Below are 72,089 nucleotides of genomic sequence, written 5' to 3' on the forward strand. Positions count from 1 at the left end.
TTGTCGATCGATATCGAGGACGAAATGGTTTAGCCGACTACTTCACCAAATTACGAGATTGCCCCTGACGAGTTTTTAACCTAATGGAAATGCTAAATACTCCTGCTAAGTATTTTTACGACAAGTTTTGAAACCTTTGAAGCTTGAAGCTTTTAACAACCCTCAAAGCAGAGAGTGTGAGAGAGAGACTAGAGTTTTATTTGTTTGAGAGAGATTGGAGAGATTTCTCATCTCCTTTTGTATTTCTACTTTATTCTATCTATGCAATTCTTTCATCTATCTATTGTTATGAATTGTCTAGCTATGTCTGAGTAGTCTACTTGTTAGATCTAGGGTTTAAATAGGTTTGTGGGATTAGCCCCAAACTATAATTGCTAAGTTGTGATACTCATCAAATGGATTGTACCCTATGCTTGTTTTAGATTAGCTAACTAGAACATAGATCACTAGGATCTTAGATTATCTTGAATTATCCATTTGAGCGATGCCTGTTTCCCGTTGAGAAGAACGACAGTTCCTCCTTGAGACCTTGTGGTCATATTCGGTTCGCGCCTAGGCAGATCTAGAAGCCGTCGATCGATAACCCGACTGGTGAATCGATCGGCGCCGCGAAAGGTGTATCGCTCGATATCTCAAAAGGATATCGACCGACTCTTTTTCTGTGTCATCATGCGAAAGGTGTGGCCAGAGATCTAGATATTTTAACCAGTGATTCATTCACATATGTTAAGCGGCTGAGATCTATAGTATCATGCAAGCAACTTGTTAAAGCATTTATAGAGATTATAATCTCCATTCCTGAATAGAAACCCTATGTCTAGCACTCTTTATCCCATTTAAACAACCCTTCATATTGTTAGTTAGAGCAACTGCCTTGCTCATTTTAGGAATTGTTATTTTCATTTCTATCATATAAACCAACCTTGCCTAGGATTGATTAGTAGATTTTATTTAATTGGTTCCCTAGCTCCTCGTGATTCGATCCCTAAGTACTACAGATGTACCTCTTATTTGAGAGAGTAAGCTCTACTGGGTAATTTGAGCACTATCAAATTTGGCGCCGTTGCCGGGGAGCTTTGATCGCCATTAGATTTAATCTTATTAATCTTAGGTTTTTCTTTTACCCCCTTTCTTATTTAAATTTTTCTTGTCTTTTCAGGTACATGCCCAGCAGTACCAGAAGCAACAGGGGAAATCAACTATTATTCTCAGAGGATCCTGCACACTTGGAACGCTCAATCCGCAAAGACCTACGCTCTGCATCGATCGACATAACCACATTACCGTCGACTGACACTCACGTTCAACAGTCGACCGACACTCAGACAGCACCGTCGACCGATACCGTTCGCCGATCCGCATCGATCGATACTTCTAACCGTATATCAATCGACACTACTCCGCGAAGCATGGTCGCGATTGTCATTCTCACGCAGGGCGAGAATGGAAACATGTATGACCAAGATGGTCATCTGCGTAATGCAACAGGTCAGAAACTAGATGCACAGGGAAACATAATCCCTGAACCTGAAGCTGAGGCTACAGGAGAAGCTCAAACACGATCGTTGGCACACTATAACCGTCCAGACGAGTACTACACTAACAGATCAGCTATTCGACTTCCAGAGATTCAGAAGCCGAACTTCGAGCTCAAGCCTTAGTACTACTCTCTCGTGTCTCAGATACCTTATTCTGGGCAATCACACGAGCATCCTATGGACCATCTGGAGAGGTTCGAGGATCTTATCGCTGCTATTCGTATGGATGGAGTCCCCGAGGACTACCTACTCTGCAAGCTCTTCAAATACTCACTGATTGGAGAAGCTTTGCACTGGCTCAAGAACCTACCTACAGGATCACTGACATCCTGGACCGACATCAAAAATGCCTTCCTGCGTAATTTCTTTGATGAGGCACGCGCTGAAGACTTAAGAAGCAAAATCGCCACTTTTGCGCAGAAGCCTAGTGAGACTTTTAAAGACGCGTGGATCAGATTCAATTTCTTCCAGCGAGACTGTCCACACCATGGATTCAATGAAGTGCAGCTGTTAAGCACTTTCTACAGAGGTATCGCCTTAAGGTATCAGATGGCTCTTGATACTGCTAGTGAGGGAAACTTCAACACTAGGAATCCAATAGAGGCTGTGAGACTTATTGAGAACCTAGTCAACAGCAGCAGCACCAAGAACACTGACTCTGACAAGAAGAAATCGGTTGCAGCCATCGGGGAAGACCAAATGAATGAAGTCAGAGCCAAGATAGATGCTTTACATGCATTTCTGGGGCAGCCAGTCTGCTCAGCTGAAGAAGGAGAGGCTAGAGAGGATGATACATAGGAAGATGTGAACTACATTGGAGGTACTGGATTTCAGAGATATGGAAACCAGAGTGAAAACATAAACTTTTTTGGCAGTGGTCAAAAGAGTAACTACAACCAGAGTTCACAGTATCAGAAACCCTTCACCAACACAAGGAACTACGGCAACTCAGCTTACCAAAACCCACCGCTACCCACCCAGGAGAGTAAGTTTGATGCCATGATTGATAGAGTTATGGAAGGGCAGCAGAAGCTTACAGTAGACTTCAATGGGAAGATTGATTCTATCTTCAACAATCTGACCACGAGGATATACACCATCTGCACTCAAGTTAAGAAACTTGAAACACAGATTGTCCAGACTGAAGACTCTATCAGAAGGATTGGAACTTCTAAGGAAGTAGGAGAAGGAAATAGGAAACACCACGTCAATGCTATCATAGATGATGATTTCTGGCAAGTGGTGAAACATGAGAAGCTACAAGAAGGAGATTTTGAAGTGGAAAGTTCACTAAGTCTCGGTGGATCACAATGGTGTCGATCGATACCAACTAGTCCACATCGATCGACATCGACGATGTCTTTTCCGGATACGCTTGCAGACTGCAACGCGGTTAGGATATTGACACATGCTGAATTCACGGCTTCTCATCCATACCCACCCACCCACACCTACGAAGATATCGACCGATGAGACGAGCCACTCATTGATCGACACAAAGAAGAGAATCATATCGATCGACCCTATTCTCCACCTATCGATCGACATGCACCTCTCACATACCGAGTGCAACTACCATCGATAGACAGCAACCGAATCAATGCACTCAGACCCACACCGAAACCAGAAGCTAACCCTACCGAAATAAATGGTAACCTTTCAGACACTACACCTGCGTCAGAGGAAACTGAAGGAAGAAGGTTAAGGAGTAGGAAGGAGAAGATTCCTAAGAACCTTAAGAGGGAAGCTAATGAAAAGGAGATTGATGGTTTCACTAAGAGAGTTATCGGAATCCCACCAGAGAAACGTTTTGAGGAGGTTTATTTCACAAAGAGATTGTGGATGTTCTTCAGAGAAACAAGGGAGACTGAAACTGACATTAGGAGAAGGTTTGACAATGTCAGAGAAGAGATGAGGAAAAGGATTACTTTGCTAAAGAAGAGTGATCCTGGGAAGTTTGCAATACCCTGTGTGGTACAAGGGATTGAATTTCCTCGTGCACTATGTGACACTGGTTCATCAGTCAGCATCTTACCAAAGGTCATGGCAGACCATCTGGGCCTGCAAGTAGAGCCTTCACCAGAGATGTTTACTTTCGTGGATTACTCTCAGAGAAACTCTGGAGGCTTCATCAAAGACCTGGAGGTACATATTGGTGATTCTATCGTCCCTGTGGATTTTCATGTCCTAGACATCAAGCTAAATTGGAACTCTTCCCTCTTACTTGGAAGAGCATTTATGGCTACATGAGCCATATGTGACATGAACACCAACAGGATGTGTTTGACTATGATAGATCCAGATATCCACTACGACCCTGTCAAGCTTGGCAAACCACCAGCCAAATTAGTGGTAAGGGAAGATGATACTGGTATCATCGCAGTTTGTCATTGTGAAGTCGAGTACGAGACAGAGTACTCGGGATCGATCGACAGTACTTTGACGTCATCGATCGACACTTGAAAGTCGGAGGAGATTATGGATCATCGATCGACAGAGATCCACCAGATGATCAACTCGATCTATCAGATCATTGCTACCCGAATTTCGACATCCCACCTAACCGAAAGGAAGATGATTACTCAGTAAGGAGTTGGGCGGATAGCGGATTTCATGAGAGTTTTGCAGTAGACATAGCCACCTCTTCCCACAGTGGAGACCACAGTGAAGAATATGATGCAGACTATTGGGAAGAGAGAGCTTGGGAAAATTACTTGGAGAATGACAGATTTGCAATTTGATCCCCACAATCGATCGACATCAATCGCCCACCATCGATCGATTATCTACTTCATCCAGCAAAACGACATCGTCCATCGATCGACATTGCCAGTATAATATCGATCGATATTAACCCGGACGACTTAAAGGACAAAATCGGAATTTCACCGATTAGGGCAACACATGGGTATAAAAGGTTGACAACTCAAGCCACGAAAATTCAAAACTTTTCACCTTCTACCCAGCAGCTTCCAGCATTCAGAGAGTCATCAATGGAAGACTGCAACAACATGTTCAATCGATCCAACCGTGCAGCTAGACGTGCCCATCGATCGCCACCACCACACACCCATCGATCGACACCTTCAACAGAGCTCAACCGAGATCTCATGAACCTTATGATGTCAGGAACGTTTCACTAACACCTGATGAATTTGGAATTTTCAGGGACACAGATGGCTATGCAAGAGCTATGGATGGAAGAGTCCTGCACATAACAAGAGAGGACATAGCAGACATCCTCCAAGTTGCCAATGGACCAGAAAACCTGTTCACACAGCAACGTAGCCATCCAGACATCCTACATCACGTCCAGGACAACCACAACACCAACACGAGGGAGGATACAGTTCCTCCACACTTCGGTCAACCTCGACATTCACCATCGATCGACATCGTTTCAACACCGTCGTTCGACGGCGGATATCCCGGATTGATCGACAGACCAAGAGTCCGATCGCCCGACAGACGATTGGAGTTTGGACGACGTGCCTTCAATACTAATGGATCCAGGAGATTCAAGTGGGAAGCTAAGGATGAATATGGTGTCTACAGAGATGAGTTTGGCTATGCTAGAGGAGTTGATGGTGAGATCATCCATGTTACCAAGGAGCAAGTAAAGAGACTTTTGGATAGAGCATCCCTTTTTCACAAAGGTTGCTTACGACCTCCAATACACACACGCCCTTACCATGCATACACACCACCACCAGTGCCCTACAGTAGAGAGGAGGTGGATGATATGGTGACTGATGTATGGAGAGCTCAGGCGCACCTTGAAGCAAACATGCACACATTGGTGGAAGACACTTTCCAGCCTTTGGATGTCAGTTACAAGGACTTCCAGAATGATATGGCTGAGATAAGAGTGGAGCTTGGAAACATATTGACCATGCTTGAGAAAGAGGCTAAGCCACCAGTATCGACCGACAGAGTACCTGTACCATCGATTGACATCGGCAAGACTACATCCATGGACCGACCAGAATGTTCATCACCAAAGAAAGATGAATGGGAGGTTGCTTACATCAATACACGGATTGGAGACGTCTACAGCCCTCTCAACAACAATGTCGAATGGTTAAGCAAGAGGATCGATCTTCTACAGAAAGAGTTGGACACACTTCGCCAAAACGACCGAGCTAAGCATGCTACTTGTCCATCGATCGACAGGCCTGAACTAACATCGATCGACAGACAGCCACCACTAGCGAGACGAGCAGGCACTACAGCAGAAGTTGATGAACTTAAACATGAGCTGTACGAGGCTATGGATGCTATGGAAAGGAGACTCAACGGGACCTGTGATACCATTGACTACACTGTTAACGAACGGGTTAACAGCCTCTGCAGAACTACTCGCCATATGAAAGGCAATATACGTGCTCTGCAGTATCAAGGACAGTGTTCACAGTCGATCGACACAATGGATGCTGAGTCGACCGACAGACCCCTCAGCGAATTGACCGACGCGCATCTCGTAGCATCGATCAACACCGAGTCTTTAGCAGACCGAGATCAGTTTATTCTGGACAGGATCGATGCATTACAGAGTGCTCTGAAATTATTGTCCGTATATAACTACCAGACCATCGACAGGAAAGTTGACAAAATCGAATACATCAAGAATTCTGTGAAGAAACTTCAAGATACAGTCCTCCAGATAGATAAGAAGCAACTACAAGCGGATGATGCCACAAGAAGCTTCGTCGCCACATGGTTCAATAGTAGGAGACATAAGATTGATGATTGTTGTCCGGTAATCAGCAGTTTCTGCACCCCATGAGTCACTCACCTACCACAGCCAAGCTAAATGACTATAACCAAGCGCTGAGTGGGAGGCAACCCACTATTAGGTTTTTCTTTATTTTTATTTTATTTTATTTTTCTTTTTGCTTTTATTTTTCTTTTTCGAATTTATTTTGCAGTTTTTATTAGATCCAAGTAGAATGATAATTCCATCGACCGACATTCACCATTCATATCGCTCGACACCATACGACCATTACTAACGATCGACGTATACCACTACGAATCGATCGACATCTTGTCGATCAGGTCTATTCATTCTGACTTGTTATATTAATTATTTATGTCTTATTTTATTTACCTCACCATCGGGTGTTACACTGGGACAGTGTAATTTAAGTCTGGGGGGAGTTTACTAATATGTGTTTTTATTTTGGTTTTTATTAAAATGTTTTTCAAAATTATTTTTCGCATAAGTATTAAATAGGAACATTGATATGGATTTATATTTGACTGTCTGGCCACTCTTTAGCACCATTCTAGATTACTGATTGCAGATAGTACTAAAGATGCTAAAGTGGATAAACTTGATATCTATATTCACTAGCTAAGATTGTTTGAAGGAACCAAAGCTGACCTCCAACACTAATACTGACTTATTTGCTTGTCTTTGGGCTTGGATATCACTGGATCGGAATCCTCTTACAAGTCTGGAAGGTAAAAAGTCTGTGTGTTTCTGGTTCCCTTCCTTCTCTCTCTTCGGCATCTCGAGATCTAAGTTTATGTTGTAAAAGAATGAAATGATTCCTTGAGAAGCAGAGGGGTAGGAGTGATTCCTGCGACCCCAGTATTCTAAATCTAAAGGATGATCACACATTGTAGAAACGAGGGGTAGGAGTGATTCCTGCGACCCCATTATTCGCTACACTTTGTCAAAAATGTATGAGTTACAATGCAAATGTCAATGAGATGGACTAGATGACCTATGTGGCATCGAAACCTGTTGAAATTGAAACTAATAAGAGATTCAGTGAAGAGAGAAGAGGGGAGAAAGGGATCAGAGAAGACTACCTGTGTTCAGATACTTGTTTGAGTTGAATCCATGTGTTCTTTGATCGATACTCCCAAGGTAAAGCCTGCACTTTATTTTATGTTAAGAAATGAGGTTAGTAGAGGGGAATGTCAGATGAGAATTGCTAAGTTGTTGACAAGATGAGTTTGGTTGCTAAGCTAGGATAAGGCATGATGAACTTCTGTGATTAGGATGTTTAGACATGAATTGCAAACCCATAGAGTGATGACTTCAATATATTGAATCTTTGAGTTCCTGCTATTTCCAAACCTTTTCCAAAGACTACTATTTTTGCTTGAGGACAAGCAAAGGAGTAAGTCTGGGGGAGTTGATATACCATGGATTTTACCCGTTTTTAACCATGGTATACTAGTATTTTACTATATATTTAATCTGTTTTCTAGCTTGTTAGGTATGTTTTCAGGTTCAGGAGCATTTTGTGAGAAAGTGATGTTTTTGGAGTATTTTGGAGTACAAGAGATGATACACCCGAGTTGACCATTCAAAACTAAGTCGGAAGTCAACATTGCGATTATAATCGATCGATACTCATCCTGAGTTGTCGATCGATGTAGCCGAGAAGATCCGAGTACTAGAAGATTATAATCGATCGATACACATTCAGTGTTGTCGATCGATATCGAGGACGAAATGGTTTAGCCGACTACTTCACCAAGACTTCACCAAATTACGAGATTGCCCCTGACGAGTTTTTAACATAATGGAAATGCTTAAATACTTCTGCTAAGTATTTTTGACGGCAAGTTTTCAAACCTTTGAAGCTTGAAGCTTTTAACAATCCTCAAAGCAGAGAGTGTGAGAGAGAGACTAGAGTTTTATTTGTTTGAGAGAGATTGGAGAGATTTCTCATCTCCTTTTGTATTTCTACTTTATTCTATCTATGCAATTCTTTCATCTATCTATTGTTATGAATTATCTAGCTATGTCTGAGTAGTCTACTTGTTAGATCTAGGGTTTAAATAGGTTTGTGGGATTAGCCCCAAACTATAATTGCTAAGTTGTGATACTCATCAAATGGATTGTACCCTATGCTTGTTTTAGATTAGCTAACTAGAACATAGATCACTAGGATCTTAGATTATCTTGAATTATCCATTTGAGTGATGCCTGTTTCTCGTTGAGAAGAACGACAGTTCCTCCTTGAGACCTTGTGGTCATATTCGGTTCGCGCCTAGGCAGATCTAGAAGCCGTCGATCGATAACCCGACTGGTGAATCGATCGGTGCCGCGAAAGGTGTATCGCTCGATATCTCAAAAGGATATCGACCGACTCTTTTTCTGTGTCATCATGCGAAATGTGTGGCCAGAGATCTAGATATTTTAACCAGTGATTCATTCACATATGTTAAGCGGCTAAGATCTATAGTATCATGCAAGCAACTTGTTAAAGCATTTATAGAGATTATAATCTCCATTCCTGAAAAGAAACCCTATGTCTATCACTCTTTATCCCATTTAAACAACCCTTCATATTGTTAGTTAGAGCAACTGCCTTGCTCATTTTAGGAATTGTTATTTTCATTTCTATCATATAAACCAACCTTGCCTAGGATTGATTAGTAGATTTTATTTAATTGGTTCCCTAGCTCCTTGTGATTCGATCCCTAAGTACTAGAGCTGTACCTCTTATTTGAGAGAGTAAGCTCTGCTGGGTAATTTGAGCAATATCATTCATATTGGAGCTCACCACCGAGTCTCGCCAGGAACCGATGGAGCGTGGTGTTGGAGGATCGCAGGCAGCTCCCGCAACTCCCCTTCCTGACTTCCCGGACATACCAGACATCCCGATGCCGGAGGCAGACTTTCAGAGGACAGTCATGAGTGCTTTACGAGCCATCTGGGCTCGAGTCACGCGACCACCATGTGCGAGCAGGAGGAGTGTCAGAGCATCAGACCCAGGACCATCTCACCAGTACCAGCAGGAGGAGGACGAGGAGGCCACCGACTAGCCTTCTTACCTCTTCTCTTTATCTTTCAGACTTTTTATTTTTATTTTTTATGTTTATGTTTCGTACTTGCAGGGTTTATGTTTCTAAACTTATCTATGTTTTATGCTTTTGCACTATTTCGTATGTTTAATTTCCTTTGTGTTTGGACTGACAACAGAGCTAACTTGAGAGTCAAGCTAGACGAGTGAGTGAGTCCCGTGCTAACACATTACCACACAATCTGTCTGATACTGTCGATCGATATCGTCTATGGTACATCGATCGACAGGAAAGACAGAGAGGTACGACACCTTGCTTCATTATCTCCACTTCTATATTTCCCTCTTATTATTACACCGAGACGGTGTAATTTAAGTCTGGGGGAGAGTGTTACTAACATTTATCAATTATCATCTATTTCTATCATATAAACCAACCTATTTTCATTTCTATTTTTCAAAAATTAAAAACCAAAAATATATAAACATTTATTAATGATTTTCTAAACCACTCTTTGGCGTTACTCTAGACTTATTTACCACAGATTGCACTAGAGATACCAAAGTTGATCAACCTGTCAGTTACCCACACTTTCCCATATTGTTTAAAGGAACCGAAGCTAGCCTCTAACCTAATACTGACTTGTTTAGCTTGTCTTGGGGCTTGGTATACATCAGATCGGAATCCTCCTTCAAGACTGAAAAGGTACAAGTCAATGCAATTCTGGTTTCCTTTCTTCTCTCTTCGGCATCTCAAAGATCTAAGTTTATAAAGAAAAGATTGATATGATTTCTTGAGAGGCAGAGGGGTAGGAGTGTCTCCTGCGACCCCATTATTCTAAATCTCAAGAATGATCACACATTGTGGAAACGAGGGGTAGGAGTGATTCCTGCGACCCCATTATTCGCTACACTTTGCCAAAAATGTATGAGTTACAATGCAAATGTCAATAAGATGGACTAGATGCCTATGTGGCATCGAAACCTGTTGAAGTTGAAACTAATAGAGATTCAGAGAAGAGAGATGAGAGGAGAAAAGAATTAGAAAAGACTACCTGCTCAGGAAACTTATTTGAGTTGAATCCATGTGTCTTTTGATCGATACCCCCAAGGTAAAGCATGCACTTTTATTTTATGCTAAGAAATGAGGTTAGTAAAGGAGAATTTTAGACAAGATCTGCTAAGTTGTTGGATAGATGAATTTGGTTGCTAGACTAGGATAAGGTATAAATGTGCATTTGTGGTTGTGACCGTTTAGATTCTTATGACCAGGAAGTGAGGATTTTTAAATTTTCAAAAGTAAGAATCATGTTGTTTCCAAACCTCCTTCGGAAAGACTACTGATTGTTTTGCTTGAGGACAAGCAAAAGAGTAAGTCTGGGGGAGTTGATATACCATGAATTTCACCCGTTTTTAGCCATGGTATATGAGAGTTTTCAATCATATTTACTACGTTTTCAAAGTATTTTAGAGTATTTTCAGGCACAGGTACTTAATTGAAGAAAACAATACTTTTGAGGCATTTTTAGAGTATTCTCACGAATGAAGAATCAACCGATAGGAAACATGCGAGATCAGACGATTAGAGTCAATTACAATCGATCGACAAAAATCAAAGAGTGTCGATCGACATTAAGCCATTCGATGGATCACGATTAAGAAGATTTTCAAGTATCACAAGTGTGCTATTTTTACACAATTAGTCCCTGGCCGCCTGTTAGGCTTTATATACTAGGGTTTTGTATCATTTTAGAAGCAGACTTGCCTAGAGATCTATTGGAGAAGAGAAGCAATTTGGCTACCTTAGGAGAAGAGTTAGAGTTGGAGAGATAGATCTGAGACTGCAAAACAGAGAAGATCTTGAACTCCCTTTTTATCTTACTCATTACTCTTTGTGTTCCTTATTTCATATTAAGTTTTATTCAAACCATCATGATCTTGTCTCTCATGAATATGTCTGAGTAAACCTAATTGTTAGATTTAGGTTTCTCATAAGGGTGAATCATGTGATGAGATTGTGATATTTATTAGGGTTGTTAAATTAGTTCTTTCACTTGGTTATTCTTAATACTATATTTAGGATTGATCACCCTTAAATCTAGATCTTAGGATTGAAGAGATAACCAACTGTATACTCTCAATACCCTTAAGCAAACTATAGTGATCTAACTGACTAGACTCATGCGAAAGGTGGTCTAGATCATTAGAGAACGTGTTCAACCAAATCGATAATGCTTGCTAGAATTACCATCGATCGACACAACCACCGTTGTAGCGATCGATTGTATAAAAGGTGTATCGATCGATTAGGCGAAAGTCGTATCGATCGACTCTTTTCCGAGATCAACAAACGACAGTTGAGATCCGGGATCTAGTAAAGGAGACCCTACTGGTCGTACCAATTGATTGAGTTCAAAGGACTAAAGCCCTATTGTCACTTTCAAACTGCATAAATTCATACCTGAGAAATACCTGAATCTAGCTATCCTCCCCATTTAGAAACAACCTTCACTTCAGTTACTGAACAACTCCCTTGTTCACATTAATATTTACTGCTTTAAAACATATAAAACCTTAAGTCTATCTTAATTTCTATTTAATTAAGCCTTCAAGTAATCCTAGAGTCCTTGTGGATTCGATCCCTAAGTACTGCATTTGAACCTATTATTTGAGAGAGTAATTCACTTTTTAGGGTAATTTGAGTGATATCATATCGATCGACACCAAATGGACAGACATGAACATGTCATGGAACGCCAGGCAACAAAAGAAGTGATTCAGATTGGAATGATGTCGAAAGCTAAGAAACTCTATGTTCCCAAACACCTGAGGAGAGAAGCTAACAAAGCTGAACTTGATGGATTTCACAAGAGGGTGAAGAGAGTTCCTAAGGGTATGACTTTTGAGGAAGCCTATTATAAGTACAGACTTGGTAATTTATTCAGAGAGAGCAGAGAGACAGAAAAGGACATGGAGATATTATTCAACAAGGTCTGCCGTAAGCCTAAAAAGACTCTAAAGAAGGAACAAGATCCTGGAAAGTTTCTGATTCCATGCTCTATAAATAACCACGATTTACCAAACGCCATCTGCGATACTGGATCTGCAGTGAGCATCATGGCTATAGACACTGCTGAAGTATTAGGATTAAAGACGGAACCTTCAAAAGATAGTTTTGCTTTCGTTGATAACTCCAAAGCAAACTCAACAGGCATGATCAGGAATGTTAAAGTGGAGATAGGAGAATGCACTATTCCTATGGATTTTCATGTCGTGGAGCTCAAATCAGGCATGACATCTTCCCTTCTTCTTGGAAGAGCCTTCATGGCTACAGTGGGAGCAATTTGTGATCTTAAGAAGAATAGGATGTGCCTAACTAATGTTGATGAAAATGTCTTCTATGATCCTGTGGAGAAGAAGAAAGTGAAGATTTGATTTCATACATAGAGATGTTTGAAGATCCAGCACCTCTAACATATGCAGATCGCAAGTTTGCAAAATCAGGATCAACATCGATCGACATTAAACTTTCAAGATCGGTCGACAATGAGCCTCACGAATCGACCGACACAGAGCCTTTAGAATCGGTCGACAGCATCCAAATCTCAGAATAGAACGAGACTGAAAAGTCTAAGTCTGGGGGAAGACCTAGAAAGAGGAAGAAGAAAATAAAAAGGAATATCGATGCATATTCTCTATCACTGGTCCCTTCTCAGTGTCAGGAGGAAAGTCTTGAGTGTAGAGTGCGCCGCAGAGGAGGTCCAGCTTCTTTTGCTAAGGTTAGAGTGCTATCTGATCCAAAACTGAGAGACAAAGGGGAAGCGTCTGCAAGAGCTTTCATCAACTGCATCAACCAAATGAGGAAGAGAGACACAAAAACTTGTTTTGGAGAAAGTTCACATCCTCATCCAGATTAAATCAGACCTCCAAAAGTCAAGCTAATGACTAAAAATAAGCGCTGAGTGGGAGGCAACCCACTGTTAGGTTTGTTTTAAATTTGATTTTATTTTCATATACTACTGATTTTTGTTTTTAATTATTGCAGGTAAAAAAAAAAAGATGAACAGTACGCTCGACATTGTAGCAACAGTGCCGAGCGACACTGTAGCAAGGACATCGATCGATACTGTAGCAAGCAAATCGATCAACACTGTAGCAGAGTTACTGTAGCAGAATCACTGTAGCAACGCTACTGTAGCAGAGTCACTGTTCATCCGAAAAAAAAAAAAAATAATAATTTGGTTTTACATTTATCTATTACTGTTTGTTTTAGTGTTTTATATATTAGGTAATCAAAAGGAAGGATCCAAGGAAGAAACTTGATCTACCAACATCGACCTATGACTGTGCAGCATCGGTCGACAGAGCATTAATAGCATCGATCGATCGCCACTTAATTGTGTTGATCGATAGAGCATCAAGAGTATCGATCGCCACTTAACTGTGTTGGTCAATATTCACATCAAAGTTAGGTATACTATTTTTCCTTGTTAGTTATTGTCCTTATGATTTATTCTTCGACCAATCTTAGACTGTATAACACTGGTAACAGTGTTGTTTAATTCTAGTGGAGGTCGCACTAATATTATAATTTAGATTAGCTATTTAGAATAAGGACCCGATTAAACGATTGCCATAATATCGACCGACGAGAAGAAATCGATATCGATCGCCATAACCAAATCTGCCACGAACGATGTCAACACATTTACATCGATCTACATCTATTCCGGTCAGGTATTTCGTTCTAACTTGTTAAATTGAGTACTTATGGTTTATTTCTCACCAATCTCTGACTTGATCACACCATTATAGTGTTATTTAAGTCTGGGGAGGTTCTACTAATATTGTGTTTTAGTTAGTGAAAAAAAAATAAAAAAGGGATCCAGGTAAACGATTGCTCAGCAAATCGACTGATGAGATCATATCGATATCGTTCGACAACTCTTCATCTTCAACGATCGATTGATACTTCATTGTGTCGATCAACACCGACATTAGCGAGCTGATATATCGTTCTTACTTGTTAATTATGTACTTATGTTTTATGATTTTCACCCTACCACCGGCTGCTTTACACTGGGGACAGTGTAATTTAAATTTGGGGGAATTACTAATGATTGTCTACTTTATGAGTCTTATCTTAAATATTTTCAAAAAAAAAGTTTTTATTGAGTCAAGAAAGGGATGATGATCTATTTCGATTTACTATTTGTCATCTAACCACTCTTTAGACCAGTCTTAGATTTACTGAAATTGTTTGAAGGAACCAAAGCTGACCTCCAACCTAATACTAACTTGATTTGCTTGTCTTGGGGCTTGGTATACAAGGGATCGGAATCCTCCTGCAAGTCTGGAAGGTAAAAAGTCTGTGTGTTTCTGGTTCCCTTCCTTCTCTCTCTTCGGCATCTCAAAAATCTAAGGTTATGTTATAAAAGATTGAAATGATTTCTTGAGAGGCAGAGGGGTAGGAGTGTCTCCTGCGACTCCAGTATTCTAAATCTCAAGGATGATCACACATTGTGGAAACGAGGGATAGGTAAATTACCAGAGACCCCATTATTCGCTACACTTTGTCAAAAATGTATGAGTTACAAATGGAAATGTCAATGAGATGGACCAGATGACCTGTGTTGGCATCGAAACCTGTTGAAATTGAAACTAATAAGAGATTCAGAGAAGAGAGATGAGGGGAGAAAGGGATCAGAGAAGACTACATGTGTGTTCAGAAACTTGTTTGAGTTGAATCCATGTGTCCTTTGATCAATACTTCCAAGGTAAAGCCTACACTTTTATTTTTATGCAAGAAATGAGGTTAGTAGAGGGGATTGTCAGACAGGATCTGTTAGGTTGTGGAACTAGTGGAATTTGGTTGCTATACTAGGATATTGTATAATGTGCTTCTAAAGTTAGGATGTTTAATGATTTGGTTTGCACTACTAGAGAGATGATGAACTGAGTTTTTAAAATCCTTCGAGTCCCTGCTGTTTTCAAACCTCTTTCAGAGAGACTAATTGTTGGTTTTGCTTGAGGACAAGCAAAAGGATAAGTCTGGGGGAGTTGATATACCATGGATTTTACCCATTTTTACCCATGTTATATAAGTGTTATAGATACTATTTACTATGTATTGGAGTCTTTTTAGAGTATTTACATGTTCAGAGACGATTTGGAGAAATATGGTGATTTTGGTGTCTTTTGGAGTCTTTCGCAGTGCAGAACTGCACAGACGCTTCAGATATTTAGCTCTCGATGGAGACCTTTACACCGTTGGATTTAGACCATCTTTTGACACAAGATAGAGCTTTGAGTTAGCTTTCCAATGCCACCGGTCTGAGGTCAATCCACATCCTGTAGCAGAAGGTATGTCCGTTTTACTGAAGAGTTGTCAGTCTGCCTCGCGAGAGGAAGTTGTCGAGAAGAGGATTGTATGTCGATCGACACAGAAAACTGCATATCGATCGACAGAGACATCAGAATGTGGGCTGAGTATATTTCATGACTGACTGAAGCCCAGGAGTCACCACAAAGTTACCAAAATACCCTTGACGACCAGAAACCCTATTTATGTTATTTCTAAGCCACTGTTGACGGCTACGCTTTCTACGCTTTTTTTTGATTCATTGTTCTTAGTTTAGGAGAGAAGGGAGGAACTCCTTCAGAGTCCTCTTGGAACTCCTTTGGTTTTTATATCCATTATATTGCAATTTCATCTACTCATCTATGATTTCTGTGACAACTATCATGTCTGAGTAGATCCACCTGTTAGGTTTAGGGTTCAGATAGGTTACGAGGGATTAGCCCCAAATATAGAATTGCTAAGTTGTGGTATTAATCATTGAGACTGTTCTTAATGCTTGTTCTTGAGTAATTAACCTGAACTTGATCATAGAATCATTAGGCACAAGCGAGAGCTTGGTCTCTTATCTGACTTGTCTTCTCTGATCTAGGATTGCTAGATAACAGCGAGAGCTGGTTTAGAAACCCTAGCGAACATTTATTCAACCCGCGCATTAAGCCTACTAGAAGCGCGTCGAACGATATCCCGACAGGTGTATCGATCGATACTCCTATAGAGTCATCGATCGACACTTTCTAATTGATCATCCCGACAGGTGAGATCATTGGATCTAGTAATAGATAACCTATACAACGAGAGTTGATATGTTATTCTTATAGTTGAGTTCTATAATATCATATTTTAGTATCTATATCATTATAATCCCAACCTGAATAGAAACCCTAGATCTAGCTACCATCATTCCATCAAATAACTCTTGGTTGCATAAGAGCAACTGCCTTGTTCACTTTGCTTTCATTACATTCATATTTACTACTTTATAACTGTTTGCCTAGTTAAATCTTAATATCTATAGTTTAGTGAGCGCCCTAGCTCTTTGTGGATTCGATCCCTAAGTACTGCAATCGAACCTCTTATTTGAGAGAGTAAGATCACTTGTTAGGGTAATTTGAGTGATATCAAGTACCCGAACCTTCCATGGTTTGCTGAGATTGCCAACTTCTTGGCAGCTGAGAAAGAGCCTTTGAGGTTCACTGGGAATGAGAAGAGGAAATTTCTAAAGGAAGCGAGGCACTACTTCTGGGATGATCCGTATCTATATCGGCAGGGCAAGGATGGGATCTTCAGGAGGTGTGTTCCAGAGGCTGATATTCCAGGGATCCTTCACCACTGTCATGGTTCCTCTTATGCTGGTCACTTTGCCACTTTCAAGACAGTTTCCAAGATCCTCCAAGCCGGTTTCTGGTGGCCTACTATGTTCAGAGATGCTCACGCTTTCATATCACGATGCAATTCATGCCAAAGGATGGGGAGTATAAGCAAGAGAAACGAGATGCCTCAGAACTACATCTTGGAAGTTGAAGTGTTCGACTGCTGAGGGATCGATTTCATGGGACCATTCCCAGTCTCTCACAAGAACGAGTACATCTTAGTTGCTGTGGACTATGTCTCCAAGTGGGTAGAAGCGATTGCTAGTCCAACCAATGATGCGCGAGTTGTAACCAAGATGTTCACCTCCATCATCTTTCCATGATTTGGAGTGCCTAGAGTGGTTATAAGCGATGGTGGTCACTTCATCAATAAGTTGTTCCAAGGATTGTTGAGCAAGAATGGTGTGAAGCACAAGGTTGCAACCGCCTATCATCCCCAAACAAGTGGTCAAGTGGAAGTTTCCAACAGAGAGATCAAGAGCATCCTGCAGAAGACTGTCAACACCACCCGCAAGGACTGGTCCCTTAAGCTTGACGATGCTCTCTGGACATACAGAACAGCCTACAAGACCCCTTTAGGGACCACTCTCTATCATCTGGTCTATGGCAAGGCGTGCCACCTACCTGTTGAGCTAGAGTACAAGGCTGCTTGGGCTGTCAAACTACTCAACTTCGACATCAAACCCGCCAAGGAGAGGCGAACCATTCAGATCCACGAGTTGGAGGAGATCAGGCATCTGGCCTATGAGAGCTCTAAGATCTACAAGGAAAAGACCAAGGTGTTCCATGACAAACGGATCATCAGCAGAAGCTTTGCTCCAAACGATCAGATCTTACTCTTCAACACCAGGGTTAAGCTGTTCCCTGGAAAGCTTAAGTCCAGATGGTCTGGACCTTTCACCATCAAGGAGGTTTGCCCCTATGGAGCTGTAGTCCCGAGACTGTTCTCTCTCAAGCAGAACAAGCAGACGGAGTGATCCGGAGGTTGTTCCCGACGAATATGGAAACTCCTATTCGGGAATTAAAGCCATGTTGCCCTAATCTTTTTTCTTCTGATTGGCGCCTCCATATAAAACGCCATCTATCATTTTATTATTTTCTTACGCTAGTTTTTGCAAGACAAGTTTCATACTTTTGGATTCAAGCTTTTTGTAAGGGCGACGGCTCACCTCTTCATTCGAAGAACAACCTGAACCCTAGTTTTATTCTTCTTAATCTGATCATGAGTATTTCAGTTTCATCTGTTGTTCTTTACTGCATCATGATTGAGTAGTTGACTGTTGATCTAGGGTGATAGAGTGCATTCGCGACTGAGCATAGATAGGTTATCATTTAGTAAATCTTCATTCATTCATTGTTTCATGCCTGCGTTAAACTGATCATCTAGCGTTTGATCCCAAATAAATTTGTGCATCAAAAGTGTAATGGGTTGCTAGACCTTGTATGAATGAGCACTGCATCCTTAGCCACACAAAAGTAGATGTTAAGGTGCATTGTGAACAAATCGGAGTCAATCATTAAGGTTCACCATCAGATCTCAGACCAAGCGACATCTTAGGAGCTGGGTCTGATCGGTGAAAGGATCAACTACACGACAGTGTGTTGCTCTAGCCTGTTCTCCGAGTTCTAGATAGAACTGCATCGAACCTGAATAGTTGCTCGGTCGTGATTGAGATCACTCGCATTCATCCTAGATTAACTCCTTTTATCTTGAATTCATCACTTGTGCTTTTTACTTGTTCTCTACGTCACTTTATAACCAAATTCATATCTTCATCTTAGCTTGATTTCGGAACTTATAGAACTAGAGTGTAGACTGGTCCTCTGGATTTGAATCTCAAGTACTACAATTGCAACTGTTAACTTGGCAGTAGCAAGGATTCATTTTTAGTGTATCAGGAAGCTACGCCCCCAGTATCGTTCGACACAGTACCTGTACCATCGATCGACATCGGCAACACTACATCCAAGGACCGACCAGAATGTTCATCACCTAAGAAAGATGAATGGGAGATTGCCTACATCAATACACGGATTGGAGACGTCTACAGCCCTCTCAACAACAATGTCGAATGGTTAAGCAAGAGGATCGATCTTCTACAGAAAGCGCTAGCATCAATTCGCAAGAAAGATCAGGCTCAGAAAGCTACTTTTCCATCGATCGACACACAGTCTTCACCGTCGATCGACACAAGGTTCGCAGCACTGGAAGATAAGATGAAAGCATATGAGAAGAAGCATGACAATTTCAGTTCACCTATCCTGCGATACCAGGATACACTGTCACAGCAGCGGAACGAGCTACAACAAGACATGAGCATAGTTCAAGATCATCTTGGTCTTCGTGAAAGAAACGCGACATCGATCGACAGGCCTAGACCGATATCGATCGACATCGAGTCACCACCAGCGAAGAGAGCATGCACTACAACAGAAGTAGATGAGATCAGACATGAGCTGTACGAAGCTATGAATTTTATGGAGGAGAGACTCAACGAACGAAGTGATGACATTGACGACACTCTCAACGAAAGAGTGACCAACCTTTGCAGAGCTACTGGTCTAATGAAGAATGAGATACGCAGTATACAGATAATTCTTGAGTACCAAGGCCAACGCTCAGAATCGATCGACACAGTTGATACTGAGTCGACCGACAGAACTCTCAGCGAAACGACCGACGCACAGGTTGTAGCATCGATCAACACAGAATCCTTGGCAGATCAAGATCAGCAGATTCAAGACCAGCACGACAAAGAACAACATGAAGAACTACCTGAGCATTCAAGATTTGATTTTTATCAGCATCAGTTTGACATGGAAGATTTGGACAGAAGGTTGCAAGTCATCAAAGCAGATTTAGCAAAGATATATCATAGATGGACAAGATCAGATGATGCCACAAGAAGCTTCACTGCTGCTGAGTCCAAAGATGAGGGAAATGTTTACCCACCAGCAAACAACAACCCCCACTGCACCCCCTGAGTCACACACCTACCAAAGTCAAGCTAAATGACTATAACAAAGAGCTGAGTGGGAGGCAACCCACTATTAGATTTTCTTTTATTTTCTTTTTAAGTTATTTTTCATTTTTGCTTTTATTTTTTTGGATTTATTTTGCAGTTTTTATAAGATCCGAGTAGAATGATGATTCCGTCGAACGACACGTACCATTCATATCGCTCGACACCACACGACCATTACTAACGATCGACGTACACCCCTACGAATCGATCGACATCTTGTCGATCAGGTTTAATCGTTCTATCTTGTTATATTTATTTATTATGATTTATTTTATTTACCTCACTCCGGCTGTGTTACACTGGGACAGTGTAATTTAAGTCTGGGGGGGGGGAAGTTTACTAACATGTGTTTTATTTTGGTTTTTATTTAAAATGTTTTTCAAAATTATTTTTCACATAAGTATTAAATAGGAACATTGATATAGATTTATATTTGATTGTCTCACAATTCTTTAGCACCATTCTAGATTACTGATTGCAGATAGTACTAAAGATGCTAAAGTGGATCAACCTGTCATCTATATACACTAGCTGAGATTGTTTGAAGGAACTAAAGCTGACCTCCAACACTAATACTGACTTATTTGCTTGTCTTGGGGCTTGGAAATCACTGGATCGGAATCCTCTTACAAGTCTGGAAGGTCAAAAGTCTGTGTGCTTCTGGTTCCCTTCCTTCTCTCTCTTCGGCGTCTTAAGATCTAAGTTTATGTTATAAAAGATTGAAATGATTTCTTGAGAGGCAGAGGGGTAGGAGTGTCTCCTGCGACCCCAGTATTCTAAATCTCAAGGATGATCACACATTGTGGAAACGAGGGATAGGTAAGTTACCAAAGACCCCATTATTCGCTACACTTTGTCAAAAATGTATGAGTTACAATGCAATTGTCAATGAGATAGACTAGATGACCTTTGTGGCATCGAAACCTGTTGAAATTGAAACTAATAAGAGATTCAGAGAAAAGAGATGAGGGGAGAAAGGGATCAGAGAAGACTACATGTGTGTTCAGATACTTGTTTGAGTTGAATCCATGTGTCCTTTGATCGATACTCCCAAAGTAAAGCCTGTACTTAAATAAAATGTTAAGAAATGAGGTTAGTAGAGGGGAATGTCAGATGAGATTTGCTAAGTTGTTGACTAGATGAGTTTGGTTGCTAAGCTAGGATAAGGCATAATGAACTTCTGTGATTAGGATGTTTAGATATGAATTGCAAACCCATAGAGTGATGACTTCAATATTTTGAATCTTTGAGTTCCTACTGTTTTCAAACCTTTTCCAAAGACTACTGTTTTTGCTTGAGGACAAGCAAAGGAGTAAGTCTGTGGGAGTTGATATACCATGGATTTTACCTATTTTTAATCATGGTATACTAGTGTTTTATTATATATTTAATCTGTTTTCTAGTCTGTTAGGTATGTTTTCAGGTTCAGGAGCGTTTTGTGATAAAGTGATGTTTTGGAGCATTTTAGAGTGCAAGAGATGATACACCCGAGTTGACCATTCAAGACCAAGTCGGAAGTCAACATTGCGATAAGAATCGATCGATACTCATCCAGAGTTGTCGATCGATGTAGCTGAGAAGATCCGCGTACTAGAAGATTATAATCGATCGATACACATCCAGTGTTGTCGATCGATATCGAGGACGAAATGGTTTAGCCGACTACTTCACCAAGACTTCACCAAATTACGAGATTGCCCCTGACGAGTTTTAACCTAATGGAAATGCTTAAATATTCCTGCTAAGTATTTTTTACGGCAAGTTTTGAAGAACCTTTGAGAGTCTAAGCAGAGAGTGTGAGAGAGAGACTAGAGTTTTATTTGTTTTGAGAGATTGGAGAGATTTCTCATCTCCTTTTGTATTTCTACTTTATTCTATCTATGCAATTCTTTCATCTATCCATTGTCATGAATTGCTTAGCTAAGTCTGAGTAGTCTACTTGTTAGATCTAGGGTTTAAATAGGTTGGTGGGATTAGCCCCAAACTATAATTGCTAAGTTATGATATTCATCAAATAGATTGCACCCTAAGCTTGTTCTTGAGTAGCTAACTAGAATATAGATCACTAGGATCTTTGATTATCTTGAATTATCCATTTGAACTAGTTTGTCTCCTATTGAGAAGAGCGAGAGCCCTCCTTGAGACCTAGTGTTCACTATCGGCTCGCGCCTAGGCATATCTAGAATCCCACGATCGATATCCCGACAGGTGAATCGATCGCTGAGCGAAAGGTGTATCGATCGATATCTCTAAAGGATGTCGATCGTCTATTTTTCTGTGTCAACATACGACAGTTGAGGCCAGAGATCTAGATTATTTAATCAGTGAGACATCACTGAGAGTTAAGCGACTGAGTTCTATAGTATCATGCAAGCAACTTGTTAAAGCATTTATAGAAATTATAATCTCCATTCCTGAATAGAAACCCTAAGTCTAGCACTCTTTATCACATTTAAACAATCCATCTTATTGTTACTTAGAGCAACTACCTTACTCATTTTAGAAATTGCTATTTTTATTTCCATCATTAAAACCAACTTCACCTAGGATTGATTAGTAGATTATATTTAATTGGTTCCCTAGCTCCTCGTGATTTGATCCCTAAGTACTACAGCTGTACCTCTTATTTGAGAGAGTAAGCTGTACAGGGTAATTTGAGCACTATCATTAAAAGATAATCGGTGAACTAAAAAAATGTTTACATTTTTATATTTTTCAAAAACAAAAGGTTTACGTTGAGGACAGAGGGAGAGAGAGAGAGAGAGAGAGAGAGAGAGAGAGAGAGAGAGAGAGAGAGAGAGAGAGAGAGGAGAGAGAGAGAGAGAGAGAGAGAGAGAGTGAAAGATAACTACGATCCACTTATGCACTTATAATAATATCGTAACATGTAGTATATGAATTAGACATAATGATACATAGAGATTGAGAAAGAATTATAATCTACTTATATATTTATACTAATAGCTAGACGGGTAATATATGAACCATATGAATGCCCGCACACGATATGATCGTAATTACCTTTTTATCTTTTTCAAAAAATTAAAAGTTTTATGATGAGAGAGAGGGAGAGAGAATTATATGTGGAGAAACCTAAATGAGTAAGATACAAAGATACAACGAGAGTGAAATATAATTACGATCCACTTATGCACTAATAATAATAGCTATACATGCATTATATAAATCATATCGATGCCCGCACATGCGTGATTTATTTATTTCATATTTCAAAGTATATGATAATAATTTAAACATCAAAGTAGATTGAATTAATTAATGTCTAAAAGGCTTATTGTTTTGAACCACAAAGACTAAATGAAGAACAAATTTAGTTTTAATAATACATTAAACATATGAATTGTATTTGAATAATACATATTTATATGAATAATACATAAAACATATGAAGAACAAATTTAGTTTTAATAATACATAAAACATTTGATTAGATATTAATAATGTTTCTGTCTAGGCCAGTGTTCTCTCATGGTCAGCTATACGTTGCACTTTCAAGAGTTAAGTCGAGATCTTGATTAAAAATCCTAATAACTGGTAAAGAAAGGAAGTCGGAGACAAAAACATTGAATGTTGTCTACAAACAAGTTTTTCAAAATATTCTGTAGGCAGGATACGTAATTGTTATCTACTTTTTCCAATATATTTTTAAAAATATATAAATTGTTACAATTATTTATTTTTTGTATTTTCTAGATGGGTGGTGATGAGTATGAAGATCGATACTATTTCATTGCCAAACAGTTTTCTGAATATTTCGATCATGTTATGTCAATTTATATTGTTTTTTGTTTAATAAAATTTACAAATTTCTAAATCTTTCAAATTATGTTAACCTGTCCAATTTCTTACAAAATGAAATTGATTTTTTTTCAGGTCTCTCATTGAAGTTGTTTTCTTTATCGAGAATTGTACTTCATACTTTATAGAATTTATGGATAATATTTTCAATTTTATTAGATTTTATTTTAATATGTCTACATAAATTTTACGAGTCAAATTTATGCATAAAATAATTTTCACCTAAAATAAATAATAACAACATATATACCATCCAATTCTAATTAGTGATAATGTAAAATATGTTACTTCTCTAACTATACACTATTAATTCCAGATTTGGAAAAAAAAATATCTTCTTAAACACATAAATTATTTTCGAACGTTGCAATTATACATACATATAATAACTATCTTTTGATACCGAAGTTACTTTGTTCCATCTAGTCCTTTTAAAATATTGACTACCATCATTTTTACTGTGCCTGATGCTTTATCTCAAAGACGGTGGTCTTATGATATAAAATCTGTTACTTCTAAACCTGAGCACTATTTTGTCCGTAATTTAAAACTGCACAATGTGCGGGCCGGTCACCTAGTAAGAAACATTAACTTTATTGGTGTGAAGACACGTTGCAGAAAAATCTCTCAAACCTTCTCAGACGTTTCTGGGGGAAGTACAATCGTTACTCTCCATCTATCCTACTTTTACCTCCCTCTCTCCTCTTTTATCCAATTAATTTATTAAACCAATGTTGAGATACTCTTATACATACCCCCACTAATGCTGCTCTTAATTACCATTTTAGATCGATTAATCTTAGATAAACTAAACTTTGATCCGCACAATCGCGTACGTATTTTTTACATTTGCAACTAAATAGTTTCTTGTATAAAAGATGGTATGTATTTTGATTTTAACTCATATTAAATAATTTTCTAATATGATATTTTTAAACACAATAATTTTATATTTTATTTTAAATAATTGTATTTTTTTGGGAGGATTGACTAAATATGACTCAAAACTTGATTTTAAATGAAAAAATATACTCAAACTTGAGTCAAATGCAAAATTAAACTAAAAACCTTGTAAAATTACAGTCAATCCCTTGTGACCAAACAAAAAACCAGAACTAATTTTTACGAATATAGCCACGGAAAGTCTTCTGAGATACTGTAAGTCATCTAAAAAACGTCCAGAGAAGTCTTCTGGTATAATTGATATTAAAAATAATTTATAAATTTTGTAAAAAAATATTTTGATAAATGAAAAATTAAAATCATGTAATTATAAACATTTTTAAGTGATATAAATTAAGATACAATAAATTAAAATTATAAATTATAAACAGTTTTAAGATACAATAAAATTGAATTGTTTTTAACATAGATGAGTGAAAGTAGTGAATCATGATATTCTTTGGTTTAGGTTTGAAACATATTTTGTAGTATTGTATGTATTCTTAGGGTTAGATTTTGGAAAGTTTAAATGCTTTTTTGAAAAATAATTTTTTACCTATATGTGTTTATTTCTTTGGATAGTAAACATTTTCTAAGTTCAATTGGTTTTATGAAGTGTTAAGTTAGTTAAAGTAGTTTATGGGTTATGTTTAGGGTCTAGACGACTTACAGAGAAGTCATATGGCGATTATTATCGGTTAGAAGACTTCTCTGAAAGTCTTCTAACTCCCGCTAAAAAATATTTTAGTTTCCCGCTAAAAATATTGAAGTCTTCTGAGCGAATAGTAAATTTGTCTGAAAGTCTTCTAACTCCCGCTTAAAATATTTTAGTTTTCCGCTAAAAATATTGAAGTATTCTGAGCGAATAGTAAATCGAAGATATTTAATCGTATTGGAATTTTTGTCTCCTTATATGAAGAAAATTTATACACTTTCTCTCTCTCTCTTCCTCTCAAATGGCAGCAACAAAAATGCAATTTTCTTCATTTTAAAACTCTGAAACCTCTCTCTAATCTCTTCCAACTTAAAAACACCAAACTTTATATCAATTTATTGTTATTTTATGTCTTCTCACTGATTTATTTTATTTTTACAGGTTTTTATTACATTGTTTTCATCTTCCACTCTTTTAAAGGTAGATCTATAAATCATATTAATCTATTGTTGTTTAAAGCTCTTACCCTCCCAAAACTCTTTTGGTTTTTTAAAGCTCTTATCTTATTTGAAGTTTTTCTATGTTTTGAAGCCATTTTAATGCTTTTGGATATGCATATTTTTCAGATTTGAGACAGACTTGGAAGACTTCCATGTAAGTCATCTGAAGTCTTTTAACATTTAGTGCACTAAATCTCTTACTTTTTTTTCACAAATTATCATTTTTTGAAAACTCCAAATGTTATATCAATTTATCATTTTTTATCTCATGTCATTGTAACTAATTCATCTAGTTTCGTAGGTTTTTTATTACATGGTTCTCATCTTCCACTCCTCTAAAAGTAGATCTATAAATCATATTCTTTTTAGTTGGTAACCCCTTGTTGCTTAAAATTCTTACATTTTGAAAACTCTTTCGGTTGTTTTAAGCTCTTGCCTTATTTTTAATATATTTTGAAACCATTTGAATGTTTTTGGATTTGTAGGTTTTTCAGATCTGAGACAGACTTAGAAGACTTCCAGGGAAGTCTTATCGGAATACTTCCAGGGAAGTCTTATCGGAAGACTTCCTTGGAAGTCTTCTCGGGAGACTTCTAACATTTAATGCACTAGACGATTTCTTTGAAGTCTTCTGAGAGTCTTCTGAAAGTCTTCTGACAGACTCTTCTCCCATGTCAAGTGGAGTCCAAACTTATCGTTGTGGAGGAATGATCTATAATATTTTGTTTATGGTCGGTTTTTTATTTGTATGTGTACTCTTTTATTTGTTGATTCTTGTGTAAATTTGAAAATATATTAATGATTTTTTTTGGTAAATATGTTTATGTCTACAATATTATCTTGCCAAAATTACTTGACATTATTGAAGTTATTGATTCAAGTTCAAAGCAAAACAAATAACACAAAAAAATAATCAAATTTACTACAACTAAGGAAAAAAACTTCACAAGAAAACTTAGTCAAATTCAAAAAATATCAAAATTACATTAGTTCAAACATATAACAGTTTCACTAGAAGGCTTGTGGGATGTCTTCCGAAAGACTTATTTTCAGAATACTTCTTGGAAGACTTATTCTCAGAAGACTTCTCGGAAGACTTAAAATTAAAGAGGGAAATTGAAATATATGCGGGAAATTTAGGTGGAAAATTAAAATTTAAGCGGGAAATTCAAATTTTAAGTGAAAATTGAAATTTCAAATTTCATGAAATTTAAAAATATCCTATGATCTAAGAAGACACATTAAACCATATTACTTGATATTCTTAAAGTTACTTAACACTTTTTAAAGTTAAAAAACATATCTTAAAGTTAGTTAACAAGTTTACAAAAACTAACATAGAAGACTTACGTGGAAGTCTTTTCGGATCATCTAGAAACTTTAATAAACATGAATGTTGGTAAACTCATAAATATCACCAATTAAAAGTTCCAATATTGACTAATATACATGAATTAACAAGAAAGTTTACAAAAATATATATAGTTTTAGAGAAGAGTTAATTGGCACCTATAGCTTTATTGAGCACTTATATTAGCAAAGTGCCCCTGTCTTTTGATTAATAATTTTAAAACCATAATTCCCCTAGAGTACTTTGTACTCTACTCTGTGCAGCAGAAACGGATGTCAGTCTCGTGGATGTGAAGTGTTTATTAACTCCAATAAAAACGACTTTTTTCTTTGTTGGTGTCCGTTTGACAAGACAGTAATCATATAAACTATGTTGTTTCTAATTTTTATTTTCTCAAAGCCTTCTGATTAAGAATTTCAAATTATGAGTTTAATTAACTTTTGGAAAATAATGTGTATTTAAAAATATGGTTATTAATTTTCAAATTACGGGTTTAGTTAATTTTGGGTTGATTATGGGGTATTTTTTTGAAGTCAGTAAAATGTTATATATATTTTATTTAATTTAGTAGCTGATAAATGTTTTGGTAAATAGTTTGTCAATTTATAGACTGTTTCATACATGGTTTGTTATGGTTTGTTACTTGATAAACTGGTAGATACATGGTTTGTGAGTTGATGTATTTTTGATAAATTGTTTGTTATCTGATAAATTATTTTGTTACATTGTACATGTTATTTTAACTTATACATAGTTTGATATCAAATTACTGATAAATGGTTAGTATGCTACATAGATTTGTTGTTATCTGATAAAATATTTGTTACTCGGTACATGTTCTGTTACCTGATATATAATTTGATATACAAAATTGATAGATGGTTTGTTACCAGATACATGTTATGTTACCTGATATATAATTTTTTATCTGCTATATGTAATGTTAGATCATATATAACACTATGTCATATGTAAGTTAATATATTTATTTATTATATGTTCTATATGATAAGTAACAATTAATACATATATTAACAGCTACTATGTTTTTTAAATGATATACCAGCTATTAACAACCAAAAATAACGATTATTGCATGCTAACTTTGTTTTTACTCGTTAATTTAAAATTTAGTAACTAACTTATCAATTATATTATTTATAGTGTAATAGATAAGTTAGTTATATTGTAATTATGATTTACTAGAAATACAACATAAGAGAATTAGTAACTTTCAAGATCAATGATTCAATGGTTTTACCTAGATTTGACGTCAAATTATTTTTAGTTTTTGCCGTAGTTTCAAAAAATTAGAATCTAAAATTTTATGTACATCAAAAAAAATGAATAACCAATAAAGATATTCAAAAAGAGGGAAAAAGAAAAGAAGAAAAAAAATGAAGAGAATCAAAAGAAGAAAAACAATGGTAATAAGAAAAAAATAAAATAATTTGAAAAAAAGTGAAAGAGATGAGGAAAGAGAACGTGAGAGCAGAGGAGAAGAGACAGAGAGAGATTGTCAGATGAGAGGAAGAATTGGAGGAAGAAAAAAGGGAAATCGGCCAAAAAAAACACGAACTTTGCAGGAATTGCCAAAACAAACTTGGACATATTGGCTGGCCAATAAAATCCTGAATTTTCATTGACTTTTTCAGTTTATTAAGAACGTTACGATTGACTTACCAGATTAGCATACCATTAATAGAGATAACAGATAATTTAGATGACGTTAAAACGTCGTTAGACAAAGAGATGAAACGACGTAGTTTCAATTAGAAATGTTATTAAAAAAATGTGCTTCCATTGAGGATCGAACCCGTGCACTGGTGTTTAATGGAACAGTTTTTTTGCCACTGAGCTAGTGGACTTTACAATAGATTGACGAACAAAGTTCTTTATATTTGGCTTCGAAAAATAAAATTTTAGTTTTTATTTAAGAAAATAAAAATCTTAAAAAGTTTTCAATTTTTTTTAAAAAAAATTCAAAATCTAGCTTTAAAAATAGATATATTTTTTTAAAAAATCAATTTTTTTTTAAATGAAAATTTGGGAAGATTTAAATCGAATTTTAAAAAAAAAAACATTGAAAACTTTGGAAGACTTTTATTTTTTTTTAGGAAATCAATTTTTTTTTTTAAAAAAATGAAAATTTGGGAAGATTTAAATCGATTTTTTTAAAAAAAATTGAAAATTGTGGAAGATTTTTATTTTTTAAGAAAAATAATTATTTTTTTCTTAAAAAATAAAAATCTTATAAAGTTTTCAATTTTTTAAATTTTGTTTTTCAAAATCTAGCTTAAAATCAATTTTTTTTTAAAAAAAAATCAAAATTTAAAGAAAAAATAAAGATTTTGGAAGATTTAAATAGAAATTTTTTAAAATCGAAATCCTTTTAATTAAATAAAACGATGTCGTCTTGAGATTTTGTCTTAAACAAAACATCCAGATCTTTTAATCAATAAAGAGAAATAAGTAGAGTAGTATTCCAAAAAGCCCACCAGCCGAGTGGCAAAAACCTCTACCTACAACCCCAAGGGCATGGGTTCGAGCCCAACCAAAAAAAAAATTAATTAAACTAAACGACGTCGTTTTGAAGTTTTGTCTTAACAAAGATCTACATGAAACGACGTCATTTCGTTAAACGACAATAATTAACGGTGAGCTAACACTGTCATAACTCTCTGTTAACGGTGTGCTAATCTGGTCAGTCAATCGTAATTTTCTTAATAAACTGAAAAAGTCAATGAAAGTTCAGTGTTTTATTGGCCAGGTTCGAATACAGGTTTGTTTTGGCAATTCCTACAAAGTTCGTGATTTTTCTGACCGATTTTCCGAAGAAAAAATGTGTTGTATTCTCTACACTAACACCATCTGACTTTTTTATTATGACACAGGGGCATAATCGTCCGTTCAGTTCGTAATTGGTATGACACAAGCCATTAATGTCACTCGATGTGTAGTTCACCAATATAGACTTCCATTGTGTATATTCACCTAATTGCCTCTTTAGAGAAAATGAAAGTTTATTAAACATTTACGCATAAGACTTCTACGAAAGTCGTCCATTTGGGTCATTTTTGCAATTGAAAATTTACAAAGGACGACTTCTAGAGAAGTCTACTCTACAGCAGACTTCTTTGGAAGTCTTCTTTTGTAAATATTTGCTTACTTTTGTTAACAACAAAATTTCAAAAATATTAGAGAAGACTTCCCAGTAAGTCGTCTAGGATAAACAAGTTAGTTTTGCATTTTACCGAATTGTGTCAGAAATTTGATTTTTCCTGGACAACTTATTTGTACGTCGTCTGAAATAAAAATAAAACTTCAATATTTTATTATAATTAGACGACTTCCATATAAGTCATTTCAGGTTACCTGTGCAATTGAAAATAAAAATTAAATATTTAATTTTATCTGGACGACTTACATGGAAGTTTTCCGGTGGAGGACTTACACGGTAGTCTTCTGTAATACCCAAGGTTTGACCAGAATCTCGGAATAAAATCCTAAAAGACTTCCGTGTAAATCGTCCAGATAAAAGTAAGTATTTAGGTTTTATTTTTCAATTGCAAAAGTAACGTGAAACAACTAATTAAAATATTAAGTCGCCCAGGAAAAGTCAAATTTCTGATACAATCCGGTCAAATGCAAAACTAACATGTTTATCCTAAACGACTTACCGAGAAGTCTTCTCTGGTATTTTTTTCAATTTTTTTTGTTAAAAAAGAAAGTGAAAGACTTCCATAGAAGTCGTCTATAAAAACATATATAAAAGTCAATTGCAAAACTAACTTATGCATTGACCAAAGACTTTCGTGTAAGTCTTCTACTACCAGAAGACTTACACAGAAGTCGTCTGACGAACATATCTAAAAAAAAAACTGATTTCATAGTTTCAACCAGTGAGATAACTTGTTTAGCACACATAAATATTTTCTAAGCACCCAGAATCTCAAACAGAAGGGACCCACCAACAATCGTAAGCTTCAATGGCTCTATGAATCAAAATCTTGGATTTTTTGGATGAATATGAAGAGAAAGTGAAAGAGATGTTATTTTTAGTTCATAAGAATTGAGAAAGAATGAGTGTAAATCGACTTGAGTTGCATTAAGAGTTTCAAATTGGTTGTTCATGGTGGTTGGTATATTGATGACAATGACAATCTTGTAAATATTTGAAGATGATGAGGTTGAAAGAGTAAAAAGACTAATTTCAAAAAAAAAATGATATTTTCGTGAATAATCTGAACTTGAGAGGTGTATAGGGCAAATAAATTTTTCCAAAAATGATATGTTAGTTTTGTGTTTGACTTTAAGTTTTGAATCAATTTTGCAAATAACCTTTATTTTTAAACCATCAATTGTATCATCCACATTTCTTAACAAATATGTATTGTATTGGATTTACATTGAGTTATTATTTATATGAAATATATGCAAATCAGATATAGACAAATTAATTTATAGTTTATTTATATATTACTTAAATTTACTATTTATATTTTACAATTTAAATGAATATAACTTCATATTTATAGTTTGATCATAATTTTTCGTCTGGTATATTTTACCTTTGTAAGAGCTTAAAAGAGTGAATATATTTATTTTGTTCCTGGTTTTTTACTTGTATTTTGTTCGTGTATTTGACCCGGGTGCCTAAAATGTTAGATAAAGGTATATGCTAAATTAATCAGCTATACAATTTCGGTTTATATAAACTAGATTATAGGAAGTATTTAGTTTGTTGTTCATATGGATGCGGAGTTACCAGTTTAGATTACATAGTCTACTTGAGTCTGTTTTGGTTGTCGATAAAAAAAAATATAAGAAGTATTTATATGTGCCTCTTCCAAACTGAAAGAAAGAAATGAGCATGATTTTTTAACAACTGATTCAATTTTAGTAATAGAAAATATTCTGAATGTCTGTTCAAAAATTAATAGTGTTTTTAAGTTACATTTTCATTTAAATACAATAAAATTGGTTTTAGTGATTTATATATATATGTGGGAATGGGTCATCAAATGTTAAAGAGGTTTAAGTTATTTGCTTGTATAGTATATGAAAATGCGGGTAATAGAAATAGTGTTTATCATAAATATGCGAACACTAATAACTTTCAAAAATTTAGAAATAAACACATAATTGAATTCTTTACATTAAATTTAATTAATGTTTGTTCAAAAAATGAAAATAAAAACGAAAAAGAGGAATGGTCACGTGGGGGGAGAGGGGGGGGGGGGGGGGGGGGGGGAAGGGGAGGTAAGCAGATAGACAAATGGTAAGATTTATTGTATTGATTTGCAATTGGCAAGTTAAAGATTAACACTAATTAATTTAGGTAATTGTGTATAAAAATTAGAAAAGACATGGATTGTTTAAATGTAGGGTAATTAAATACTTCAGTGGCATAGACTTGTAAATAAGTAGTAAATCTTAGGGTTATTTTATATTTCTATTTCTATTTTAATAATATAGATATAGACTTCTTTGGTATCAAGTCAGAGATGAAATGTATAACACTCTTGTCTTTGCGTGTTTGAAGTTTGTAGGTTGTGATATGGTAGATGAAAATTTAGTATGTTAAATACAGTAATAACTAATAGGGTTCAGACCACTTTAATTGAGTCAATAAAATATATTAAATCGCGAGATTAGTGGCAAAAGAATCCCTTCGGTTTCATGTATAATTTTTAATTGGTAATGAGAATTTAAATAAATTATTAACAACTTTCTTATATTAACCGAACCCAGAATGCGATTTGATTAGCATACGCATATTAGTTTCCTATTTTTGGCTATTTCATAAATTATTAATATGATTGGTAATAAACTTTATAAAAAACTGCAAAAGATATAGTAATAAACTTTCGTAGTTGTATGTCGTAATGCAAACGATACCATATCATTTTTTCACTTGGCATTGTGTTACATGTTGTGGACCGTAATTTTTTTGAGGTTTCAAAATAGAAATAATAAGTTTTAAAAATGTCATGAGTAAAATATTCATTTAACAGAAAACAATCTTATCCCTTATATATTAATTGAGAATCATTTAAAATTATAACATATAGTTTGTATTAATTACAAAAGAGTTTTGCTGATTTGTCGGTTAATACATCTCAATTTTGTTTACGTGGCAGCACTACCTGCATACAATAAGAGATCCATTAACATTATATGAGAAACACGTTGTCACATTGATCATTATTAAAAAGATCATCATCTTTGCAAGTATACACAATTTCCGTCCTAACTTATGATTTGTCATAAAATAGATGAATATTAATTTCCATCAGAAATGCATTGTTCTAGCCTACAGTTTTTCATAGCAGAAGATGCAACTCCATCAGAAATGCATATTCCAACATAGTTATGGTGGTGTTTTGTAAGGGCATGTTTGTTTCTCCATCTGAATAAACCATTTGGATGAAGATGAGAGTTTTATTTGTTTAGACACTAAAAGTACAACTCATTCAAATGGATCATCCGGATGACTTTTGGAATCTAGACTTAATTTTCAAATCCATTCAAATGAACCAATTTGGATCATTTGAATGAAGATGATTCATTCAAAATGGTACAATATCTATTATGCCTCTAATGTAATTCACAAATTACAAAGCTAAAATAATATTATTTTGTCACACATTAAAACTAATAAAATCAAATAAAACATTTTTTCCGCGAAAATCAAAAAACTAAATTTTCACACCAAAACCTCAAAACGCATTTTCCTGCAACGCAAAAACGTGTTTTCCCGTCAAAACCAAAAAAATCTTGTTTTCCCGCGAAACCGCAAAAATGCGTTTTCCCTCAAAAACCACAAAATATGTTTTTCCCGCAAAACAACAAAAACACGTTTTACTGCCAAAACCGCAAAATCTCGTTTTCCCGCCAAAACCGAGAAATCTTGTTTTCCCGCTAAAACCGAGAAATCTCGTTTTCCCGTCAAAACTGAAAAATCTCATTTTCTCACAAATACGTGTTTCCCGCCAAAACGCGGCAAAAACACATTTTCCCGCCAAAACCGAAATATCCCGCAAAAATGTGTTTTGCCGCCAAAACCACAAAATTGTGTTTTCCCACCAAAACCACAAAAACGTGTTTCCTATCAAAATCGAAAAATCTCGTTTTCCCTCGAAAACCGCAAAAAAATTGTTTTTCCATCAAAACCGAAAAATCTCATTTTTCTGCCAAAATCCCAAAAACACATTTTCCCGCCAAAACCACAAAAATCTTATTTTTCGCCAAAACCGCAAAAAGCGCGTTTTCCCGCCAAAAGCGCAAAAGCGTTTTTTCTCGCCAAAACCGCAAAAAGCGCGTTTTCCCGCCAAAACCAAAAAACCCGCGTTTTCCCGCCAAAACCGCAAAAATGCGTTTTCCCGCCAAATCGAAAAATATTGTTTTCCCGCGAAAATCGCAAAACGCATTTTCCCGCCAGAACCATCGAAATGTGTTTTCCCGCCAAAACCGAAAAAATCTGTTTTCCGCCAAAACAAAAAAACCTCGTTTTTCCGCCAAACTGAAAAATATCGTTACCGCAAAAATGTGTTTCCCGCCAAAACCGCAAAAACATGTTTTCTCGCCAAAATCGAAAAGTATTTTCACACCAAAACCAAAAAATGTTTTTGTCCGCTAAAACCGAAAAATTTGTTTTCCGCCCCAATCGCAAAAAAAAACTTGTTAATTTTGAAATAATTTTAATGTAAATATATTAAACCAAATAATTAAATGTAATATATTTAAAAAAATAATACCAAAGATTAAACTAACACAAGGGTATTTTGGTAATTTCCTTATTAAACTCATTTGGATGGAAATGAAAACAAAGAAACAAACATATGATTCATTCAGATGATTCATCTAAATGAGATATCTGGATGGACAAACAAATAAGTACAAAAATCTGAATGGATCATCTGGATAGATCATACAAATGAATCATCTGAATGGAAATGACAAATGGTGAAACAAACAGCCCTAAATTGCATAATTTTTAATTGTTGTAAACAAACAGTAGCAAAAAACGTATCGTTAAACTTGAGATATGATGGCTAATTTGAATATTAATAATGGTGATTTCAAACTTTGAGGTGTATGCTAATTATTATTTGATTTCAAACTTGGAAGTGTATGCTAATTACGGTAGCAAACAAGAAGTTTCATATCTTCCAATTACTTGGTGATTTCACTATGCTGATTTGAATTTCATTAATATTGGTTACCAGTTAGTAGAACTATTGTCACAATTGCATGTAAATATTATACACATTATTTTTCATCCAAATGACTTAAAGGACAAATTTTTTGAAATTTAATAATCGACATTGGTTTTTTTTATTTTTGACATCAAAAGGCTATTCTATTACTCAAGTTTGAGGTAGTCTGGGTAACCAGACCGGAATAGAACAACCAAAGTAGCATAACGATCTATGAAAGGTACGAGCAATCCTAGCTAATGAATTAGCTAACACATTTTCTGTTCTTGGTACGTAGCAAATCTTGAAGTCCGAGTAGCACATCTTGATCGTTTGAATCATCTCCAATTCAGTTGAGAAGCTAGGCCTTGCTTGTGGATCTGTCAGCATTCTAATCAGGTCTTTGCAGTCTGTACCAAATCTCTGACAATCCGAGTGCTGTAACATTGTTTCCATTGCCCACTTCAAAGCTTCCAATTCCGAGTGTAGAGCTGACTCCCTCCTCCTCAAGTTCCTCGTTCCTATTAGCTGGATATTCCCCCTACTATTTTTCCAAGCCCATCCAAGTCCACTAAACTGATCCGTAGAGGTCCATGAACCATCTATCATGCATATGTCCCCCAAGCTTAAGACTTGTGGCTGTTGAATAACTTGTACAGTATTCATATTCTCTCTAGCATTATGTCAAGCTTGGCATTCTCTCTCTGCATGCCTAACTAGATCATCTGGGTCACTGTCTATTCCCCTGAATAGCTTATCATTGTGAGCCTTCCATATATACCAGATAATCCATGGATAGGGGTCCCTATCATTTTCTAGCTCCATGATGCTATTCTTCCTCCAAAATAAATAATCCATATTATTATATATGCTCGTGGTAGGAAAAATCTGAGGACTTGATTGTGTTGATGATAGCGTCCATGTTTGAAGAGCTGGTGGGCACTCAAATATTGCATGAGTAAAGTCTCTTCTGGTTCTCCACATCTTGGACAGTAATTATCACATCTCATGTTTCTTCTTGCTAGGTTCCTTGTGACCGCTACCTGTCATGTGATTAATTGCCATAAAAGATGGCGAATCTTTTGTGGAGTACTCACCTTCCAAGCAAAGGCTTGGAGTTTAGTAATGCTGGGTTCCAGAACCTCTTTTTCATCATCATCGTTCTTCAGGATGTTTGTAGCAACCCAGTATCCAGATTTTACTGTGTATTGGCCTTTTTTTGTATAATTCCAGCAGAACTATCTGGTCGATGAGTTGGGTTTATGGTCATACTCTGTATACTTGGTATGTCTTCATGTAGAACATACTGCTCAAGCATACTTAAATCCCACTCTTTGGTTTGAAAGTTAATGAGGCTACTGACTGTCATTTCTGGGTGTACCACTGGGACACTTGATCGCGCCGGTCTTGCTGGCACTGATGGGATCCATGGATCCTGCCATACTTTAATCTCATATCCCGAATGTACTTTCTTCCTTATGCCCAGCAGTAGTAGCTTCCTTGCTGCAATAATACTTGTCCACACATAGGATGGAGAATCTACTGAGCATATTCGCAAGGGCGAACTCAGTCTATAATATCTACCTCTCAGTACTCTTGCCACTAGTGAATCTGGGAACTGAACAAGACGCCATAGCTGTTTAGCTAAAAGAGCTAGATTAAATTCATGGATCATACGAAATCCAATGTCTCCTTCCTCTCTAGGTTTACACATCTTATCCCATGTAGCCCAGTGTATCCCTCTTTTTGGCGGATTTGAGCTCCACCAGAACTGTGCAATGGCACTAGCAAGGTTCTCACAAATTTCTAGAGGGAGTAAGAAGCTAGACATCACATACGTCGGGAGAGCAAGTAGGATAGACTTAATCAGTACTTCTTTTCCTCCCTTCGATAGCCATCTGCCAATCCACCCATTCAATCTGTGTAACAGCTTCTCTTTTAGGAATGCAAATAGCTTACATTTGGACCTGCATATATCTTCTGGGATTCCTAGGTAGGACCCCATTCCTCCTTCATTTTGTATGCCCAGTATATCTTTCAATTGTTGATGGTCACTTGCTGGTATCCTCTTGCCAAAGAGCAGAGAAAATTTGTCAAAATTGATGCATTGTCCAGATGCCTGCCCATATATCCTGACTACTTTCATAACTTCTTCACATTCACAGGGCTCCGCCTTACAGAAGAAAAGGCTATCGTCAGCAAATAGAAGGTGGGATACCGGGGGGCTAGCCCGAGCGGCTCGCATCCCCGTTATCTTCCCTTGATTCTCTGCTTGACTAAGAAGGCTAACGAGCGCTTCCGTGCATAGAATAAATATGAAAGGAGACAAAGGATCTCCTTGACGTAGGCCTCTCTCTGGAACTATGTGTCCCCTAGGCTCTCCATTCATCAAAACTTGGTACTTAACCGAGTTAACACATCTCATAATCCATTCAATCCATACCTCAGAGAAGCCCATCTTCCTCATGACTGCCTCTATAAAAGACCACTCCATTCTATCATAAGCCTTGCTCATATCTGTCTTGATGGCCATTCTCTTAACTCTTCCTCTTGGCTTTGTTCTCAAAGTATGAAACATTTCCTGTGCTATCATCACATTATCTGTTATTTGTCTCCCTGCCACAAAAGCCGACTGAGTCTCAGATATCAAATGTGGAAGGACCTTCTTTAATCTTTGGCATAAGACCTTAGATATTATTTTATAGCTGACATTGCATAGGCTGATAGGCCTAAATTGTGTCATCTCATTTGGCTTTGTCGTCTTAGGTATGAGACAGATATTTGTGTCATTCAATCCTTGTGGCATTGTACTATGGAAAAGAAATTGATTAACCATAAGAGTTAAATCTTCTTTCACAATGTCTCAAAACTTCTGGTAGAAGAGAGCTGTCATGCCATCTGGATGCATAACAAACAATGCTAATTTCACCTCCCACTCTGATACTGGTGCTGTGAGCTCTTCATTTGTCTGTCCAGTAATGGTCGTCTTTACTTCCGTGAGTGCCTCTGCTATATCCTCTGGGTTAGATGATTCAAATATTTGCCGAAAATAATTAGTAGCAATGGCTACTAATCCCTCCTCATCTTCCACCATGTTCCCATTTGCATCTAAAAGTTGTGTTATCCGATTCTTTGCTCTCCTCTGTTTTACTAATGCATGGAAAAATTTTGTGTTACGGTCTCCCTCCCTTAGCCAAAGAACTCTACTCTTTTGTCTCCAGAACATTTCTTCCGCCTTAAGAGCATTAGAAAGTTCCTTTAGAGCCGCAGCTATCTGTTCAGATGTTGCATTATCATCCGCTTACAAGTCTTCTACCTTCTCCTTAAGTTCTTCCATCAGCTTTTCTGAGTTCACATTATTTTCTCTCCTCCATTGACTCAAAGCTTTCCTACAGCTTGCAATATGATCCATTATACTTGCATCTGGTGGCAGGTCATCTGACTTCCATCCTTCTAGAATAACTTGCCTCAGCTCCTCATTCTGTAGCCATCTTTTAACAAATTTAAATTTATTTTTTCTTCTCTTTGGCCTTTTAAGAATCTCTGCTAGGACTGGACGATGATCCGAGCCCCAGAGCCTGAGATATCTCGAAGATGTGTGAGGAAATTGATCATGCCAATCCTCATTGCCCACTGCTCTATCTAAACGGCATCTCACTGTTACTCCTCTTGATCTTTTTCCTACCCATGAAAGCTTGTTTCCAGTGAATGGGAACTCCAGCATACCACAATTACTTAACATCTGTTTAAATGGCAAGAAAGAACTATCAGAGCGCCACCTACCTCCTTCCTTCTCAGTATGATCCACTATCTCATTAAAGTCACCAATCATGAACCAAGGTCCATTTCTAGTTGTGGCAAAGCGCGTAACACGCTACCAAACCTGATCTCTACGTTCTAAAACAGGGTCTACATAAACAAATGTCATGTAGACTTTTATTCCATCAATGACTGCCTCAATGTCAATCATTCTGTTATTTGAAAATAAAACATTAACTTGAAAATCATCCATAAATAAAAGAGCTAAACCTCCGCTGAGACCAAGTAGCTCAACGGTAAACAAACGATCAAATCCTAAGTCGGCCTGAATGTTTTGCAACTGCCGCTTCTTATTCTTTGTCTCAGAAAGAAACACAAGTCCTGGGCGATGCTTCTGACACATCTCCGTAAGGCGTCGAACTGTGAGGTCGCTTCCTATCCCTCGACAGTTCCAACTGAGTGTCCTCATGGATAAAGTCGTGATGAGTTTTTGGAACTCATCTCTCCATCACCTTTTGAGGAACTACCTCTCTGCTTTTTGTAGCCCTGATCGTTTCGCCTTGGTTTACTCTGATCTCTAGCCATATGAGCTCGATGAGACGAAGAAGAGTGTTTGCGGGGAGATCCACGACGAAGCATCTCAAAATTTTTAATTGGTAAGGCCGCTTTGGATCCTTTATTATCGTGTCTGCTGCTTGTTGATCTCCCTTCCGGTTTTGACTCTGTCATTGCCACATCCTGAAGAATCTTCGTCTTCTCCATCTTCTCTAGCTCCCACCCTAGCAGATCATCCTCTTCCCCAGCGCTATATGTCATCCTTGCATCCTGCTGTTCCTCAATATCCATGTCCTTAAGAGCTTCAATAACCTGCTCATCTCCCTCATCAGCTAGAGTAGAAAACGAGATAGATCGGTTAAGGTTCGTCGTCCGCTTCGTCACATTCCCTTCCATCTCATGATCATGTCGAGATGGCGTTACAATTGCGCTGGCTAGTCTCTTTCCGCTGTTACTCCTTTCCGGATGCTTAACTTGTTCGTCATGTAGCTCCGATAATCTGTTCTCTCTTGGTGCTGGAGCTTGTTCATAAGGAAAAAATCTCACGGAATCTTCCATATGTCGCTTGCTGAGCAACATGATTATCTCTTATGACTACTGATGTCGCCAAAGGCTTCTCCACTTTCTGTCGCCAAGTTTGCTCATGAGGACGGTCATATGGACCCTTAGAGGCTCTTGAACCCCCATAGCGATTACTTCTTGTGTAATCATTGTGGCGTCTGATGATCCTGTCTTGATGTGTTCCCCGACTTTCACGAGAATAGGATTCATTGGAGCCATACTTCTTATCAACTCCCACATGTCTAGGAGGCTTCAATTGATGTTGCAGGGGCTCAGCAGCCCGTTGTTGCGAGTTATGGTGTGGCGGCTGATACACACGACTACCTCGCTGGAGATTGTGGTTCTGATGCTGAACCACCGGTAGCTGTAACCTCGTGAAAATGCCAGTCTTCTCAGGTTCTGTTTGTAGTCTAGATCGTATGTCCTGAGAGGGGCAGTAGTCCTTCTCATGAGATAGCAGTCCACAAGTTGAAGAGTGTTAAAACAACAGCTCGTATTTAATTTCAATGGTAATCTCATCCCCATCCTTTGATTCTACTTTCCTTGAGAATTTAAGAGGGCGACGAGAGTCTATGTCGACGAGCATACGGCCCTCCACTAACTCTATAGTGTCGACATGGACATGTCCGAGTCTTGCTCCTATATTTCTCAATTTTTTTCTGTCTAGAGGTGTAATGGCAAACCAATGACTCGAACATGGAATGGGATGATCCAAGGATAGTCGTCGTGAACTATCGGTTCCCATTGCACCAGTACGAACATGCAGAAATTGAAGTGGAAAGGACTTTGTCGAAGAACAAAGTTAAGATCCTCTTATGTAGTAAAGTTTCTAAGAAACTTTCCATTGCCCAAATCATTCGCCGTAACACGATCTTCCAAACCCCATTGTGCCGGCATCTTCTGAAGCAGCTTCTCGACGTTTTGTTTCTTTTGATTAAGAATCTTCCCAATCAATGTTAACCTAAATTCATTGACAAGCACAGAATCATCTTGGTCCGTCAGCTTGATCGGTGCGTCATCATCGTCGTATAAGATACATTTTCCCTTAACATCCATCATATGAGTGGATGTGTGTCGTTGATTAGTCCCCATACAATGATATGGGTATGGTTGGCCGAATGATCAAGTAACAGAGAGGCGAACGGTATGGATGAATCAGTAAAGGACTGCTCGTGATATGCAGAAACAGGTCAGAAGTGAGTACTGATCGGAAGAGAAAACGAAACTTGTGTGTAATCTCACACCAAAGAGGAGATCAGAGTTTAAAGGGAAACTTCGATCCGGTTCTGGTTCACACCAATTCTGATTTCACGTCATCAGAGATTGGTACGTATTTAAATCGGCAGCTGCCGGTGGTACAGATGATGAACGTCAATATATGGATCTGAGGCTGAGTCACGATCAATAAATCTCCATCTTCATCTTCATCGCAAGGTCAGTTGCAGAGCTTTCTTGACGAATACGGTATCGGAGAGGCCGTACAGATTGTCTTCTCCAATGCAGACGAAGGAGAGAAAGCGTGATCTCAGACGAATCCTGGCTGATCCAACGTCAAGGAACGTTGAAGCAGGAGAAGATCGAAGCCCCAATGGAGATTTTGATCTAGCGTAGCCGTCGCCTTCTAATCGCCGCAGAGCAAAACCCTACAATCGACATTGGTTAATTGAGACCATTCATGGTTTTAAAAAATGTCTGAAGATGATGGTTTAAGTATCTGTGTAGTGTAGTATATAGTATTCTCGAATTGATATCTTTTGAGTGGTGATCAATCTTAATATATCTTACTGACCACGTTCATATATCTTATTAAAACGTTTCACATTAAGTTAGCACACGATTCTATTATTTAGAATCTATTAAACTGCCTAATGTCTATATACTTCATTATCAAGTAAAACCTAATATGTAGACTAATTAATTAGACACAATACAGTAAATATTATTGAAAATATGAGTAAATATTTTGTCATTAGTACTAGCCGTGGCTTTTAGGTTTAGAGTAATTCATGGGTTCACTCCCTAGGTGACAATAGGTTCACCCACCAATAAGATTTCGTTATTTATATTTACTATTTTTATAAAAAAAGAAATAAAATATTTTCAAATTAAATTATATTTTTAAAATTAAAAGAAAAAAACCCAAGAATTGAAAAAAAAAAAGTTGCAAAAAGAAATATTTTTAATTTTTTTAATATCATCAGCAAAACACTAAACCGTAAACCCTAAACTTTTGGATAAACCATTGGTTCCTAAATCCTTGAACTTTTTTTAAAAGTAATTTTAACACCGTCAGCAAAACACTAAACTCTAATCCCTAAATATTAAACCATAAATATTTGGGTAAACCCTAAACCTTCGATAAATTCAAAATCTTAGGATTTAAGATTTATCCAAGGGTTTAGGGTTTAATATTTAAGATTTAGTGTTTTGTTGACGGTATTAAAATTGTTTTAAAAGTTTTTTGGTTTGCAACTAATATTATTTTTATTTATTTTTATCTTTTAATTTTAAAAAACCTAATTTAATTTGACAATATTTTATTTCCTTTTTAAAAGATACTAACTATGAAATAGTAAAACTTATAGATTCATCATAGGGAGTGATCCTAAGAATTACTCTTAGGTTTAATATTGGGAATCCCTCAGTACAACATTGGCTATACATAATGATATTTTGAGTTTTCAATCACACAAAGCATGTTCAATTTTTTTTTTTTTGCGTTTTGGCAAAGTTATTTTTTATGAGAGTGGCAGCAAAATTTATATTTTATATTTATTTATGATATTGTATTTTTATAGAAGCATAATTCTAAAAACAATTGTACATCTCCATGGCCTAAGCTCATCAAGGTAGGCTATCTTTTTTTTGGAAGACATTTTTAAAGAATCTTTTGGAGTAAAACGTGATTTATTTGTGGTTTTGATTTGAGGTTTAGAATCCTGTATATATAAGAAAGGGAAAAGCTTTTTTTTTTTTTTTTTTTTGAGCAAAGAAAGGGAAGAGCTTGACTGATACTCTAGCATATTCCATTCTATACAGTTAGAGAATATTCTGTTTTAATCACATATCTCGACAATTTATTCAAGTTATATGGAAAAAGTAGTTTTCGGGTTTTTTTTATAATTGATATTTAAGTTACCAAATTTTCCGTTTTCTTGTTTTCATTTTATGTTAGTCATATGTAGAAGATATGCAACTACAACCATAAAGATTTTTTTGTTTAAATTTTTGGTTATTGATTTAAATAATATTTACAACTATGATGATTCAAGTTATGAATAAGTAACTTTTGGGTTTATTATATTCAATATTAAAAGATACGTAAAAGATATGCAACTATAAAGAAAAAGGATTTCTTTGTTTCTATTTTTTTTTGGTTATTTAGTTGTACAAAAATATTTGGGGAAAATTGTTTTTTTGGCCCAAAAAAACAGCAACTATGTCCCATTAGTCTAATTTCTTTTTGTACAATTTTTTCCTCTAATACTCTTTAATATTTTCTAAAATAAATCAAATAAATAGTTTAGCAAACAAAAAAAAATTCAGAAAATAGTAAATACTGATGAAATACTTATATCAACTTATAGATATATTTTTTAAGTTCAAAAAATGTTTAAATCATAAATTCATATTTTGTTCTAAAAAAGGTAGAATTGACATTCTACATAGTAGAAAACGTATTCTACTTTTTTCATTGAATCTACTTTGTTTAGAATACGTGTTCTACTTAAATAATAGTAATCTAAAAATCTTTAGAAAACACATTCTACGCTTAACATATAGTTCTAAAATCCGTAGAAATCAAAATCTACACTTTACTAAAATTCTAAAACCTGTAGAAATCAGAATCTACATATTGCTATAAATCTAAAACTAGTAGAAATCGATTTCTAACATATTTACTCTATTCTACCTATTTTAGAATACAGGTTCTACGGATAAGGATAATATTAGAAGAGAATATTTTGGGAATATTCTGTTTCCTTATTTATTTATTAAAATCGATTTACAAAAAAAAATAAAAAAAATATTTTTTTTAAAACAAAGTCGTAAAAAAAAATAAAAAAAAAGTAAAATTGTTTTAATAAAAAAAAAACGTGATTACCCAAATAAAAACATCTCACGTCATCTTCTATATTCCATTGATTGATCACCAAATTTTCACAAAAATTTCACATTCATTCTACCATGATTCATGTCTATGGTTCATGTGGTGTTTGGGAATTGGTTGTACCTTCAGGTTGGAGTTTTTCTGTTGATGCAAAGATAGGAGGAAGGCTACATGGTTTCCAATTGAGCTCCTCTATTGAAGAGTTTCAGAAAATTGTAATTGAGGATTTTTGTTTAAAGGTAACGGATGCAGATTTGGAATTGAGTTATCTACCTATTGGATTGATCAATTCATCAGAATGTCCACCAGTGATCATTGCAAACTCAAGCCAAGTTCAAAACTTTCTAGGGTTTTGTAAGAAGCATCCGTCAACTCAATTGTGTGTTACGTATAAAGCCAAGCAAGATAATGAGAAGAAGAAAGGGAAGATGAAGCAAGGTCAGGTTGATGGAGATGATTATGATGCTGACAAGCATAACAAGAAGAAGAAAGGAAAGATGAAGCAAGAGGAGGTTGATGGAGATGATGATGATGATGCTGACAAAATCATTTCTGAAAAAGAAAACAGAGAAACTTTAGCAAAGAGTTCTTTGCTCGATTTGGTTAAGAAAGGAGATCTTTTCCTCAACAAAACAGTGTTAAAGGCAAGGTTTGAGTTATGTGCAATGAAGCATAACTTTCACTACACAGTTACCAAATCCAATAAATCAGTTTGGTGTATTAGATGTGCTGATAAGGTGTGCTATTGGGGTGCCCGAGCAGAGTGTTTGAAGGGCTCTACATATTTTATTATTAATAAGTATGTCGGTGAACATTCATGCGCACCTTCAAACAAATCCAGTGGTGGTAAGACAGCTTCAGCGAAAACAATAGGCAGTCTCATCATGCATAAGTACGAAGGTGTCAAAGAAGGACCTAAAGCAAAAGATATTGTTCAGATTATGCGTCATGATTATGGATGTGAGATCTCTGATTCTTTAGCATGGGATTCCCGTGAATATGCAATCAATGCCGTCAGAGGTATTCCAGACGAAAGTTATGGAAAAATACCAAAATATTTGCACATGCTGCAAGAGGCCAATACAGGTACCCATTCCTCTTACGAGACTGACGTCAATGGAAGATTTAAATATCTATTTATAGCGTTTGGTCAATCGATTAGAGGCTTCACCAATGTCATGAGACGTGTCATTGTTATAGATGGAACATTCTTGAAGAGTAAATTTAAAGGGGTGCTACTGGTTGCAACTGCTTTAGATGGAAATTCAAATTTGTATCCTATTGCATTCGGGATAGTAGACTCTGAGAATCATCAGTCTTGGGAATGGTTTATGAGACAATTAAAAGTGGTTGTTGCTGATGGTAATGGCTTGGCTTTTATTTCGGATAGACAAGGGTCTATAGCGAAGGCAGTTGAGAACGTGTATCCTCTAGCGGCACATGGTATTTGTATTCATCATTTGTTGAATAATGTGGTAACATATTTCAGAGGCAAGGGATTAGCTGGGTTGGTTTCTAAGGCTTCGAAGGCTTATAGAGTTGCTGACTTTAAGAGAATATTTGGTCATGTCTGCAATATCAGTCCAGCAATAGGAACCTATCTAATGGAAGCAGATGTGAAAAAATGGGCTAGATGTCAATTTATTGGATTCAGGTATGACATTAGGACAAACAACCCTGCTGAGTCTATAAATTCTGCTTTGCGTTCGCCAAGAGAGTTTCCTGTTATTCCTTTGTTGGACAGTATTAGAGAAATGCTGACACGGTGGTTTTTTAAGCGTAAGAAAAAGATTTCAAAACATAAGTATCCTTTGACCATAGATGTAGAGGAAAAGATTGAAAGGAGAATCGAGAAGGGAAAAACTTTCGTAGTTTACCCTATAACAGATAGTCAGATGCTTGTGAAAGGCGATATAATTGATTGCTTTGTTGATTTGGATAAACGGGCTTGTTCTTGTGGGAAGTTCAACCTCTTGAAGATTCCTTGTAGACACGCAATAAAAGCCGGTTATTCTGTTGGCAGAGAAGCACACACTTTGACTGATTTTATGTACACCACGGGAGCTTGGAGAGAAGCTTATCAGGAAAGCATTAATCCTATTGCTGTGCCTGAAGACTCTTGGTCCGTCCCAGAAGATTTGGAAAACTCAGAAGTGCTACCGCCTGAAACAAGAAGGGCTCTTGGAAGAAAAAGAAAAAGCAGATATGAAACCGTTGAAGACAAAATTCGATCATCACAAGGATCACAGGGAAGTAAGACTCGCAAGTGCAGTAGATGCTCTGGTAGTGGCCACAACAGAGCAACTTGCAAGATGCCAATATAGCCGACTTGTCTGCTGTTATTATGGGCAACTTTGTTTCGTTTTTCAGAAGATATTTGTTTAATTTCTACTTACTTTGTTTCAGTTTCATGTAACTTTGTTTTATTTTATTTGTTTTAGTTTTTTAGACACCAAGAATAATTTCTAATTACATTGTTTCATGTTTTATGCAACTTTGTTTAAATTTCATGTTGATAGCAATATAGTACTGGACTTCCCAGACTGCAAAAACCGACCAAAATACAAGGATCGATCGATCGTTTTATGTCATGGTCGATCTATCTAATCGATCTCAATATATTTAGAATTGCCAGACGAAGCGGTGCAGTTTTGATCGACCGGTGCCAAAACATCGATCCAGAACGATCGATCAGCTTAGATCGATCGGTCCGTTTTATACAGAACGATCGTTCCGTGAAGAACGACCGAAACAAAACGATCGATCGTTTCACAACCGATCGATCTCTTGATCAAGAACGATCGATCCCTTTCTCAGGGATGTCATTCAGTTCGATTTCCATTGTTTTGGTAAGCATAAATCCAGGAAATCATAAAAACTTTAACATAAAACTTTAACTGTAACATAAATCCAGAAGAACATTAAAATTTAGGATAAAAACCTAAGAACTAGTACAAGCTGACGTCAATAAAAACATGGAATAAGACAATGAATAATATGAACTGAGAGTGATCAGTTATGGTCGTCAGGACTGGCGCTCCTACTCTGTCCTGGTGCTCGTCTGCTCCTATGAAGGCGTGAACTTCGCTCTGCATCTGCTGCTCCGTCGGATAGTTCATCTACCGCATCATCAACATCCCTGTGTCTAGTAATGTCAGGAATGTCTTCAGTCATATCAGCAGGCTCTGAAGTCTGCGGAGCGCGGCAGCAGGAAGGAGGAGGTGGACATCTAATCTTTGCAAGTGCACCCCACACCGTCTGCATCATCGTCGAAAGCTTAACCAATGTATCTGCAGTCCAGGCGAACCACTTTCCATCGTTGCAGTGTTGTTCGTTCCCGGAATATGTACATTAAAGCATCGATCTCCTACAAAAACAAAGACAAATCTGTAAAATAAAGATTTTATAGAAAAGGTAACTTGTAATAAAAATCAGCAGTTGAATGCTTACATAGTTTTTAAGCCATGTGCTTACAGACATAACACGTCCGGCTAATTCTCCATCTAATATTGAAGGACCAATCTGTATAGCTCTGTAATCAAAATATAATACTATAGTTATCAAATACTAACAACATCATCGAAATGATATATACAAAGAAATTACTTACGTTCGTGTATTTTGCCATTCTGTCATCTTCTCAAATTTATCTGGATGCACAAACACCAACCAATTATCTGGGTCTTTGCTGCCTGCTACCCCTATCTTTTGGTCATCTAATCGTGGTGATGATACCTTCAATGATGGTGGAAGTTCCAACCAATCCAATGAATCTTCGATTGTAGGCTTAGATGTATCCAAATCTTTAACAAATGTGTCTTGTGAAAGTTTCTTCATGCAATTTTTGAATAACTCGTTTGTATCCATATGAAGATCACTAGCTGATGATTGAGTCAAATTACCACTAGGTAACTTAACATTCAAATCATCAGTCTTTAACTCTTTTTTATTCATACCCTGTTGAGAAACATAAAAGTATATTAGAGAGTTGAATATTATAAACGTCAAGTTCCAAAAACAAATTACACATACTCACATCAAATTCAAAATAGAATACTCACATAAACATTTGAGTAGAATATTATAAAATGGTTACCTTTTTCTTGGATGGAGCTGTGTCTTTTTTGCTCATGGTAGATATAGTGTCGATTTTTATCTTTTTAGGACCGCTTGGTTGATCACTCTTCCCCGCCAATTCAGTAATCAGTAAAGATGTCCTCATCTGTGTAACTTCACTCTCAATCTTCACCAATCTGCCAGTTACATCTGTCTCAAACTGCTCTGTTCTACCCGAAGCTATCTTGAGCTGTGTAATATCAGTCTCAATTTTCGTCAATCTGTCAGTTACCACTTTCTGAAACTTGTCAACTATATCCGAGAACTGGTTACTGATTTTCTTCTCAAAAGTAGTAAAAGAAGCTTGTAGTAGACCCTCCAAAAACTTTTTCATATCTGTATCAATGTTGACTTTCGATGAAGCAACTAGTTCACACAAGACCTTCTTCTTCCTTGACTCTGCTCCTCGATCCACATACTTTCTTTTGTTTCTTCCTGAAATATCACTACTCTTAACAATCTCAGTATGACCTACTTGTTCTTCTCCTTCCTCTCCTTCTTCTCCTTCCTCTTCTTCGTTTCCTTCCTCTTCCTCTTCGTCAGCTTCCTCAAATTCGGAGCTTGTAGTTTTTTGTACTCTCCAAACATGATTACTCCAATCATGTTTTCTTTCAATCATATCGAGGATGCGATCCACTCTTTCATCTTTCTTCTCATCTTTTCTTACAAAATCTGTTGCCAAAAAGACCTTTCCATCTCCTTGGAATTCTATGAGTGAATGCATAATTCCCTACAAAATAATCAAATCTTTAACAAAGTGAACAATGCAATGAAAACATTATTATTAAAAAATATATATTAGCATACATTCTCTGGAAATAAAGTCTCAACACCAATGATATCTTCATAAGAACATTTTGCACATCCTTTCCAATTACCACACAAAGGACCTGTGTAATTGTCGCTGACTTTTGTACCACAAATCTCTCCTAAAGCAGGAATAGCTTCCATTATCCAAATCTGGAAACCAACCAAAAATCCTTCCATCAGGTACCCCTCCTTATTCTCCAATTTAGCCTTTGTTTTATCAATCTGCTTCAACAGAAAATTGAACGAATACAAACCCCATGGGTAGTTCCGAAACTTGTCCAAATCCATTGCCAACTTCATGTAAAGAAGTGGGAAATTCACCTTCTCATCTCTCCCCATTACCACACCCATAACAACGCAAAGATAGACCAGCCTCACCCTATCAACCCAAGTCCAGGTACTGCTTTCTTCCAAATACTGGGTTTTTATGATCTGCAAGTTGATTTTCCCTCTTGTCTTTATCTGGTTGCTCCAAAAACCATCATCATCTTTCCATTTAACCAACCTACTTTTCTTTTCTTCCATTACTTTGAGACCAGTTACAGCATGATATCTTGCAATCCGAAACGCATAGGTCTCTTAGCAAAGGTGAACCACTTCTCATGTCTCTTGCTTGTTATCAACTCCTTACACAAGAAAGAGTGTACTAGCCTCGCCGAAAACTTCAGATTATTTTTCTCGATATTCATAATATGCGAGAAAAGGGGATCTTTCATCACTTCATCATATTCTGGTTCCATTTTTTTTCTCAGCAACTCGAGCAGTTTCAAACGGCAGCTGTTATTAATCTTTTTAACCTGAGGTTCCAAGCCTTCACCGTATTGACGACTCGGCAATTCCAACTCCATACCTGAAAATTAAACATAATTAAAATATAATAGCTATCAATAACTAATATGAATCACTAAAATAATAGATTGTGTGTGAAATCTTCGTTAATCATCATCCTAACAGACAATTTAACAAATTCAAAAATTGCCTCTTTTATAGATATATTTTCGAATTCTAATACTGGTGATAGAATTTCATACCTTTGTAAATCGACTGAAATAGTGATAAATTCAGAAAGAGATCACAAAATCTTCTCGGCTAGGTTCAAGAATCGTCGAAATCAGAGTGAAATTGAATGAGTTAGGGTTTATAAACTTGGGAATATGATATTCTACCCCTTGTTCTCCAAGGAGCAGAGAAAAATAGGTTTGATAGATTAGAAATCGAGTTTTAATAGTGTAGATTCGTGCTTGTTCGGTTTAAATCAAGTGGGAATCCAACCGGACTTAACCGACTAAAACCAAAAAATCATTTTTCGACTAACATGGACACGGGATCGATCGGTCTCCAATATATGACCGATCGATCTACTGTCGATCGAGCTATAGCAGATCGGCTAACCTGGGCTTCGCTCGATCAGAATATGGTCCGCAATTTTTTTTTGTTCTGGACATTTATCGGGATCGACTGATTCAGATCGATCGGGTGATTACGGGATCGATCGGTCCCGATGCAAAAATGTCTTCGTCGTTTTTGTTTTTTTCTTGGATTTTAATATATTATTTTAATCATTTTCGTTTGAAAATATAATTTAATACTTAATATTTTTTTTTCATTATTATTTCGTAAATGAGTGTATAATGAGTGTCCATATAATTAGGTTGGTGGGTTAATTTTAATAAATTAATCAAAGTTGATTCGGGGTTTGTCTCTATATCATACTTTACATCTAAAATGCATGCTTCAATGCATATAAACACGATTCTGAACATTTTTATGTTACATATTAATAATTTTCAATAGAGCAGCATGTGTGGTGATAACCTTACAATCGATTTCTGATCAGATCATATTTTGAGTTATGAAAGGCTGAAACAATGATATTGAAGAATGTATAGTTCAAAACTTCAAATGTTTTAGCTTGACGGATGAAAAACGCAATATTGATTGTACCTAAAAATTTAAATGTTGAAACATGAGTGTTGATGGAACACGATGATCTAAGTTACATTTAAAAAATTTGGTACATTTACTTTTTTCTTTGAACAATGAAAATCAATGTATTCAAGCAATTGTTGATGGTTTTAATTATATGTACAGTTTCTATAGCATACATAATAATGTGTTCTTTTATAAATCTTTCGTTAGTTACAGATTAAGGGGAAATAAATTTTTAAATAATTTGGTGTTGCACTAAAAAGAAAATCGAAAATACAGAATTAAATCAAAATCATCGATTAAAATATATTTCAGTGGCAAGGAATGGTAAATACTATTGAAAACTAAGGGTACCTCAAAAAAAGGCTTTGTGTTTCAATAGTATAGATTTAGTTTTGATGTCTAATTGACATTCATGTAAATTATCTAGACAATAGATGTTTTTATAAAAATGGTGTGAAGAGAGCTCTCATGATGACACATAAGCAATGGCAATTGTGTTAATTACACATGTGGGTGAAGTTAATTGATAAAAAATGCTCCTCAAATAATAAAAAGAGGATTCATAAACTTATCTCAAAAGTTCTATTATATTGCTACAGTAATTCTTTCCAGAAATTACTTATATTTATAGAAAAAGATCAAATCCCTCAAATTTACAGTACATATTCTCACACTTAGAAGTTTACATTGCCAAAAAAATAGAATGAAATACTAACTAAAGCCCGCAAACCAAGTCGACAAAAAGTGATGGTCGACGAGCTCAGGAAAAAGTGTCAAGCTTTGTTCGTAAGATACGCTGAATCTCCACTATGTTGGCTGAGGGAGGCCTCAAAGTTTAGGAATGCAGCATAAAGTTTTGTTCCTTCCAAATTAAATATAAGGAGGTTTGACACACAAACTTTAACATGAGAGTGAATTTTTATCTCTCGATGGCTCTTTCATCCATCTTATCCCATCATCAAGAAAAGGAGGTAGAACAAGATGGGTTTTATGATAGAAGAAAGACCTCACTGCTGAGCTAAATGGACAATCAAAAACAGGTGTTTTCTTGATTCCATTCATGTTGAGTACAAAATACACTCCAGAGCAATATTAACATCCTATCTGCTCATTCTATTCTTGGTTGGTAGGCTGTTACGAGCATTATCCAGAGCAGAAAAGCATATTTAGGAACCATACTTGAGAACCAGACTTCCATAAGCCAGTCTACTACAAAGTCGATGTCATGAAGAATAGTCCACACTGCAGAGGAGGAAAAGGATTCTGAAGGAGGAGAGTTACCAATTTTCCAACAGTATCGATCATCCACCTCATATGCTATAGTATATTTGTGGCTAGGAAGATACTGTCTCCAAAGTTGAATAGCTGGACTGCGACTACGAGAAACATCACAGCACCATTTTCCTCGAACCAAAGCATCCCTGACAACTGTGTTGATTGGGACACCAGTTATAAGAAGACCTCTATCTAAAATAAGATCAACCAAAGCTGCATAAGATGTCCAATCATCAAACCAGAAAATAGCTGTCATCCAAATAACCAACTTCACAAACCATAAATGGCCTCCACAGGGGCCTGAGCTCACATAGAGTTTTTAGATCCAGTTGCCGGAACTTGAGGCATCTAAGGTCCATAAGTTATTATCACCAATTAGTCGAATATGAGTCCAAAAGACCCAGAGAGAACTCGAGGCTGTAAACAGAATCCAAATCAGCATCAACCCCAAAAATTTATTTCTGTTGCGTATATTCCTTAAACCAAGACAACTAGAAACTCTAGAAGAACAAACCGAGTCCCATGAAACCTTGGCCCCTCTTGCTCCATTTGGAGCGCCTTTCTTTAGGAAACTATTACACCTATGTTCAAGAGTCTGGCAGATATTAAGTAAGATGAAGATTGAAGCCCAAAAGGATATAGTTAGTAAATCACAAATTTGAGTTATTGAAGGTGACAAGCAAATAAGAGATACTTAACTGTCCAAGAAGAGAGCTTTGAAGAAATCTTATCAATAGGAGGTTGGTAGTCTGGTCTTCTCATCTTTTTGTAGCGAACGGAACTCTATGATACACTACAAGAGAACGTGGTGATAACGACCACCTTTTACGACCAAAAAGTGGTGGTCGTAAATTTACGACCAGGTTACTTCTAACTTACAACTAAACAAGGTTTGGTCGTAAGTTAGACGTAATATTACTTCTAATATATTTAGCCGTAAAGTAGAGGTAATATTACATCTCATGTACGACTAGATTACGACTACGCTAAATTTGGTCGTACCGTGGTCGTGAAATTGCTTCTTAATATATTAGTTGTAATGTAGTCGTACGTTTTACATCTATCTTACGACTACATTATCATTTGGTTGTACATTAGAAGTTAACGTTACGACCAAATTACATCGAATAGTGTCTTTCTGATTTACGACCTACTTACGAGTAATTTAGTTGTATATTAGTAGTTAAATTATGATCAAACATAAATTCGTTGTAACTTAGTTGCCGAGCAAATTGAAATTTCCCTATAAATATGATCTTCTCCCTCATTCTTAAGATGCACAAAAAACGAACAAGAGAAAAAAAAACGAAAAAAGAAAGAAAATTGTGTAGAAATATTTATGAGCTTCGGAGTTGGATGTATGCGCATAAAGATTCAAGGGGAAGAGTAACAGATGAATTTCTCAACGGAGCAGAGATATTTATGCACCAGGCCGGACGTCTCTCACACAGGAAACGGGTAAAATGTTTTGTCCTTGTCGTAAATGCAACAATACCAAGTTTGCTGCTACTTAAACGGTGTGGAAACATATAATAAATAGAGGATTTACTCCACATTACTATATCTGGTTTAATCACGCAGAGGGTGATAATAGGAATGAAACTGCTAGTAGTAATCAGGTTGAAAATGTTCGTAACAGAGATGAACCACATTTGCCTTCTGATATAACCTTCAAGAGGATCATATGGTAGATCATGATATGATGCATGGTATGGTTACATATGCATTTCGTGAAACAACATCAGTAATAGAGGTGGTAGAAAATGTTAGAGGGCCTAACTTGGATGCAAAAATATTTTATGAAATGCTAGCAGTAGCTAATGAGCCAATTTATGAAGGTTGTAGAGAAGATCTTTCTAAATGATCATTGGCTGCTAGGATGATGAATATCAAAAATGATCATAACTTACCTGAAGTTTCTATGGATGCATGGGCTGAGTTGTTTAAAGAGTATTTGCCTGAAGATAATTTATGTGCTGAATCTTATTATGAGATTCAGAAACGGGTTCATAGTCTTGGCTTACCTTCGGAGATGATTGATGTGTGTATAGACAATTGTATGATATACTGAGAGAAAATGCAGAATTGTTAGAGTGTAAATTTTGCAACAAGCCACGATATAAACAACAAGGACGTGGACGGAATAGGGTGCCGTACCAGCGGATATGGTACCTACCTATTAAGGATAGACTGAAGATATTATATCAATATGAAAAAACGGCAGCAGCGATGAGATGGCATGCGGAACATACTCAGAAGGAAGGCGAGATCAATCATCCCTCTGATGCAAAAGCGTGGAAACACTTGTATTCGGTGCACCCTGATTTTGCAAGCAACCCCCGCAACGTTTATCTTGGGCTCTGCACATATGGATTTACCATTTGGAATGTTTGGAGGACAATACTCGCTTTGGCCAGTCTTCTTGACGCCATACAACCTTCCACCAGACATGTGTATGAAAAAAGAATTGTTTTCATGAGTATATTGATACCTGGACCAAAGCATCCTCCTAAGAGGTCCCTTGATATTTTTCTACAGCCTTTGATAGAAGAATTGTGGTCGACAGGCGTGCAGGCATATGATTGTTCAACGAGAACAAACTTTACAATGCAAGCAGTTCTTTTGTTGACTATTAGTGACTTTCCTGCATATGGGATGTTGTCGGGTTGGACGAGGCATGGGAGGCTATCTTGTCCATATTGTATGGGAAGCACATACGCATTTCAGTTAAAGAATGGTAAGAAGACGTCTTGGTTTGATTGTCATCGAAGATTTCCTCCCAATAACCATCAGTACCGAAGGAACAAGAAATTGTTTCGGTCAAAAAGAGTTGTACGGGACACCGCTCCACCATATTTATCTGGAGAGGAAATCGAGAAGGATATCGATTACTATGGTGGATTAAGCACAATCAACAAAGGCGGTAATTGGCATACTCCTCCAAATATGTCTGATGGTTACGGGACTCAGCCTAATTGGCACAAGAATAGTATATTTTTGGAACTTCCATATTGGAAAGATCTACTTATGTGCCACAATCTTGACGTGATGCATATAGAGAAGAAATTTTTTGTCAACATCATCAATACATTGTTGAACGTCCCCAGGAAGACAAAAGATAACAAGAACTCAAGGATGGATTTGCCTGCATTATGTTCTCGGATTGAGCTGTATATTAGAAACGATCGAAAATTATGGTTACCATTTTCAGATTGTCAGCAGAAGCAAAAACGGCATTGTTCAAATAGTTGGCATCAGATGTGAAGTTTTCTGATGGATATGTTTCAAATCTATTAAGATGTGTTGAGCATGGACAAAAATTTCCAGGGATGAAGAGTCATGACTGTCATGTGTTTATACAACGACTTCTACCATTTACATTTGCGGAGTTTCTTCCAAAAAAATGTCCACAAAGCAGTTGCAGGTAACACATTTAGTCATTGTTAACTTTTTGTTGAGAAAAAATTAAAAAATAAAGTATCTTAATTATGTTGACTTAATTTGTACAGTACTTGTAGGCATCAGAGCTTTTTTCAGAGATCTCATCGCACACACCTTAACTGTAGATGTCATCAGACAACTTGACGAGAATATTCCGATCTTGATGTGCAATTTGGAGAAAAATTTTCCTTCGTCGTTTTTTGACGTCATGGAACATCTTGCTGTCCACCTTCCGTATGAAGCATTGCTTCGTGGACATGTTCATAATGGATGAATGTATCCTTATGAACGATGCATGAAAATTTTGAAAGGGAAAGCAAAATATCTGGCAAGGATGGAAGGTTCAATAGTTGTTTGGAGTCTAACTCAAGAAACATATCACTTTACGTCTTACTACTTTGGGTCACAAGTCCGGACACGTAAAAGGACTACGAGCAGATATGATGATGGGGGTGTTGTGCCAACCTATGTTGTTGAAGATGTTCCGGACATATTACGTCAAATTGAACGTCTAGGTGGGAAACTGAAAGAAGTTTGGTGGTCGAGTACAGAAGACACTCACAGTGCCCACACATATATACTCTTTAACTGCGAGGAGCTTGAGTCATTTGAAAGGTAATTAAAATAATTTTTGCTTCCAAAATTTTAACCTAATTTATATAGTGCCTTAATGATCATATTGTTTTAAAAACAAAATTTTTAACCTAAGTTACACCTCGGGGCCGAGTATTGACTAATGAACAACCGCCTTTACAAGAAAAAGTCGTAAATGAAGTTGAAGTACCTGATCCGCATAACCAGGGATATTATGAAGATGAATTTGAAGAAAATGATGAAGTAGATGATGTTTCTGATGAAGAGTGAGCGAGTTTGATTATTTTACTTTGTTTCTCTGTTTTATTCTATTGTTAAACTCATTGTATTGCATAACATTGTTTCTGTTTTATTCTATTGTTAAACTCATTAATGTATTGCATAACATTGTTTCTTTTTTATTCTATTGTTAAACTCATTTTTATTACTAGGCTATACAGTCCCTATTTGGTCGTAAAGGTACGACTAGCTTACAACTAAATAAGGGAGTAGTCCTTAATTGGTCGTAAATTTACATCTACTTTACGACCAAGGTGACGACAAATCTGATTCAGGGTTTGGGGTTTGGGGTTTAGGTTTAGGGTTTAGGGTATGTAGTCCATACTTGGTAGTAAGGGTACGACTCCATTAAGACTAAATAGGGAAATATTCCCTAATTGGTCGTAATGGTACGACTAGGTTACGACTAAATAGGGAAATAGTCCCTAATTGGTCGTACTATTACATCCAATTTACGACCACGTTGGTCCCTAAGTAGTGGTAATACATTTCGAAAATTCCTATAAATACTCACCACTTTGCTTAACAAATCAAATAAATTTCTTATAAATCTTTTGAGATGGATTTTAAATGTATCTCCCGTAATGATTTGTCTGTCTGCGGATTCCTCCGAAGAAAATTAAAATACAGTTTCTCCGGTCGAGTCCTCAGAGTATGATAAATAATTCGGGAGATATATTTGTATCAATCTAGTGTTTTCTATAAATTTTACAAATTGTTTAGAAAGATTTCTCAGAGGGTTGTGGATTCCTCACAAGAAACTTGAAGAAATTAAGTTTTTTCGGATGAATCCAAAACCTCTTAGAAATCTTTTTCACAATTTTTCATTTTTAAAGATTAGTCCCTAGTTGGTCGTAAATTAACTTTTAAGTTACGACTATTCGTCCCTATTTGGTCGTACATTTTTAAAAATATGAGTCCTTCATTGGTCATAAACTATTTTTGGTCCCACATTGGTTGTAAATGTACGAACAATGTACGACCAATAGTCCCTAATTGGTCGTACCTTTACAACCAATGTACGCTCACTCTCTTCTCTCTAACAACGACCCTCCTTCTCTCTCTAGGTAATATTTTTTTTAGTTTTTAGGTGGTTTAGTTAGGTGATTAGATTAGGTTTGTAATTTAGCTTAGGATGCAAATAGATTAGAATGGTGTTAGATAATTATGGAATTAAAATAGGTTTAGAATATTTATATATGATAAATTTCAAATTTTATTATAACCATCCATGTTTTTAATTTTTTCAGATTGACGATATTGCTATGGCTGGCGGTAGGAAGAGTAGGCTTAGAAAACCTTTCGGCTAGAAATGCATACCGGAAGTACTTTTCTCGGTCAGACGGATCCATCGGCTTCTACCTCCGGGACATCATCCAGCCGAGACAATGTCCCCGAGAGTCAAATTCCTTCTGCTGCTCCGTATGTGCCTCCACAGATATATGATCCTGCTGCTTACTATCCTCAGCAGGCTGCTCATATGATGACCCTGCTGCATACTATCCCCAGCAGCAGGCTCAGTATGATGAGCCTCCACAGCAGCCTCGCTATGATGAGCCTCCACAGCAGGCGGCTCCTGCAGCTGCTCCGGCTCCTACACCTGCTCCGGCTCCTGCAGCTCAAGTTCATCCAGATTGATGGTGCCACCGCGTGCACCATATGCAAGACTTACAGTGGAAGACATTCTCCAGATGCCGGGACGAGAAGGTCTACACATAATCAATCCAGATCGACCACCCAACACTTATTGGTAATTTTTAAAATATTAAAGTTTATATTTTATTGATATATATTAATGGTCTAATTAACATGTATGTATTCTTCCAATTTTTTTAGGTTTTGACGACACTGTTCTGGGACATAGCGTTGGGGGATATCATCAGGGCAAATTTCCGGGATCCGCATCCGAACTGGATTCTTACACCGACCACGTTCGAAGGACTTGGTTCAAGTGCTTCGCGGTTAGTTTTTAATATAATTGTATTTATTTATGATTTTCAAAACTAATAATTAATTAATTAATTTTATTTATTTATGATTCTTTTGTTAGCAAAAATGGAATTGGTCCATTGGTGTTAACGAAAAGGTGAAGGAGGCGTTCAACCAAAAGGCTCAGGCTCTCCTAAAGAACATTGTTGGCGATTGGAAGGACAAGTGGAAAGTTATTGGGGATGACGTAAAAGAAACCTACCTCAGCAATGACGTTTGGACTGGCTTGAAGGTTTATTGGATTTTTCCTAAGTCAGTCCAAAGGTCTCTTACTTGTTCTACTGTCCGGTTGACCCGTGATGCTGATGGTAATATGCCAATCACTCATACTTCCAGACAGACTCCACACACCGGGAGAGAACTACAAATTGTAAGTTTTTTCGATCTTTAATTTCTTGTTTTATATATTAAATTATATATATATATAAATATATATAATATATAATTAAGTATTTATTGAATATGTGAGTTTAATTATTTTATTTTAGTTTTTAATTAATTACATATATGTACTGATTAATATATCCGTTCATTAATTGTAGTTTGCCCTGAAGAAAAGGGGACATATAGTCGGGATCGGGACAGTGAACGATGTTCCGAGGGCGAAAGTTGAACACGCTGTAAGAATGGAAGAAGATTCCTCTCTCCGAAGGCATTTGACCGCTGCCAGCCGATTCATAGCCGACCACTACGACAAGTTTAAGGCCATGGCAAACAGATCGATCTCATGCTAGAGACGAACCCCAACCCCCCGAATCTTGCTCTGCGTGGCAGAATATTCGTCCCAGCTTTGTCCCCGACCCCACTCCAGAAGAGCAGGCGGATTTAGAGTGAATCGCGGAACAGCACAGTTCCGATTACTTTGACGACATAAACCTTAATCTTTAGTTTTTTATAATTAATTTGTATTTTGATATTTTGGTATTATGAATGTTATTATGTTATGGATGATTAAATAGTTTCTTTTAAATTTATCTAAATTTAAAAAATAAAATTAAACTATTTAAATATTTGATAATAAAAATAAAAATTCGTAAATATATATATATATATATATATATATATATACGACTAATTAACATCTACAGTCGATGTAAGATGGTCGTTAATTACATCTAAATTACCTCTGCCATTGATGTAATTTGGTCGTAATGGTATGACCAATGTAAGACTAACAGTTTCTGTCGACTTTACGACTAATTGGCGTACGACCAAGTTACGACCGATAGTGTTAGTCATAAGTTTACGACCAATGTACGTCTAATATTATTAGAATTTGCCTCGAATAGTGCATTACGACCAGCGCTTAACGACCAATTGATTTTCGAAGTTAATTGGTCGTAATACCCCATTACGACCAATTAACTTCCAAAAGTGTAGTCGTTAGAGACTTGTATTCTTGTAGTGATAATTTATGAAAGATAATGTCTGAGTTGATATAGAGAGTCAAGGGCATCAGGAACAAGAGAGAAGAGAATCCGAGAGAGAGAGTGAGGAGAGAGGAGATGTCGAAACATAAGAAAGAGAGTAAAGATGAATTATATTTCCTTAACATGATTCAGAACAGTGTTACAACCTATTTAAAGGCAAACCGGATCACAAGTAGACAAGGAAGATACAATAAACTAAGAAGAGAGATCATAAAAATAAACAAATAAAAGAAATGTCTGGCTGATCAGGCTCACCCAGCAGTGTAGAAAGCGACATGTCACATTGGTCCACTCTGCTCTGATCTACCTTAACCAACCCATGATTCTTCTCCAACGTCTATCTTCCCTTTGTGTCGACATCCTCCACACTTCTAGCTAATTTAAATTTTCTCTCTGATAAGTCCTTCTCTTGTCTTGCAAGCCACACTAGGTTTAGGATTCTCACTTGTACGGCCAGTACTTACTTGATCACTCCCAATGCTTGTCTTGCCTTGTTCTCTTCATCAGTGCCTTCTATAGCTTCATGTTCAGGTGTATGCAAGTTGACACTTCCTCCTTTATTTGCGTCATGTTACACTACAAGAAAACACGATTTTAACGACGACCATATCCTCGCTAAATCGTCGTAAATACGTCTTTACGACGATTTAGCGAGGAAACGCATATTGTCGTTAAAGTTTGGTCGTAACGGATATTTAATCGCCATTTCGTCGTAAAAGTACGAGGGACCCATTTCGTCGTAAAAGAAAGGTTAAATATTCGTCGTAAAGGAGTCGTAGCTTTCCACGTAAAGTAGACGCTAACTTTCCACGTAAAAGACACGTAAGGTTTCCTCGTAAAACACACGTAAAATATCCTCGTAAGATAGACGTAGATTTACTCGTAAAATAAACGTAGATTTACACGTAAAGCAGACGTAATATTTCGTCGTAAAGAAAACGTAAAACCCACACACGTAGTTTCATCGTAATATTTCGTCGTTAAGGACACGTCAACTTTACACGTTTAAATCCTCGTGAGTTAACGAGGAATTTTCTTCGATTTGTATAACTGAAATTTATTTTTAAATTTAAATTTTTAATAATATAGATTTAAATAATTATTTCAAAAATATTAGAAATATAAATAATTATTAATGCGAAAATATTAAAAATTTGGAATAAATAAAACCGAAAATATTATATATAAATAAAAGTTTAGAATTTTTATATTACACAACCAAAAAAAAAAACTAAGTCGGGCGGGGCCGGTGGATCGTTTCCCGGTAGAGGTCTTCACTCCTCCTCTGTAGTTCCTCCTCTTGCTGCTGAGTACGAGAAGGCTCGGGAACCAGGTTCCGTCGTCGCATATCCACCAACAACTCCTCCCATTGGGGATTTCCAGAAGATATAACTTCCAGAAACCCCTCCACTCCACCCATACGAGCTTGGAACGATTGGCGCGTGGACTCCAACTCCGACTGCGTCGACGCCAATTGAGTCCGCGTCGAGTCTAACTCCGTTCGCAGCTCAGTGACTTCGTCAGCTCGTCTCTGACCATAAGACGATGTCGCTCTTGGGACATCATTGACGAACCGATTCCCAACGTACGTCCCTTTTCTTAGGGACGACCTACAAAGAAAAAATAAAGTTTAATGTTAATAATTAAAAAAGGTAGATTAAAAGTTAAAATAAATTTTTTACCTCCTCGTAAATCTGATCCACTTCTTGAGTGGATAATACAACCGGTATTCCATCGGGAGATTGCTGGGTCAGCTGGGGTTGGCGGTCTTCAATCCGAGCAACGACATCGTTGTATATTTGCTCGGACCTCGGATCCACAAATACCCCCGCCTTGGTCTTGTGGGTCCTCTCGTAAAGCTCTTTATTAGACGGGAGTTGTCCCGTCTCTTTGGCCTGAAAATATTTGAAATTTAAATAGTTAGAATCAATATACATATTAATTAATTATTAAAATATTTAATATGAAAAAATTAGAAATTAATTACCATTTCCAAGCGGACACGGGCATGGGGTTTTTGACCCGTACAGTGAAGCATCGGGCCGTTGCCGTGCTCGTCTTTGGTGTTACGAGAGGCGGAGCAGGAGTTGGAGATCGCAATGGATGATGGCAGCTCCCAGTAGCGGATGAGGCCATCGTAGACTTCCTTGGTCATCTCAGCGGGTTGCCCGTCCTTGTAACCTTGTAGATCCAGTCCTCCTTCCAGTTGCCTACGGTGTCCAACAACCGCTTCTTCACCTTTGCGATGAGCTCCCGTTTCACGTCCTCGTGAACCCCGATGGACCAATGGTATCTTTGCTGCATTTTTAAACCCAAAAAGATTAATAATTAGTTAAAAAATATTAATGAAATAAAAGTTAATAATAAAAACTAAACATAAAATAATTAATTTAAAAAACTTACAGCAAACATCTTGAACCACATGTTTCTAACGTGCTGTGGCGTCTTTTTCCAGTTTGGGTGAGGCTCGGAGAAGTATCCTTTGATCATATCGGATACGCTCGTAGCGACAGAATTGTCGACCCCAAACCTGAAAAAAACAAAGTTAAAGTATTAAAAAAATTATTAATAATTTTAAAAATATTTTAAAAAAACATTACGTACCACAGAGTCCCCTCTGGTCGGTCGGGGTCTAAAACCGGTAAACCGGCTCGGCCTGGTTGAGCGAGAAGATCCTCAACCGTGTACCGAGCAAAAGGAGCGGTCGGCGGCACCCGCAACTCCGGATGAATGTATCCGGGTGCAACCGGGTCTGGAACCGCCTGAGGTGCAGCAGGTGGGGGTGGTGCACCAAATGGAGGAACCGGTGGTGGCTTTGACTGAGACTCCGGGACAATCTCCGGGATGGAGGAACCTGGAGCTGAAGATGATGATCCAGCAGCAGGATCACCACAGAACATCTGACTGTAGTGGGGGGTTTTCTTCTGCTTGTTCTTTCTAACCATCTGAAAATAAATTCAGATTGTTAGAAAAACAAGTAGAAGAAATCAAACTAATCAAGAAATCTATTAATCTATCTAAATTCTCTATACTAACCACCTAATCAACTATAAACCTATCTAAATTCCCTAAACTAAACCACCTAATACTAGAGAGAGATTAGAGAGAACCTTGAGAGGTGTAGGAGAGGAAATTGGGACGAAATGAAGTGGCTGGTTCTCGCGTGTATATATAAGATTACATAAAGACGTAAATTCGTCGTAATCTACGACGAAACAGCAAGGCCCGTGTCATTGTTTACGACGAATTTGCAAGGCCCGTGTTTCACATTTACGACGAATTTGCAAGGCCCGTGTTTATTGTTCACAGTGGATATTACGACGAAACCGTGGATTTAGCATTTGATTTTTACATTCCCTAAACCCTAAACCCCAAATTCCTAATTTAAATTATTTTTTTAATCATGAAATTTTAATTATATAGGTTTAATTTATTTTTTAAGTGAATCGAAACCGTATATATATAGATTGAGGTTTGGGGCTTAGGGTATAGGGATTACATAAAATGACGTTAAACCCTCGTATACTAGCGTGGACGTTACGACGAAATAGAAAATACCCTTGCTAATTCCACGTAAGCAAGTTTCGTCGTAAAGACCTCGCAAGCTTACGTGTAATTAGCAAGGTATATATAATATATCGTCGTAAATTCCACGTTCATTACGAGTTTTTAACGAGGTAGTTTTGTAAATCCCTAAACCCCTAACCCTTTACCCTAAATCCCAAACCCCAAAATCTTAACTAGTAACATCTATATGTGTTTAGTTAATTTAATCAAGAAATTTTAAATATGCATGTTTATTAAGTCTTCTTAAGTGAATTGAGTTTAGCAATGTAAACCTTATATATGATACACTTATAAGTTAAGGAAGTTTTGGTTAATTTTGGGTTTGATGTTTGAATTCTTAATTTTTTTAATCATACAATGTTAATTATACAGGTTTATTGTGTCTGCTAAGTGAAAACATATATAGATTGAGGTTTGGGGTTTAGAGTTTAGAGTTATAGGGATTTACACAGGACACTCGTTAAATCAACGTAAATTAACGAGTTCTTTACGACGAAACAGCTAAAATACCTGTTATTTCCACGTAAGCTGATTTCGTCATAAAGACCTCGCAAGCTTACGTGGAATTTGCAAGGCCCGTATTTATTATTAACGTGGTCTTTACGACGAAATCAGCTTACGTGGATTTTGCAAGGCCCGTGTTTTGTGTTTACGAGGAATTAACGTCGATAATGTTAAATCCCTATAAGTGTAAACTACAAACACCAAACCTCAAACATCCTTTAACTTATAACTCAATCTCAAACACCAAAACCCATACCCTAAACCCCAAATGCATTAATTAAGTCTGAAAATAAATAATATTTTAAAAAAATTACATCACCATTCAGATACATCATCATTCTCTTCAACACTAGAAACATCATCACTTTCATTAAACTCGTCTTCAACAGCATCGTCAGTGGTATCGTCGGGAAGATCTTCATACTCATGATTATGTGGATCAATGAGTAGGATGTCATCCATTTGTTGTTCAGGTTCTTCGACTTCATTGATGTGTTCTTCTTGCAAAGATGGTTCTTCTCCACTGATTATTCATCCACGGGGTGTAACTTTGATAATGGCTAACCAACTTATTCCAGATTCTGCAACCTCGGGTATGGTAGGAAGCTAACTTGGTCTGCTTGCGAAGCTAATATGAAATGCTCGAATTTGTTGTACCTCCGTCCACCATTGACAGCAACTACACCGAATTTGTTAAATCGAACACCTCTGTTGACCACGGGGTCGAACCAGTCACATTTGAATATGACGCATTTCAGCTTCAATAACCCAGGGAATTCCACTTCAATAATCTCCTGCAAGATCCCGTAGAAATCGGTTTCGCTTTCACACAAATTCCATAATTGCTGGTCGCCCGGTGTTTACCATACTCGTACGTATGAAAAGTAAAGCCTCGTGAGAAATACATTGGTGATGTGGTGACCTTTGCAAGTGGACCCTGAACTAATTCGTGAAACCATGTGGGGTAATCTGGATCGTCATATTCAACCTGCAAAATTAAATTAAAGAGAACATTGAAACAAACGTTTAAAGCTTTCGTTACACCCCATGGGCGAAACAAATATCGGATTGGAGTAAATACCTGACTCTTCAACCATTTAATAAAGTGTCGATCTTTCCTTTTATCTACCTCACTTGTGGATATACCTGGGATTGCTTCTTGGACTTGACTAACAAATAGGCTGTAAAATGCACATATTTTATTAGTTATATCATCATTTTGAAAAATATATTTTAATTACAATTATTTTAAAAATTTCCATATATGTTACCTTTCAAAATAACGCATAAATGGATCCTCACAATTAAGTAGAATGTAAGTGTGTGCACTATGGGCGTCTTCATCACTCGACCACCAAACCTCTTTCGTTTTTCCACCCATTCGCCCAATCTGGCTAAAGATATCCGGAACACCAGCAACTGCATATGTTGGGGCAACACCACCATCATCATATCTTCTTGGAGCTCTTTGTCGGGTCCGTACATTAGGTGCAAAGTAGTACGATGTGAAGTGAGATGTTTCTTCCGTCAAACTTCCAGCAATTATAGAACCTTCAACCTTTGCGAGGTTTTTGCCTTCCCTTCAAATATTTCATGGCCCGCTCATACTGATACATCCATCCATAATGTACTGGTCCTCGAAGCAATGCCTCATACGGGAGGTGGACAGCTAAATGCTCCATTACGTCAAAAAATGAGGAGGAAATATTATCTCCAAGTGCACAATAAGATCGGAATGTTCTCGTGAAGTTGTTCTACGACATCCTCTTTAAGAGTGCGAGTGCTCAAATCCCTGAAAAAATGCTCCAATGGCTTTGTATATTCCAAAAACAATTAAGCAAATTATTAGTGCATATTTTGAAAAATAAATTAAGAAATTCATTAGTGTGAGTATTAATAATATATTACCTGCAAGTGCTTCATGTACTTTTGTTGGAAGTAGCTCCGCAAATGCAAAGGGAAGTAGTCTTTGCATAAAGACATGACAATCATGACTCTTCATCCCGGAGAACTTTTGGCCCTTTTCAACACATCTAGAGAGGTTTGAAACATACCCATCAGGAAACTTCACTGCTGATGCAACCCAGTTGAACAAGACTGACTTTTGTTCTGAATATAATCTGAATACCGGTACATGAACTTGTCCATTGCTTTTTATATGTAACTCGGGTCTTGAGCAAATATCAGGCAATCCAACCTCAATTTTTGATTGTCTTTTGTCTTCCCAGGAACATTCAATATTGTATTCATGATGTTCTCAAAAAAATTCTTCTCAATATGCATCACATCTAGGTTGTGGCGCAAAAGAAGATCCTTCCAATACGGCAACTCCCAAAATATACTCTTCTTGTGCCAGTTTGTGCTGAACTCCATAATAATCAGGCATATTACCGGGAACATGCCAATTACCACCACAACGAACTGTTTCTTGAGCTCCGTAGTAATCGATTTGCTGTTCAATTTGTTCTCCAGTTAAATACGGAGGAGGAGTGTCTCTCACAACCCTTTTCTGCCTAAACAATTTCTTGTTTCTTCGATAAGGATGGTTAATGGGAAGAAATCGACGGTGACAATCGAACCAACTTGTCTTCCTACCGTTCTTCAGCTGAAATGCATCTGTCCTTACATTACAATATGGACAAGATAATCTCTCATGTGTAGTCCACCCAAACAACATCCCATAAGCAGGAAAGTCACTTATGGTCCACAAAAGCATCGTAAAGTTCGTCTTCGTTGAGCAGTCGTACGTCCTCACCCCTGTTGACCAAAAATCTTTCAACTCTTTTATCAGTGGCTGTAGAAAGACATCCAGAGACCTTTTTGGATGGTTCGGACCAGGTATTAATATCGTCAAGAACAGAAACTCCCGTTGCATGCACATATCTGGGGGCAGGTTGTATGGCATCATAAAGACTGGCCACAATGAATATTGTCTCCCTGACATACCGAAAGGACTAAATTCGTTCGTGCATAATCCCATATACACATTTCGGCTATTGCTAACGAATTGTGGATATATTTTGTTAAAATGTTTTCCAAGCTCTTGCATCTGATGGATGAGTCATCTCACCATCCGTCTGAGTATGCTCGGCATGCCATCTCATTTTTCCAGCAGTCTCCTCAGATTGGTACAATCTTTTCAATATGTCGGTAATTGGTAGGTACCACATCCTTTGGTACGGTACCCTATTACGTCCTCGTCCTTGCGGTTTGAATCGTGGCTTCTTGCAGAATCGACACTCTTCTAACTTCTCATAATCTCCCTAGTAGAGCATGCAGTTGTCGATGCAAACGTCTATCATCTCAGAAGGCAACCCTAGACTATAAACTAGTTTCTGAATCTCATAATAAGAATCAGCAGAGACATTGTCTTCCGGCAAATACTCTTTAAACAAGTCTGTCCATGCATTCATGCAACTTTCAGGTAGATTATGATCAGTTTTAATACTCATCATTCTAGCAGCCAACGACAATTTAGAGAGACCTTCCTACAACCACTGTAAAGTGGCTGATTCGCAGCAATCTAACATTTCATAAAACTTTTTTGCATCTATGTTAGGTTCTTCAACTTCATCATCATCATGAGAAACAAATGCATCAGCAACCATATCATGAACCCTATCATAATTATCTACCATCTGCTCCTCCTGATGGTATCTATGTTGATTATGAAATGATCAACCGGTTCATTCTGAAAATTGCTATTACTACTACTAGCTTCATTCTCATAATTATAACCTTCTCCATGTTGAAACCAGATATAGTAATTTGGCATGAAACCTCTATTTATTAAATGCTTCCAAACATTTTCACGAGTTGCCAGTTTTGAATTGTTGCATTTCCGACAAGGACAAAACATCTTACCGCTTTCCTGGGCGAGGTGTAGAATCTGCTTGATGCATAAATGTCTCTAGTCCTTCCAGATACTCTTTCGTCACTCTCCCGTTAGCATCTCTATGCGTGTACATCCACCTCCGCAACTCATAATAATTTCCAACACCGGACATTTTTTTCTTTCACGTTTTTAGATTTTTTTTCCTTTTGCATGTGGTGTGTTTCAAATGAAACACAAATGACATATTTATAGGAAAATTCGAAATTGGTAGGTGAGATTTTACTACGAATTAACGACGAAATATGGGTGTTAGACTAGATAAAAACGTGTCTCACCTAAAATTAGGTTGAACTCGCAAAAACCTCGTAAACATATTCCTCGTTAATTACACGTTAAGTTTTACGTGTTCATTACGACAAAATGCAGTTTCCTCGTAAAAACGACGTTACTTTACGTTTGGTTTACGACGAAAACGTTTCGTCGTTATTTAACGACGAAATTACGTGTTTATTGTCTTTTCACGTAAGTTCCTCGTAAAGCCGACGTAATTTTACGAGGAAATTATTTCGTCGCTAACTTTCGTCGCTAGGCCGTGTTTTCTTGTAGTGTAACACTCCAAGGTAGCGAACCAAAAAGGACCTTGCAAGAGACCATGAGTATTGGCGTGATCCTATTTCTCACTGAATCACCACCATCTAAGAAAAATCAGTCTTGTTTTTGTTTACGGAAAGACCAGTAGGCGCTTAAAATTCATCGAGGATGGATAGAATTCCCTAGCTAGATAGAATCATCTTTACCATCGAAGAACAACAAAACGTCATCCGCAAACTTTGAGTTATCAGAGGCGTATTTTTCAGTGGATGAAGACCAAACTTAGGTCCATTGCTCCTCTATCTAGGGACTTATACATGATATCTATCCAATACAAAGAGAAGCGAAGATTGGACCACCTTGTCTCAGTACCCTTCTTCCTTGGGAAGTAATCAAAGGAGTTCACTATTTAAATCAATGCTAAACGAGAAGGTTGTGACACACAATCCTTTATCCAATTTATGAACACTGCAGGAAGGTCAAATGCGGTCAAGAGGCTAATAAGAAAGTCCCAATTTAGTTTAGACTATCATTAAGCCTTCATTTGATCTATTTGAATACAACCCCGAGTTAACGGTCCCTTCTTATGAAACTCATATAACAATTCAAAGACAAGCATGATGTTTCTCACAGAGGAACCGTCTTTGAGGAAATCCTTTGGTTGAGCTGGACCACATCAGGAAAAACAGTTTCAGACAATGTTTCAACATTCTCGCAATCGCTTTTGTATACGGTTGAGCAGCATGACACCCATCTGAATTTGATAACTCATCATTTCATGTTATCTTAGGTATATGAGCAATAGTGGTAGTGTTGAATTTCCTGAGCATTCATCTAGAAACGAAGAATTCCTTACAGCCTTAATTGCATCTGAGCCTACAATATCCCATGCATCTGAGCCGACAATTCCCATGCATAAGGACCAGAGCCTTGCATTTTGGCATCTTGAAGAAAGAAACCTTGATTTCTTCATTTGTGGGAATTCGAGTTAATTGAGAAGCCAAATTAGAGGAACACTTGAAAGAATGAATTTCCCTGATATACTCAACAGACATATGAGTGATGTCGTGATTTATAGACGCCAAAATATCTTGAAGAAAGTGATTGTCATTCCCTTTATCTGCTCCTGATTATAAATTCTATTGCCCTACAAATAACATTCTAAGATTGATTGGGCAGAACTTCTCGATGAAAGAATCTTGAGTTCGAATCACCACACTATAATCATTGAAATTTGGACTTTAGTTTGAAAAAATGTTCCTGAGCTCAGGCAAAGAAATGCCATATTTATGTGCTTGAAACTCCTCACAGAGTCAGGACGCATAAGAAATGCATATTGAGTATGTTCCAATTCAGACAAGACGTCCTTAGTTGTTTGTTTCCGTGATTGAAATCTGGACTTGAGTTCGAAAAAATGTTCCTGAACTCAGGCAAAGAAAGGCCATGTTTTTGTGCTTGAAACTCCTCACAAAGTAAGTTCGAGTCAGGACACGTAAGAAGTGCAAATTGAATATGTTCCAATTCAGACAAGACATCTTTAGTTTTTTGTTGGATTTTTCTGTATTTTTCTTTCTTGACTTGTTTACAACAATTCTTTGCCATCTTCAGTTTCTGACCCAACAAAAACAAAGTAGAACCAATTCTCATAGTTTTTGTTTATTTTTTTCATGAGAGAACTCTGAGAAGAGAGAGACCAAACAGAGAGAATGGTCAGAGTTTCCCGAAGGATCAAACAAAGCCACACACTTTGGAAACTGAGAGTTCTAAGATGGATTCACTAAAGCCTCCTGTCTAGCTTTCTATATAAAGGGTCTTCCGGTCTGAGATTGGTCCATATATAGAACATTACTCTGGTATTCAGATCAGTCAGCTCATTTTCCTCCAAACAAGCTTTTGAGTCATCAATACCACTCACAAAAGAATCATATGCATGATAGAGTAGTGCTCATTGGTAGACAAAAATTGATTAACGTCACCCATCAATGAAAATGGGCTAGATGAAAGAAGATAGGTTGAGCTGACAACCAAGATATCTCTCTACAGTTCCCGTCTCTGAATCTCCGGGTTAAACGCATAAACAAAGGCCACGTTGATTAAGGAGCAAGAAGTGGATCAAAGACCATGCACACTATGAACTGAGGTAATTTCTTATAGATTACCGCATACAAAGCTAAATCTCATACGACCCATATTCGCTCCATCATCGAGTAGAGTAACTATTATCCCATCTCCAACCTGGAAAGGTAGAGGTAAAAATATTGGATGCAGTTTAATATTTACATGCGTCTCTGAAATACCATCAATCAAGGGTCTATTACTAGTGACCCAAGATTTAACAAAACATTGACGAGTCACTATTAAATCCCCTGACATTCCATAAAATATCTTCATATATACAGATGGAAAGGAGAAGAGCTCATACCCGACGAGCACCTCTATTCAAGAGAGATCCTCAGATAGAAGTAAACATTCTTGAGACTGCTTGAGGAGATATTAAGCAAGATAGACAGGGCTCTCTACAAGCTGTTTCTTGCCATCTTCACCGCTGCTGGAGAAGGTAAGATTCACTTTCCTCTATATCTTGAGTCACTTTCAAACAATGCTCTGAGGCATTCTGAATATGATCCAACAACTTCTGAATACTGTCAACTTTAGATTAAAGGGAAGCTAATAGAGGAAGTTCTGGATCAATAAAGAATTATTTGAATTGTCCTTTTTTGGTTTATCACCTTTCACTTAAAGAGAGTCATTTTAGGCGTAGCAGGAGCTTTCCCTAACAGAAGGAAGATATTTCAATACCTTTTGTGCAGATGGATTGGAACTGGAAATTATCCTTGATCAGGACCTGAGAATGCGGAACAGAAGCACAATTCTCACTAGAAAATATATTTATATCAGATATCTTCACCTAAGAACTGACTGGGGTACATGAGACTTAGCTCTCTCCTTCATTTTGATTAACTGTTTTCCTTATTATTGGCTCTAGAAAATAATTGAGGAAGATTCCCGAGCTTGCCACAGCTGCAGCACTTCGGAGGATGAAGGATAAGGCACATTGATTATGACAGTGTACCCTTAAGAGTCACGAATTATCATTGCTTTTGAAGGTGACTTCTCGAAATCTCAACCTTGACCTTTTGTATCACTATAGTGAAAGGGATGCCGCCTTAATTTTCCGTATGCAAAGGATCGTCAATACGCTTGCTAT

The 72,089-nt window shown here is 37.0% G+C and overlaps 3 protein-coding genes across 3 annotated transcripts; 2 read left to right on the forward strand and 1 right to left on the reverse strand.

Annotated features, from left to right (window-relative positions):
* Positions 1-12,034: 12,034 nt before the first annotated feature.
* On the forward strand, positions 12,035-12,742 carry LOC130499042 (uncharacterized). Its single transcript, XM_056992934.1, has one exon. It carries the CDS (start codon positions 12,035-12,037, stop codon positions 12,740-12,742), a length of 708 nt encoding a protein of 235 aa, XP_056848914.1.
* A 31,853-nt stretch (positions 12,743-44,595) lies between these two features.
* Positions 44,596-46,842, forward strand: LOC130499043 (uncharacterized). Its single transcript, XM_056992935.1, has 2 exons — positions 44,596-45,030; positions 45,127-46,842. Exons 1-2 carry the CDS (start codon positions 44,596-44,598, stop codon positions 46,840-46,842), a joined length of 2,151 nt encoding a protein of 716 aa, XP_056848915.1.
* Positions 46,843-47,530: 688 nt separating this feature from the next.
* On the reverse strand, positions 47,531-49,969 carry LOC130499045 (uncharacterized). Its single transcript, XM_056992936.1, has 7 exons — positions 49,442-49,969; positions 49,229-49,364; positions 48,615-49,069; positions 48,129-48,475; positions 47,969-48,050; positions 47,826-47,885; positions 47,531-47,776 (listed from the first exon to the last, which is right to left on the reverse strand). The coding sequence occupies exons 1-7, from the start codon at positions 49,967-49,969 to the stop codon at positions 47,531-47,533; spliced, it is 1,854 nt and encodes a 617-aa protein (XP_056848916.1).
* Between the last annotated feature and the right edge of the window lie 22,120 nt (positions 49,970-72,089).

The sequence above is a fragment of the Raphanus sativus genome, chromosome 8, assembly GCF_000801105.2.
Source record: "Raphanus sativus cultivar WK10039 chromosome 8, ASM80110v3, whole genome shotgun sequence".
Taxonomy (NCBI): Eukaryota; Viridiplantae; Streptophyta; class Magnoliopsida; order Brassicales; family Brassicaceae; genus Raphanus; species Raphanus sativus.

What these genes read in the sequence shown, in the direction of transcription:
- LOC130499042 (XM_056992934.1), top strand. Translation starts at nt 12,035, where the DNA reads ATGGACAGACATGAACATGTCATGGAACGCCAGGCAACAAAAGAAGTG.
- LOC130499043 (XM_056992935.1), top strand. Translation starts at nt 44,596, where the DNA reads ATGATTCATGTCTATGGTTCATGTGGTGTTTGGGAATTGGTTGTACCT. An exon ending in GAAAGATGAAGCAAGAGGAG is followed by an intron (nt 45,031 to 45,126) that starts GTTGATGGAGAT and finishes GATTTGGTTAAG; the next exon opens with AAAGGAGATCTTTTCCTCAA.
- LOC130499045 (XM_056992936.1), bottom strand. Translation starts at nt 49,969, where the DNA reads ATGGAAGAAAAGAAAAGTAGGTTGGTTAAATGGAAAGATGATGATGGT. An exon ending in AGACTTTATTTCCAGAGAAT is followed by an intron (nt 49,365 to 49,441) that starts GTATGCTAATAT and finishes ATTATTTTGTAG; the next exon opens with GGAATTATGCATTCACTCAT. An exon ending in GCACATGGCTTAAAAACTAT is followed by an intron (nt 47,886 to 47,968) that starts GTAAGCATTCAA and finishes TTGTTTTTGTAG; the next exon opens with GAGATCGATGCTTTAATGTA.